A 72,089-nucleotide genomic window follows, 5' to 3' on the forward strand; every position below is an offset into this window, starting at 1 on the left:
TTTTTCTATGTATTTGTAAGTTCATTGATGTTATTGTGTATCATTTTCCCTTCTCTTGTCTTCTGCAATTAAACAAATGAGTGATTAAGGTAGAATTCATGGACTGCTATGCTCTGCCTGGATATTTTGTTTAATTCTTCATGTTTTCATCTGTTTGAGGAGGACTCTTGAGACCTTCTTGCCCTCCTTGGCCCCTCACCGGTCTGATCCACCCATTCATTCAAATCCAAAGCATCAAAACTACTGCCTACCTTGCCCCTACCTGACCTCTGCAAAAATCTGGCCTCATCCCCGGACCCAAAATTTGCCTGTTCCTTTTTTCCAACAAAACCCCCAAAAAACTCAAATCATAACTTTGCACTTCATACCTAGCCTAAGATCAGTTGCTAAATCAGTCATCTCAAGCCCCATTGATTATCTTTCGCTGAGATTGACCCGGAGAGAGCCCTCTCCTGTCCTCGTAGGGCTAGCTATGAGGCTGAGCGTGGTTTGATGTGGACCTAGAACCTTGTCTTTTCAGCCTGAGGCAAATCTAGGCTCTAACAGGACCCATAAAAGGTTGTGCATATGGAGGACCATAACCTGGTTGAACGTTGGGCCAATAATTAAGCAGGTACATTTCCAGCTCTTTGTAAAAATGATTGACCAGAAGGTGGTTGGAAACCTTGAGTTGGGTACTGACATTGAGGTTGATAACCTTGAGGCACGTACTGAATCTAGGGTTGATAAGCATCCTAAGGAATATACTGAGTCTGGGGTTGACCTTGGGGTATGTACTATCTTGAAGGTTGAAAACCTTGAGGTAGCCCTCCAGGTGGTAACTGACTACCTTGGGGTTGCCCCCCAGGCGGTAACTGACTACCTTGGGGTTGCCCCCTAGGTGGTAACTGACTACCTTGAGGTTGAGGATTTGGAATACTACCAGACATCATATGGATTTGCTCTGCGTTCAACGTTTGAGTTCCATTACTACCAGATGATAACTCTTGTTCAGTCGGTCGAGGAGTTGCTCCTGAAAAAGTACCAGAGAGTGACTGGTACCCCAAAGGAACAGAAGGACCGCCGTATAAAAATGTTTCCGGTGATTGGGAAAACATAGATGATTGTCTTGACATGATCGATGAAGGATAATAACCTCTTGGTGTAGGATGAAAAGGAATTCGAGGTGGTGAAAAACTAAGACCCGGGTTTTCTAAAAAATTTGTCAATGATAAATACCAAGCGTCACTCCTAAAAGGACTGTAGAATATTGATTCACGCTCCCTAAGATTTAAAGTCTGTTGGTTTTCGGGAAGAGTTACGTCTTCGTCTGGACTGACAAGTTCTTCAATAGAAATGAGGCCAGAAGGAAGATTTTGAGTAATGATATTTCTTACCCTAGGTGAACCAGGATCACTAGAAGTTGGAGTAACAAATCCTGAAGATGGTTCCAAAACAGCAGGTTCAGTGTCAGGCTCAGAAATTTCAGGTTCTTCAGCTAATTCACTGGAAGGAGAAATACTACCAGTAACTTCGGAAAATGAAATTGGCTCTTGAATATGCTCTGTTGTTTGTATTTGATAATCAGGATGAACAATTAGAGATGACTCTCCAACTTCTGGTGATCCAACTCTACTATCACTAGGTGATACGAGAGCTCGCAACCCTTCAAGTTGGCTTGGTGTATACTCAGGAGGTTTCCCCTGAAGTCTACGAGATTGTCTCGGTAATTCAGCCACGATTAAATATTAATTAATCACACGCAAGAAAAGAAAATTTCAACAAAAACACCTAAAGTCTCTAAAGAAACAAACAGGTGAATCACACACCTAAAAAATCTAAGAGTTCAAACCACGCACAAATAATAACTTCCCATACTAAAAACACTAGTTGGTGATGAAATCCAACTTAGTAGAAGTTTAATACAGAAAGGGCGATTGGAACAGTTACCCCGACAACCTGCTTAATGAAACACATTGGCACAAGTTTCTTCACAAAAGCATCTCGAGTGAAGAGAACCCCCAGAGAGTCCAAGTGAGTCTAGTCGACGTCTGCTCCAGGTACAGTGAGATCTTTCCTTCACCGTCACCTTAGGAAATAATCTTAAGTTTATGGACACTAAGGTTACCAACAACAAAAAATACAACTGGGGGAACAGTCTACGATCCGATTCTACGCGCAAGGGCAGAGTAACAAAGCTCAATCCCCTTGAAGGCTCCTCGACATGGTCAATCCAAGGTTTACCAACAAGTGACCCTAGGCTCCTCGACAATGGTTAATCTGAGGTTTACCGTTTATAATACACGCAGATCTTCTATCTTTCCTAATGAAACAGAATTGATTGTCTCAAAGGTTCAGACATGATCTCGTGATTGACTCCTTTAAGAGAAGCTTCCCAGAATGTATCAATTACAATTGGATTTATTTCCTACCGCAAGATGTATCTACTTGTTTGTTTTAACTATCTTGGAGAGTTAATTACTCCCTACTCCAAGATACTAGCCTAAGCTATATTGGTGATAAGAGCCCTAGAAATAGAAAAGATTACTAGATCAATTTTAATTAAGCGTTGCTTTTATGGGTTGTTCTTTAAGTCAATAGGTATGGAAATGAAACTTTGATGGTGTGAAGACTTGACTCCAAACACACTAAAAAAATGCACCTAAAATGATAAGCAATTCGTTTTTCTTTCAATGAAATTCTAGCTAAAAGAAAGAGTTCGAGAATGCAATTCTTTAAGAAACAATTCTTTCTTTCAACATGGAAATGGAAAGAAAATATTTTTGTTTTTTTAATAAGAACTCAAAACGAGACAAATAATTAATGCTCACAATAAATCCCTTTCACTTTTCAAAACTCAAAACTACAAAAAAAACAATTTGCTTCAAAAGAGATCTACAAGTTCTAGAAAAACACTCAAAACTACAAAAACTAATTTTGAGATCTAAAAACTTTAAAAATCTAATTGAATAAAAGCTTCAATTCTTTTTTGAGGACGTTTTACTTAGTTGTTCAATAAACTAAGGATTCATTTGCACAGAATAACAAACCAATCAAAAAACATCCAGATATGTTTTCTTTTGTAAAAATGAAATTCAGAACTTATAACAAAGTTTGTTCAAAGATTTGCAACGAGAAAACTAAATCTATTTCTCACAAAGGATAGGTTTCACAACCAAGTCAGACTCATCAAGAAGACGAAAAGACACCAGGGTGATCTAAGGTTTCTCAAGCTTCTGATCTTTGAGTCACTACAGAGACAAAGTGAAAACCACTTCAAGCATGCAAAACTTCTAGAAAATCATTCAAAACAAAAATACTATTGGAACTCACTCACAAGAGATTTTTGACAGGAAAAATACAGATCTGGGTAGACACTAAGAATCCTAAATCAAACCTAAACTTAACTGGAAGAAGATATCTTAAGTTTTTCAAAAAATTTAACAGGGTCCGCAGGCTCCAGAAGCAACAGGTGTGGTCCCGCACTGTTTACTCAAGGAAAATGCAGAGATGTCTGCACTGGTCTGTGAAGACAAAGTGCGGTCCCTAGAAAACTTAAAAAAAAAACAAAAATACTTCAAGATTTTTGAAAGCTACCCAAGCCAGTATACATCAATCAAAAACCAGAAAAAACAATTTTCTCAAGTCAAAACAAAGGAAAACCAAAAATCAAATACTTTCCCCAGCGGAGTCGCCAATTTGTTGGCCGGATAAATCGATCTTGCGGACAAGACTGATCTCCCTAGTATCAAAAGATAGTCTAGCAACAAACAGACAAACAAACCTATCTTTCTCTAGACATATGTGATTTATAAGTAAATACTACAAAGGTGTTAAGATCCTACCTTAGATCCAATGCTTGTTCGTAGTAGTCATCCTCTAGTCGTTCGAAAGAGTTACCTTTGAAGACCTGCAATCACAAACAAGCAAACATTAAATAGCACCTGCATAGCAAATATTATAAATCATGCCTATTATGGTGATCAAGGAATCCATAAAATAAACAATGAATTAACAGCTTATTGAGAAAAACAAATATATTTGTATTAACTTTGAATAATAGAAGAACTTTACAACCTTTTCAGCCTTGATGTTGAAAAAGTTCTTCCTGGGGTCCGAAACAGGAATTTCCTTTACTTTGACAAGTCTTGCACTCTTCCAAATGAGATTCATAGAGGTATGTGATCTCTCCTCATAAAAACTCAACTAAAGAAGACTAAGTTCCAACAACATTTTACCTCAAAAAATACTAAGCTTCTAACTCTAACCAGTTAACCAGCTCAATGCTCCTTTTTATAATGCAGAGGAGGAGGTTATAGGTCCACCTATGAAGGGATAGAATCCTCCTTCAAAGGAATAAGCTCCTCAAATCAAGGGGTTAGATCCTTAAGGTATGGGTTACATGAACCTTAAAAGAGTGAACTTGCCACCTCAAGATTCCTTCCAGAAGCCTCTAGAAATAACTAAAAGTGAGTTTTTTCAGAGTATACTTGCGCCTTTTTAACTTTTACAGGGGTCCGCACCTTTAACACAGAGACAGTGCGGTCAGGTGCGCAGGAGACATGACCATTAGGTGTGGGACCGTAGGTAAGACAAAGAGAAAGTGCAGAACCAAAGTTTTAAAAACTTTTGAGAGCTTTTCTCTTATTTTCCAGACTTGATATGAGGAACTGATGTTTTAGACTTGCAGAGGAGGAAAGTATGAGTGGTAATGAACTCATACAGATAACAGAATGTCAAGGTGACAATTTTTAGTGCAACACGAATCTTCATCATCTTCAAATCCCAAGATAGATAAAATGACCAAGATGATAGAGTCATTAGCCTCTAAAATCTCCAAATTAAAGGTTGAGTAGCACCCTAGGAAAGGAAGAGTTCCCAATACCTTTGCTCCTAGAAATGAAAATCCATATAGAAAAGCTAATGAGCAGTTGCAGATTCTGCAAAGAAGCAAAGATGCCAATGAACACCAAAGGGTGAAGACCCCTTCCCAGAATGTAGTCATGGAAGAAGAGCAGTTTGAAGATGATGATGAGATCCATTATCTGGAAGACAAAGGCAGTGCCTCCTTTTTTACCTTAGCTGCGTATGAAAAGTCATTATTCAATGACCAGATCAGCCAAACGTGGGATGGTGGAGTTGTTATACAAACTGATGATCAACACAGATATGATCTGAGGTCGAAGATGAATAATGCCAAGGAAACTCCTGTTCAGAGAGTTTTTGTCCCTGCAATACAGCAAGCTAATAAGCAGAAACAACCTACAGTTGATCCCATCATCCTCAAAGCTCCAGCTCATGAGGTAAGAGGCCTTGACAAGTCTCCTTCTCCTTTTAGTTTTGAATCAGAAATTCAGAAGCTAAGCATACCTATACCTCTGATTGAACTAGTGAAGAATGAGTCCTTCAAGAGATCTATCCTAAGGCCCTTGAGCCTAAAGCCATCCAAGCCTCCATTGACTATGTAAATCTGCAAGACGACAAACCAGCTGTTGTTCTCAGCCCAATGATTGAAAATTGTGGTGACAACTCCCCATCATTCTATGTCTCTTTGACTATTCGTGACAAAATACTTCACAACTGCCTTCTGGACAAAGGAGCCAACCATAATCTAATGCCCAAGGCTGTCATGGATGAGTTGGGTCTTGACATTACCAAATCTTATCATGACCTGTTTTCTTTTGACTCTAGAAAAGTGAAATGTTTGGGGTTTGTTATCTCAAAATCAGGCCCTGGAAGGCTGCAAACCAGGAAGACTTCAAGTAACTGTTTCAAACCAATCTTTTGACTAAGGCTTAGCCTCCTTAGCCTCAGAGGGCTCTCTCAAAGGGTTATTGATTTTGACTATTAATAAGATGGCTAACTCTTGTGGAATAACATTAACAAATATGAAGGTTGGACAAGCATTACATAAGTTTCCATTGGGCCTATGGAGTCAAACATACTACAACAAACAATGATGATGCCTTACATAGAAGTCAGGGCATTTAGCATTTGGATGTTCAGAATACCACTTATATAAAACCATAGTTTACAAAGACATACAGGAAGTCAGAGCATGATCAATGAATTCTGAGTGATTATGCATTTGTAAAACTGTAAAAGAACACTAAAGAAAAAATATACCATCACACATTCTGAACAAGAAAATCCCTTATGAATCCTGAGAAGTAAAACAGTCATTTATATTACTGAAATTTGTTTTTACATAAGCCAAAACAGTCCTCTGTTTTATAAAATATCCAATGCCTATTACATTTCTCCTTCAGCTATATATAGAGAGTTCTTATTCTACTGTATCGATATTCCTCCTCCAGCATGAGGGGAATTCGATAACTACCTCTAATGACACCTATCAACTATTTACCTAACCAATAATTACAACTGACTGTTGACTGTAGTTTTTAAGAGTTCTAAATCAAGTAGGATTCTAACACCGTGTTACATGCATGATGGTTTTAATTAAGATGATTTCGTTCTCTGACATTTGGCTCCCTTCTGGCGGTGTTTGTGGTGGATGTTCAAGGCTCCATGTTGCTCTTCAATGTCGTATCCCTTTACCTCTGCTGAGAAACAGGAAACTGCCCCTGTTTTTATGCTTTTGGTTTCCTTTGACTCAACCTTTTCAGCTCTTTCAAGTATCTCATCAATATCCACGTTCTCAATCGACAGAGTGGCAGCAATCTCAAACAAAAACAGGGCCACTATGGCCAGAAGATGCCATGACAACAACAATAAGTTTCTGCCCCTTATTGCAATTCTCTGGAATACCGCTAATAAAGTAAAGAGACCAGAATGGCGAAGCTTGATGACTGTATTGCCATCATCATAATATGCTATAGGATTCAAAGTATTGCAGGTTTCATAAGCTGCCTGTGCCACAAGAAGCGCTGAGTCCTCCTGCTTCTTGTACTTGAAATAGAGATCATCATCAACATGAAACCTGTTGCGTTGAGCCCACTGATTATAGGTTTCGGTTTCATTTCCAGTAGGCACAATCCAGCCCCTAGGGCCCCAAACTCTGAACTGATATGATGCCAAGCACATCTGCACACATATTGCAAACCAGAATGCCAACCATATGCGCGGGGATTTCATATTAGAACCCATTTCTAACTCGATGAGAAACCTCGGTTGGATTTCTGACAAGAAAATCAAGGAAAAAGAGAAGTGGATGGCTACATGAATTTATAAAATCACAGTTAATAAATGGAAAATCCAAAGCTAGGCAGACGAGGGGGTTCATAGAACAAACACTCAGAAATTGGACTTTCTGCCTGCACACTCAAAACTTCCGCCTTCAAATTGACTGCTTTCTCCATTTCCTTTGACCCTTACCCTCCACATATCCATCGGTCTCTTTCATCTGCGATTTGCATTTACAGTTGCTGGAAGACTACACTTCTTAGTCACCTCATTTCTGAGATTTTTTATCATCACTTAGCTATGAATCTTGTCAAGGACTGCAAATCGATTGCGAGCAACAAGGACAGCAGATCCTCCAAGTCCTCTCTTTGCTTCCTGTGTTGTATCACTTCGTTCGGTGGTTGCTCATGTGTGTTTGTAAAAATGTTCCTTGTTGCGCTGACTGCCTTTGTTCCAGGGGCCACACCAACAAGATAGTTTGGCTCAATTGCATCTGAGTTCCAGATACGATCATAAGGGTCATCTGGATATCGTAGGGGTTCCTTACTTCTGGAACCAAAAATTATTCTTGCAGTAACCTTCAGGAAGAAATCTTCCTCAAAATCTATTACATACATTGAATCATTGAGAACGCGCAACTCCAGAGTGGATATGAATGGAACACCAGTTGAAGCATCTGAAACACACACATTAATTGCACTAGATGCTGCTCTCAAGATAATTTCTTCAACATATACATCTGTTGCAGTTGCAATTGTTATTGTGATCCAACGCGTGGTGTCAAGATAGAGGTCGAACTTTGGGTATGCACTGCTATTATCAAAGTTGCCATATAGGAATGTTGCTCTAACAAGGTACCGTGTCCTCTCTGTAGTATTCAAGGCATAACAGTACTTCTTATTATCTATTGTCGACGGGTTTCAGTCGAAACATTGATTTTTACTGCCTTGCCACTAGTCACAGATCCTACGTCAGGAATCCACTGAAGCCCAGTGGTATTATCAGTGAAATAAGCAGTACCTCCACAATCAATGCTGATGAAATCAGACCTCTGAGCAATTGAAGGTAGAATTCAAAAAATCATGAACAGCAACAACCCTGTGAAGCTCACCGAACCCATAACAAAAATACCAAATGGCATCATCGGCTGATCCCTCAATCTCATTTATCACCGTAAATCATTTGGCAGGAAAACTCCTTCCTCCCCAAAAGCTGCATACCAAAAGGCTATCCATGGACCCATTTTGAGAAAACTGTGAACTAAATAAATGATAATGGTTCATAGGAAACATTCGAACTTTATTCGTCAGCTGTCATATGTTAATAAAACTTCCTTTTGACCCAGATGTAACCATTGCCACCTGTTATAAAATCCCTAGCGCCCAACAACATCAACTGATTTGTTCTTCTAATTGTGTTTCATGAACGGGTCAGAATACCACATTGAAATAAAACAGATAATTGAACCCACTGGACTATTCGTGTCAAGACTGTATCCTGAGGCACGCAAGCGAACCCTTTGTCTCCTTCTCAGCAACAACTGCAACACGTGCCCGTACCACGACACCTAATGATCTAAAACACAGCGGATTCTGATAAGTCTAACAGCTGGGTGAGATTTGTTGTGGATTAAGACAAATTCCCAATTTCGTAGCGCAGCGAGTACAAAATATGAGTTATGCGCTACGAAATCACTTTAAAACTGACTTATGCGCTACGAAATTACCTAAAGGGCTTTGTAGCACATAATAACCTTTGAACAGAGTTGACACATGGAAATGAGACTGGGGATGAATGAGAATGACCGGTGATGAACGAGAATACATAGTTGACTCATAAGACTCAGACTCTAAGGCAAACAAAAACTCAAACTTAGACTAGCACCGACCTTTAGCATCAAACAAATGTAAGACATTTGGCATTGGAATTTTGTCAGTGATAACAGGGTTAATAAAAAACCTAGCCATCACCTTATCTCAGTTGCCCATGAAGAGCGTGATGATGGATATTGTGGTAGCAGATGTACCCCCCAAGTTTGGCATGTTGATTTCCAGAGGTTGGATCAAGAGATTAGGTGGAACATTGCAAAATGATCTGTCCTATGTTGTTGTCCCAACTTTTGGAGGTGAGAGTAGGAGATTATATAGAGAAGCTCAGTTGGCTTATATCATCAGTGATGAAAGGAATCCCACTAATCATCCCATCTATGCTATCGACACTGATTTTGGAGCCTGTATTCTTCAGAGTGAAGAATCCCAGTTGGCCTCCATGCAACTTAGGAAAGTGGTTTGCCAGATCAGAGAGGAAGAAGGCCCACAAATTTGGGACATGTTCTTTGATGGAGCTTGCTCTAAGGAAGCTACAGGGGCAGGTGTAGTCCTTGTGTCCCCCACACAAGAATGCATTCTTTTATCTTTCAAGTTAAATTTTTAGGTCACAAATAACATAGCAGAGTACGAAGCCTTGACATTGGGCTTAAATGCTGCTAAAGAAATGGGCATCAAAGGCCTGAAGGTGTTTGGAGATGCAAACCTTATCATTCAGCAGGTCAACAAAACTTTCCAATCAAAGCATCCAAGGTTGAAAGCATACAGAGTTGAGGCATGGAAGCTCAAGGGTTCTTTTAATAGTTTCAGCATTTCTTACATCCTTAGAATGAAGAACCAGCTTGCTGATTCCCTTGTTGTGTCTACTAGCACGTTTATTCCTCCTTTGCCTCCTAAATTGACTTATGAAGTTCAGGTGAAATATAGACCATCTCTGCCTGACAATGTCAAATACTGGAAAGTTTTTGAAGATGATGATGAAATTAATAGGTTTTTACAAGTCATTGATGAATTTTCTGAAATGCACATTGACCAAGAAAACGAAACCATTGAAGAATGCAACCAGTCCAAGCTAAAGGACGAGATTGGTCAGGATAGCATTGTTCAGCTGCCTAGTAACCATATACCCAAAGGATTGGTGCCCCTAGAGAAGTTGTTTGATCATAATGATGTACCTTATAAGCCTGCCAAAAAAGAAAATGAGTCTGCAGTTCATAGACATAATGTAGGGAGTCCAGCCCATCCAAAGTACATAAATCTGTCCACTCACTTGTCTTCTGCCCAAAGTTCCGAGTATTGCACCCTGATGAAACAATTTGCTGATATTTTTGCTTGGGAGTACAATGATCTCAAGACCTATGACACCAACATCATTCAGCATAAGATTCCACTGGAGAAGAACACCATCCCTTTTAAGCAGAAATTAAGACCTATCAGCGCTCTCTTATTGCCTTTGATTGAAAAGGAAATCAAGAAGCTGTTGGATGCCAAGATCATAGTTCCCCTAAGGTATTCAAAGTGGATAGCTAACCTTGTGGTAGTAAAAAAGAAGAATGGAGAAATCATGCTTTGTGTTGAGTTCAGGAATCTGAACAAATGCTCTAAAAAAGACAACTACCCCCTGCCTAAGATGGAACACTTGCTGCAAAAAGTTTCAGGGGCTAGAGTCATGTCTTTCTTAGATGGATTTTCAGGTTACAATCAGATTGTTGTACATCCAAAAGATCAGGAAAAGACCGCCTTCACTACTCCTTGGGGCACTTTCATGTACTCCAAGATGCCTTTTGGACTGATGAATGTTGGGGCTACTTTTTAGAGGGCCATGGACATAGCCTTTGTGGGAGAGAAGGACAAGTTTGTCCTTATTTACCTTGATGACATAACAATCTTTTCCAGCAGTCACAAGGACCATTTGCAACATTTGAAGAAGGTGTTTCTAAAATGCAGACGGTTTGGAATTTTTGTGAACCCAAAGAAGTCACAGTTTTCTCTAGAAGAAGGCAAACTTCTGGGACATATTGTTTCTGCTGAAGGTGTGAAGATCGATCCAGCAAGAGTTCAAGCAATTCAGACATTGTCCATCCCAAGGTCAAAAAGGGACATTCAATCTTTCCTGGGTAAGATTAACTTTGTCAGGAGGTTTATTCCAAACTTTGCAGAGCTAGTGAAGCACATCACTTCCATGCTGAAGAAAGGATCAGAAATAAAATGGATAGATGGTGCAAGAAGCTCTTTTGAAGCCATAAAACAAGCTATCATGGAAGTTCCCACTCTAATTAGCCCAGATTATACCAGGGAGTTTTATATCTTCTCTTTTGCCTCTTATGATACACTTGCAGCAATTCTATTGCAGAAAAATGATGAAGGTGTAGAGCACCCTATGGCCTTTTTCAGCAAAACTCTAAGGGAGGTTGAACTAAGGTATGACCTTATTGAAAAACAAGCTTATGCTCTCATAAAATCTTTAAAGGCATTCAGAATTTATATTCTGCATTCCAAAGTGGTTGCGTATGTACCTTCAGCCTCAGTAAAAGATGTCCTAACTCAACCAGATATTGATGGAAAGAGAGCTAAATGGATTGCAAAATTCATAGAGTTCAACATAGAGGTGAAGCCCACCAAGCTTGTTAAAGGCCAGGGCTTGGCTAAGCTTATGGCTGAGGAAAATTGCAGTTTGTTAGACATCAATTGCATAGGTTCAAATTCAGGTGGTGAGCGGACAGAGGAAGTAGCAGAAGAGCAAGAGCAGAATCAATCTTTGGCTGAAAATCTAGCCACCTGTCAATGGTATTCTAGTGTAGTTCATTTTTTGCAGAAGCTAGAAGTTCCTCCAGGACATAGCTCAAGTCAAGCCCGGGCCATTAAGCTCAGATCAACCAAATTCTGCATTACTAAAAACCTACTTTATTGGAAAGACCCATCAGGGATCCTCTTGAGATGTCTAGACAAAGGACAATCAGTGGAAGTCATGCACCAGTTCCATTCTAGCATCTATGGGGGGCATCATTATTAGAAAACCACAGCCCATAAGATCCTGAGAGGTTGGCATTATTGGCCTACTCTGTTCTCTGATGTGTTTTCTTTTGTGAAGTCTTGTGACAAATTTCAGAGGTTTGCAGGAAGACAACAGCTAAAATCTCTGCCCTCGAAGCCGGTACATACCAATGGCCCCTTCCAGCAGTCGGGCTTGGACTTCATAGGTGAGATCAATCCACATTCCAGTGGCCATCACAAATGGATCTTGGTAACCGCTGATTCTTTCACCAAATGGATTGAGGATATACCCACTAAAAATGATAATCATCATGTTATCTTAAAGTTCTTGAATGAGAATATTTTCACTAGATTTGGTTGCCCAACCAAACTAGTCACTGATAATGCAACAACTTTCAAGGCAGAAGAATTGGTGGACATGTGTGAATCCATGGGCATTCAATTGGTGCATTCTACCTCATATTATCCTCAAGGAAATAGCCTGGCAGAATCATCTAACAAGAGTCTTGTAAGGATAATAAAAAAACTGTTGGAGGACAAAAAAAAAGAACTGGGATTCCAAGTTGAAGTTTGCACTGTGGGCTGACAGAGTTACCAACAAGAAGTCCATAGGAAATTCTCCATTTAAGCTGGTTTATGGCATTGATGTTGTTTTTCCTATCCAGCTGATTCTCCCTATGGCCAAATTCTTGCAAGAAGAACAGGATGAAGAGAACGACATGGCGAGGAGAATGAGTAACTTGGTTGAATTACAACAGATCAGAGAACAACTGGTTGAGAAGTCAAGAATTCATCAGAAGAAGATCAAAGAAACCTTTGATAGAAAGGCAAAAATGGACAGTTTTTAGGTTGGTGACTGGGTTCTCAAATGGGATGCATTGAAGGAAAAGAAGGGCAACCATGGTAAATTTGATGCCTTATGGATGGGACCGTTTGTCATTGCTCAAGTTCAGATGAACAATACTTTCATTCTGCACAATTTGGAGGGGGAAGGTGTTTTTGATGGCCCAGTCAATGGGCGGTTTTTGAAACTTTACTTCATATGAGGCTTTAAGGCCTTAATATTGTAATAGGTTTTTTCAGTTTTTGTTTTCTATGCAAATAAACTCCATGCCCAATGGAACACTAGGAGATAAGTTTGTTTTGGTTGTTACTGGAAAGGCAGTAGTCTGCAGTTCTTGAAACCTCACAAGGAGGCTTTCATCCCCAGAAGGAGCCAATGTTAGCCCTGAGGTGCAGTGCTGCTATTTTAACGGAAATGTCCCCTATTTTAGCTCCGACGGTCCATGTCTCCTCTTGCTCCACTTTGGCCATAAGCCAGACTTAAAAAATTATACACCCACGCTCATAAAATTGGTGGGTCTGCTCTCGGTTCATCTCCTTTCCGCTGCGCTCTCATTTCTCCGATCTCCGTCGTCCATTTCATTCGCTGATCTAACGGCTATCGCACATTACTTAATCGCCCATCGACATATCACAATTTCATCGCACTGTCCGCCAACCCTTCACCTCTGCGATTAGCGATATGATCCTGTCCATTGATCATATCGATCCGATGGCTCCTGTGCACTCTCTCATCTATTCTTCCTTGGCTCGATCTCCGCTGCCTAACCAACAACCCAATCGTCGATCCACACCATCCAACGACCCCGTACCCCACTTCCCACCAGTCACCCGGGGAGAAAATTTGTTGGCTTTGTCAGTGTTTTTGATAGTCGGACAGTTGAACTGAAATAACAGAACACATGGCTGAAAGGGGAAAAACAACAACACGATGTAGCCGAACCAACAGTAATGATCATGGAACACGCTGGCACGAGTGAACCACCTGACAGCGTGGTGAAATTACCAGCATTTGATTACCGTGTTTGTTAGAAATAGAGCTCTCTGAGCTCATGTTGTCTAGTTACGACATCAAGTAGTTAGAAGACAGAGGGGATAGATTAAGACATCTCGAGCCTTAGAGAGTTCGAGAGTATTGTAAAAAGCCTATAAATGGCTAAAAGTTTCAACTTTTGGAGACTGTGGATGCTCTATTCCTCCCAGCATCTCATCTTCATTCCAATAATACAAGCTTCTTTTGTTGTTACATGTCCAATTCCCATATTCTCCTCTGTTATAAGCTTGCACTTGAATATGTTATTCATGTTTTCTTCTGTATCTAATGCCAGATAACTGTCATCTTATCCTCGCGTTAATAAATTAGATTTGCAAGCTTCATTTACTTTCTGTAGCTAGCCATTCATATGTGTTTATGTATGTATTTGCTGGTACAGTCAGGATTCTCCATCTATTCATTGAATCTATAAACTATTGAGCATTAGTGGTCGAAAGCCTTGTCAAGTTGAGGGTGTTCATGCATGTCTTGAGTGAAAACAGAGTTGAAATGTCATTTGACTTGATCCAAACCCCAATCCATTCCAATAGTTCAAAGAACGATATTGAAGATTTGTATGTTGCCAGGCATCTCTGAGCTACAACCTAGGAGAGTTTCCTGGAGTGCTACAGGACCCAGGGGCTAGATGCCTGAGTGGTTGGGATGGTTCTTGGGAGTCTTGGAGCTGATGTGGAAGGTCTGTATGTTGTGTTTCCATCGATTCCACTTCCTTAAGGTCACATATGAGGTTGAATCAAATCATAGTAGCCTCTCGTCACATGTTTACCCTGGTTGATTAGTTACTTGGTTAGATGTGCGAGGAGAGTGTTACAATAAGATTAGCCTTTTGCTTGAAATCCATGCTAAAATAGCTAAAGGCCAAGATGGGTTTAAGAGATATAATTAAATCATGGACTATCTTGTTACTCTTAAGATAATTGCAGAGGAATTTCACAATAATAAAATAGATCTCTTTTGTCATTTTTTTTTACTTTAGAAAAGCTTTTGACACCATTCCTAGAAAAAAGCTATGGAAGAGGCTAGAAGAGATAATGGTTCCTGTCAAGATTAAGGTTGTTGTGAAAAGGTTGTACAAGAATGTCATTTCCAAGCTTAGGAATACTAAAGGTTGGTTGGAAGAGATTAAATCCAATATTAGAGTCAAGAAAGGGTTTCCCTTATCCCCTACACTTTTTGGCATATACATTAATAAGCTAGAAGATTGTTTGGAAGATGTAGGTTGTGTTGGCCCTACACTCACTAGTATGGTCACAACTCTTCTCATTTATGTTGACGATATTGTTCTTTTGGCAAGGAAACATTATGATCCTGGAAAACAACTCTAAATCCTCCATGATTTCTACTCCAAGATGGATATGATTGTAAATACTTACAAAACTAAAGTCATGATAATTAGATCCAAAAATATCGCCTATAATACTTTCATTTCTGACAACAATTCTTTGGAGGAAGTTCCATCGCACAAATATCTAGGAATTGATATCCATCGTAAGCTCAATTGGAATTATAACATTGAGAAAATGATAAATAGAGGTTGGAAAGCTTATATAGGCTTGAAAACAATTGTAAGTCGAAAGATCTTTAGATTTAGGATAAAAATAAGCATCTCTTTAAAACTCTTGTCACTCATGTTAGTTTATATGGATGTGAGGTTTGGAGTTGCAGTATATCTAGAGAGACACATGGAGAAAGATTGAACAAATCCAAATGCAATCCATAACTTACAACCTTAAGATTAAAGGAAATACGCCCTACCCTGTCCTCCTAATTGAAGAAATCATTTCCCCCATTGAAAGCATGGCTATGACTAGGTATCTAATGTATAAGAAGAGGTTATGCAACTGGATGCTAAGAAGTTTCCTAAAATTGCTTCTAACTCTAACCAAAGCCCCCACCTTTAACTCAAGTGAGGGTGGCACAAGGATGCCCATTCTTGGCTAGACCATTGGGGAATAAAAGAGGAGATCATCTTGCAAAATTCAGATAATATTAAAAATATTATTACTTCCAAATTTAAGGAGAAATTGTGGGGAAATAATGAGTTGGAGGGAAAAAGGAAACTAGTATATTATAAGGAAGTGATCTCTCTATATTGACTAGTGTTAAAAAGAAAATGAACATAGCCAATATTAGAACTAATTCTCATGAGATTCATAGTGAAACTAGAGATTGGTTAATTCCCAAAACACCATGGGATGACAGAGTTCGTCACTTGTGTGATCCTAGGAAGGTTAAAGATGAAAAGTGCTTTCTCTTATATTGTCCATCTTATACTCACATTCAATCTAATTTTTTAAAAAAATTGTCACACTACCAACCTTCTTGACCTTTTGAATCAACAAAATTGTGGTGATTTAGAAGCACTTGATCTCTCCCTTCTTTTTGAGCATAGAAATAAAATATTAAAAAATATCTCTTACTTAAGGGTTAGTGGACCATATAGATCTCAATGAATGTTCATTATCATCATCATAAAATACCTTATAATTAAAATTAATTATTTTCTGTGTTTTACATACAATTTTTTATACATGTGTTATGACATTAGCTATGACAAATTTATTACAGATATAATAGTTAAAGATATTATATCATATTTGAAGTAACTATAATTTTGGTGAGGATAAACATGGTAGGACATAATTAAAATATATATAATTTGATAAAGGATGTTAATCTTTAGTTACAAATATTATTTGCATGTTTAAAATTTAATAAAAAATAAAATTCTTAATCATTGTTATTTAATAAAAAATTGTAACTAAATTTTACAAAATAACTTATATTTTATCAATATCCCGTTATACGTTGTTTGCGGAAATAATAAACATTAATGATACCATTATTCCCACCATATAAAATCCCACCTTCAGCAGTTGTGTCATTTGGGACAAAAGTGGTCGCTGGAGGGACATTAGGATGAGATAAAAATAACAAAATTTTACTAAACCTTGTAGAACTTCCATCCCTGAATAGAAACTAATAAATAAATAAACAAGAGGCCATAAATCCGAATACATACTTGAAAAAATACAAGCAATTTTCTTATGGGGGAACTTCTCATATTTGACATTGGTATGTGATTATATTGGTATGTGCTTATATGTCATCTCCAAATAATGCTTGGAATATTTCTATCAAATGAACAAGTATGTGCTTATATGTCATCTCCAAATAATGTTTGGAATATTTCTATCAACATAAGACACCGGGATAGAATATTTAAATTTTATATAAAATTTGAGGATACTTGCAGAAAATGCAATTTTTGTGTATACTATTTTTGATAGCAAAGAAGTCAAAAACCATGCTGCAAGGGTAAAAAGAGAAGTAAGAAACACTATAGTTATTTTTATTAAATGGCTTTAAAAATAAAATATAAAGGCTTATTATACTTATTTTATTTTTGACTCCATATTAGTTTGTCTTTGACCAAATATTTATGCTTTTATCCATAGTTTAACGCTGGGAATTCAATTTTTGTTATTTAGTATTATTATTTAAATTTATCTATTTGTAAGGTGATTGGTTGAGGTCTTATTATGGGTTGTTTAGTAACTTCCATTTTTATTAGTTACTATTTTTTTAGGTTTTTAGTTTTATTTCCTTTTTATTTAATTTTCTTGTTTTTGTTTTTTGTTTTCTATTATTTTCATTTTCATAAATTATATTCTTCTCCATATTTTCAATTTAAAATGACTTAATATTATATTAAAAACATATTTTATAAATTTAATTATAAAAAATTATATATAATAATAAAAAATAAAACACACACACACATATATATTAAAGTGTATATATGTTAATATAATCAATATTAGTTAATCATATTTCTTAGTTTTTGGTGATGGCATTCAACAATACAATATTTTATTAGTTGTTCTATTTTTGTGATGAAATCTTTATGTCTATTGTTTTTTAGTTTAATTAAGTTATGTTTAAGCTAAGCGACATGTACTAGCTACTATGTAGCCCTTGTTTACATAGGTAAATATAAAACTAGCCCGATAAAGTAATCCAAAATAGTCATGCTACGAAGAGTCCATGGCTACCTCATAGGAATCCCAAAACACCACAACACTAAATCCAGAGTTGGGCTTGATGTAATGCACAAACTAAATTGATTCAGGAATATTTGTGCAAATGGAGAACATAGGCATATAGATGCGGCATATAGAAGAGCTTGTTGTGATTTGATCCTCTCCGTTGCTCTGTTTCTGCTTGGTATTCAATAAGTTTGGCTTTTTTCTGTAACAATCTTTGGAATAGTTCAAGTTTAGTAGTTTTGCTCACCAGTCCAAATTCAGAGTTTAGTATCTAGGTGTTAGAGCTACTAAAAAATTATCTGGAATCTTTGTCATCTATTCCTGTAAAAAGAGGGTTAAATAAATTCAATGTCCATGAATAAAATCGCTTAGTTTTCGAAAAAACAAACAAACAAATACCAACAATGATTTGCGTGAGTTCAGAGGATTCTATCAAAATGCCCTCCACAACGGGCAATGCCTATCCATTATGTAGAGCATGTATTAAATTCCACACCCTATCCCTGCATATGTATATGTAGTTGAACATTTAACACTCCTACAATTATAGTCGGCCTTTATAACACTCCTACAATTATAATTTGTAACAGATCTTTAATAAAAAAATAAAAATCCCAATAATCAAAATCATATGAACAATAGTAAACTCATGTAAATTTTATGACAAACCTAACTCTTTAACACTTTAGAACAATAATATTGGTTTTCCGATGGTTCTTTACTTAAGTGGTTAAGATTGTGGCTTGCCACCCTACCCACCTAGGTTCAAGTCTATGGAGGCATGTTGTAGCCTTATTGAGTAGGTGGCCCCAAGGAGTGAACATGATGTAGCCTGTATTGAGTGGGTGGCTTCAAGGAGTGAACATGTTGTAGCTTGTATTGAGTAAGTAGCCCCAAAGAGTTTTCACTCCTCATGTATCGATTTCCTAATCAAATTTATGGTAACACAATAATCTTCTAACCAAACCATCTTTTGGAATGATCATAAAGACAAAGAAAAGAGAATAGATTGTGCCTACCTTGGTTTTCTGCACTTGTGTTAATACATGGTGTTGTAACATTTATCTTTTTGTTTCATTCAAAAAATCACTTGGAAAATATTTTGAAAAAAGATAAGGCAAGAGGGAGATGTAACAAATTGTATATCGGAATCAAAGCACAAAAGAAACAAAGTAATGTGTTGGAGTTGCAAAAGAAACAAGTGTTAAAAGGGTTAAATCCGGACCCGAAATACTATAAGTTATGTTTTATAGAGTTCGGTGGGTCCGCAATGATATATATGACTGGTTCTGTTGATAGTGTCGATTGCAATTTGCGATCGCGGACGGGACCCAAAACATATATGTATTATGTTGCAAAGTTCCGGTGGGTCCGAAATAACACAGAGCGCTTATATGTGATCCCGCTGATTGCGATATGAGATAAGGGCCGGACCCAAATGCATATATAATGTGTTTAATAGCTCCGGCGGGTCCACAATGCCTTTATGCATATATGTTGGTTCTTTTGCCAATTGCGTTTCACGATAGTGAACCCGAAAGATATGTATGTTTTATTGTAAAGTCTGGCAGGTCCACTATGTTAAAAGCCCTTCATATGTATTTTGTTTACGTAGTTCTATATGTATTTCTATTGTAAAGGGTTATAATAGAAAGGCCGGCCCCGAAGCATATACATATTATGATTTATAAGCCCGGCGGGTCCGCGATCATCGCATAACACTTTATATATATGTATATGGCATGCCGGTTGCGATTTACGACGTGCCAGATCCGATAGTTGATATATATTATGTTATATAAGTTCGGCAGGTCCGCAAGGCATAGGAAAATGCAGATTTCAAGTTATAAGGCAGGTTTTCGGGCGGAGCAAAAACAGTAAATGGTTTTTATTGGAACTCATCCGGTCCCACTTATATCATTCAAGTCGGGTGGAGAGAGGAAACCGCCCATTTTTGGCGGGTATTCTCCAGGCTTATGTCCCACCCGAAACCTTTATAGACCGTTTGATCTGAAAAGCGCAGATCTACGGTGGGATGTATCGGCGGAAAGGTATACCTCGAAAATTGTGCGGAGCCCGTATTGAAAGCGGAAAAAGCATGTTTTATAATATATTTTCATTATAAAAGGTTTACAATAGAAAAGTGCAGATATAAAGGATTTACGCATAAGTCCAACACTTCCATAGTTATGCGGCCTAAGGGTGCGTAAGTTAAGTTTTACAGTGATTATCGGGCCGATTGCGATTTGCGATGGAAGTCAACGGAGCGCTGAATGGGCAGATTTGATAGGTTTATAAAGCAAGATTAACTCTTTTGAGTTCCGTATTAATCAAAGGTTCGCGTTAATTTCGCTGTGTAAAGTGGAAAATCAGGGTTAGAGCCGAAGCTGAAGAGGAAGACAATCCGGTATGTTTCTTTGCATTTTGGCCAATCAGAATGCCCATGTAAGCCCAGGATTACACAAACTAAATGTATTTCATTACGGCTAAAACGAATTAAGCATCATTAGGGCATTTACAGAGGAATTCGGCAGCGGATCAACAAAGCAAGCCAACAGTTATCATCCCCTTCTAAATCCAGTTATGTTTTTGTTATTTCATGTTCTTTGAGGTGTCTTTTACCCTTTGTAAAATTCTGTAATAGTTTTTACTTCATATAGTTAGAAAAGCAGTTATATAATTTGGGTAGTTTCAGAAATCAACAACTATTCCACAATGTATAAAAAGAGGAAAATTTACTAAGAAAGGGTTCGAATTTTAGAGAACCCAGAGACTAGGCCACTGTATTCCTGATACCATTATTGATTAATGAAAGAATCATAAGTTTCCATGAGTTGTCGGGTATAATTTTATAACCTTTTGTGTTATGTGTCATGTTATGTTTTCTTCTTTCAAGTATAGTAATGAAACTGCAGGCCTTTATTTGCTTATGTAGATAAAGTTAAAATTCCTTAAAAGAGCGCTCCTATACTTGAAGTTCCCACCTTCCTTTCTAAGTTATAGATAATAGTTTTTGTGAAAGACCAACATATTATCTTTATCTTCTCTTAGAGTCACAGATAGTAGTTTCTGTGTTAAGCAACATATTGTCTATGATTCAGTTCTCATTTCCATAATTCTTCTAAGTGATGGATAGTAGTTTTTGTGAAAGATCAACATACTATCTTTAACTTTTCCTTCAAGCTTTCTTCATTCATCATTTATATCTAGCAAAAAATGGCATTCTGAAATGTTCTAGTCATACATGTACTAAGGGTTAAAGACCAAGTTTCCAGGTCCTTCATTTAAAGACACAACATATATCTAAGTGACAAATAAGTGACAATAAATAATATTTATTAATGTCTTAAGCACAATTTCCCTACAACCGGGAAGTTGGTTTCTTAAGGAACAACATTAATTGGCGTCGCTGCCAGGGAGAGAAGGCAAGAAGACTGCTTCAACTCTGCCATGATGGCAGCAAACTGTACCTGGTAATGATCACTTCATTCATTCTCTTCTCTATGCCTCTCCTTTGCATCAACTCTTTCTGGGCAATATGTTTCTTGGTCGTTCAGAAAATCATTTGGAATACACAATGCTTCACCTGTTTTCATAGATAAAATTGTGTTTGAGCACATTTCTTTATCTTTCAGCTACACATTACATAGAGGTTTGTTTTCATGGTTTTTAATCACGGCGGAGGATTAATTTGGGGTTTCAACTTTAATGGCGTGATCCAGGCTTTGGACGGTGAAGCAATTTCGGGTAGATTCCATGCTCTGACCGAAGAACTAGATCGTATTCTAGATGGCATGCCATATGATTTATTAGAGATTTCAGATGAAGTCAGAGAGCAGGTGAGTATTGCCTGTTGTCCAATCTCCTCTTCCTTACCCCTATCATATCGATTTTTTCCTTCTCAACATGTCTTGGTACCCCACGCTACATCTTTTCGGTTTCTATCAGTAGGCTCTCGATGCAGACATATTTCAATAATCAAGAAAGTTGCAAATGAATGAGTCCAAGTACTATTCGAGATCAAAACAGAGGATCATTTTGAATCCGCTGAACTGATTCTATTGTATTAGCCTGTTGTAAATGTTGCGGGAGAGGACATTCCATAGTGTGTCGGATATGCTAAAGGGTAGGAAGATATGAAGATCTGTAAGGTAACAAAAGAGAAAACATACATTTACCCTATCAGGTGGAGATATCCTCTTTTTAACTAACCAGGTTTGTCATAGTTCTACCAAATGCCTTTCCAGACATCATCCAATCGCACTACATTCCTAACCTATTTTTAGAATCAGTTCTGGACTTTAATTTTAGATGTAAAAGTTTTCATTTGATGCTTCCTGTGTGGTTCATCTATCTACTTCGTGCAGTACAATTCCCATATACGAGCCTTATGAACAGAAGGTATTATAAGCAACAGATATTTGTATGACTGACTTTTAAGAATGCCAGATTACCCATGTATACCCATTTATTGCCTTCTTTATATTTGTTTGAGACCAGATTGTTTCACAAGTAATTCTTTTGGCAAGATTCATCTTATTTTTATAGATAATGATAATATTCAGATGCTTATTTTTTAATTGTTTGCCTGTCTTGGATAATTTTATGATATTATTTTTCATTTTTATGTAACTTCTCTCAAGACTCACCCCACCCTCTGGCCTGTAAGCAAGAGTGAGATACACTTTCATTGCTTATGGAAAGCCTCAATCAACAATTAGCTCATGAAGAGTGAACATGTCACATGTGTGGTTTGAAGCCAGGTGGAGATGATAACAATTACTCCTCTGAACCACTTTAGCCAGATCAAAACAAAATTCTATGATGTTATCTGTTCAATGGGACAGACCTCTCCACTTATTTTCTCTGTTTATTCTTTGTTGAAGATATGCTGCTGTTCTTTTTTTCCAAATCTCTAGCTCTATCTGTTTATTTTGACCTACAGAAACCATAGCAGCTTTATTTATTCTTACTTGTGAATCTTTGTTTCATATTTATATTATTTAGTCTGCCAGCAAGGGGATTTTTTTTTAGTGATGTTGGTTTTCCCTCTTTAGTTTGCATTCCATTCTGATGTTTGGTCTAAAAAATTTGGACGACATTGCGCTGAATATTCATAATGAAATTCTTTTATTTTTCCAATGGAAAACTTTGTAACTTTTATATTTATGAAAGAGAAAGTTACATTCTGAAGGAGTCGAGGAATTGTAAACGTGAGAAACCATTAAGTGAATTTTGCGTATTGGTTGGATCTGAAATTTCATTCCGCATCAGATGAGTACGTACACTTAAAATTTGAATAGACCTTCAAAGAAATAAATTGAAAATGCGACTAAAAAAGTAGCTTGCTTTCTTTCCCTCCAAAATATTGACAAGAAACACATTATTTCATGATTTCCAGTTTATCTCACTCTGGGTCTGTCCAAAGTATGCAGGGTGGTGCTCGTTGGATCCAGAATTTAAATCTGTTGGACACCTAATCTGCCAAGGGTTAAGGTGTGGGCGCTGAACGGTCTAATGGAGTCCAAGAGACCACTTGGAATGTGAAACCAAGGGTCACTCCTATGTATTATAAATGTGTATTATTGTGAATAATAATGCATTCAATGCTTATCCTTCATATTTGGTCTTCCCCATGGTTATGTTTAACATGGTATGAAAAGTGCAGGGGATTTCCTACCCTACTCAAATTTGAGCCACTGGTTTTGTGGCGTCTCTGTGCATGACAATTCTACTATTAGTCCCAAATGTAATGAATGTGCCATCAGATAAATTCTAGCTGCATTCTTTGCCAGTTCTGTCATAGTAACTCCTCTGTTCTTTGTCTACGCTTCAGGCTTTCAGGCACCAGCATGGGCTCCTCCGACGCCTGTCACCTGCGCTCTTCCTGTCACCTGAGTTTTATGCAATTCTCTATGTGTTGAATGCTATCTTTTGTGTAGGATTCTCCTTCGACTAGCACGCTGCCCATACCAAGTTACTACGCTGCTCTCCCCACTTGCGCAACGAAACTGTGCGTTATTTTCTGTTCTTTTGACAGTCTTCATACGTTGCGGCACCCACACCGCCTCTCCAATACATACATAGTTGCCACTCCTTAGCTCCGTGGACCTCCTCCCAATCCAAACGCCTTACACTCCAAACGATGTATTCTCCAAACGCTTTAACTGAAATACCATTCATGCTTTGTGTGTTATTGATATTGTTATCTGTTTTTGGAGGAGTCAAGTTTCTTATAGAGAAGCGTGATATGTGCACTAATATGATGCATCAATTGTCCTATTGGGAGCGAAAGAGAACGAGATCACAGGGATCAAAGGCTATTATATGTCTCTACAACGTATTGCCATCCGTAGCTCTCACTGACTTCGTAACTCAATATTCTTTTGGCCACACAGAATTCCAACCGAGAATCTTGTTACGCCGTAAGGCGTTCCCTCTGAGAGGAACTCCCCTCCATGCCGCGCTGTCTGGTTATGGGCCCTTAGATCGATTGTTAGACGATGGAATAAACTCTAGCCATTAGATCGTCTTCCATCCTTAAGACAGTTGTCACTCAATGATGGGCCTTCTCCCACCACATCGCCAAGGGCCTCTTCACCTACGCCGATCTGCAAAAGCTGCCCAACGGAACAAACCTGGAAGCCATTGCCGCCCACTGCAGCCTCGTCGTCACAGGTAATTCTCACGGAGGTGGCCGCCAAGATTCCATCTCTCCCTCCACTCAGATGCCGGCCGAGTATCATCCAGTGTACATTAATGGAGTTCTTGTCTCGCATCCTGACATTCTCAATGACGGGCTGTTAGCGATCCATGGCGTCGACAAGCTGCTTCTTGATCTTGATCTTGATCACAGTAATTATGACACAACTGCGGGAGCCCCTGTTCCTGCAATGATGTCACCATCACCATCATCATCAGCTAGTCCTGGTCCTGATCATCCCCTGAATGTCATAACGCCCTTCATGCTGCAAGATGCAGCGCTCAGTCTTAGAGATCGCGGTTACAGCATCCTCGCCTTGGCCATGCGCATCAAGTCCCCTGAGCTTCTGCGCCTGCAAAACCTCACCATCTTTACTCTCAGCGACGATTCCGTTTTCTCAAGCGAAGGCCAAGAATTTTCGAACAATGTGAGGTACCATGTGGTTCCCAACATGAGGCTGCCTTTGGCAGATCTGGTGCAGCTTCCGGCGGGCACAAGACTGAAGACTCTCCTCCACGGGCAATCGCTGGTTGTGAGCGACAACAAACCCTTCTCTGTCAATTATGTGGGTATAAAGATTGCGGATGTTTTCAGCAACAGATGGATAGTCGTGCATGAGATTCTTCGGCCGCTCATAAGCTCTGTGGATCCGATGGAGTGGGCTTCCAGCGACAGCAGCGAGATTCTTCGGTCCCTCTTGATGAGCTCAGAGGATCAGATGGGGTTTTACAGAAACAGCAGCACTGGTGATCATCATGAGTAGTAGTAGGTCAATAAGGAGCTAAAGATTCTTTTATTTTAGTTGTTGTCTGTGTATTTGTGATGTATTTTGCCTTTGCAATTTGAGTACAGTGGTATCCATGAGAAATCATGTCCAGGAAGCAAGCAATTAAATGTCTATGAATGCAGCATGTTATGTTCCTCTATCAAGAAGCCACATTTTGCTTGAACTGTAATGGAACAATGGCAATTTATATAATGGTTCTGATTCCTTTAATTCTTTTCTTTCATGGTTTCTTAATTTTCTGTATGTCAAGTATGACTTCGCGCTTTCATTTCTTTTCTCTGTCATGAGAATCTCCTTAAGCCATGGATTTTCTTTATCGATGGGAAACAACCATAGAGCTGAGATGGTTCAAAGAGAAACTAAAATGGAATGCCAGTAAACGAGTTGAATTCACAGAAGAGGCCAGATCGCCATAGATACTGCATTGCCAGTAATAATAATAAACATGCCATTTCATCCAGATCCTTCAAAGAAATGTGAGGGTGCAATCTTCTGATCGAAACTAGCAAAGTCTGCTGAGCGTTGTTAAGAGCACACGTAATGAAATTCAAGATTGCAGAATATTAAGGAAATTTGATTACTAAAATGTTTTGGAATCTGCAAATCAAATTAAATTGCCTGAAAGTTATATCGTAATTCAATCACCTGAAATTTATCATAATTACAAGGATGTTGAACACCATTTAGCACTGATATTTGCCATGCATGAAGAAGTCTGCAATTTTTTGTGTCGAAGAATAGCATTCAAGTCTAATGGGCTCAGAGAAGTAAATCTAGGATTATGGCACGAATGCTTATGCAACTGCGTGAGTGAACTCTCTGAATTCTGGCATGGGGTTGTGGTTCATAAAGCCTTGCACCATCTGCAAAATAGTTTTAAGAGTGGATAGGTATACCCTTTCAGGAGTTCGGAAATATTTACGCCGTAAGGCGTTCCCTCTGAAAGGAACTCCCCTCCATGCCGTGCTGTCTCGTTATGGCCCTTTAGATCGATTGTTAGACGATGGAATAAACTCCAGCCATTAGATCGTCGGTGAAAAATGTTGTAGGCGGTTCAGATTATTGGAATGTCGTAGGCAGTTGAGAATATTGCGCTTTTTAGAAACCATTTTCGTGATGTTTTCCATCCTTAAGACAGTTGTCACTCAATGATGGGCCTTCCCCTCAATTTTGCCATCCCCTTCTTCATTTCCATTCCCCCTCTCCTTCCATTAATTCCCTCGCCGCTCTTTCCACTTCCTCTCTCTTCACCAATGCATCTGCGCCCTTCTACGCTTCAATGCCCACCTTCATCTCCTTCACTAGAAGGAAGGCATTCATTCTCTGTTCAGCAAAGAGAGGCCAAGCGATCATCGGCACTCCATGTAAGATGCTTTCGATCGTTGAATTCCAACCGCAATGAAAAAGGAAACCGTCTGTGGATGGATGAGAGAGGACAGCAATCTGAGGCGCCCATGAATCCACCACAAATCCACGGTCCTGGATTCGAGTCTCGAAACCCTCAGGTAGAACCTCCCTCATATCTGCTTCGGTAGTCATCGTGGATTCAGTTGGAGGAGGAGGCTCCTTACGCAACACCCAAAGGAACCGCTGCACACTTGCTTCTAGCCCCAAAGCTAGTTCCTGAATCTGATTCTCCGACAGGGTGCCGCGGCTCCCAAAAGAAACGAACAGAACTGTCGAGGCGGGCTGGCGGTCCAGCCATTTGAGGCAGCCCTCCTTCTCAAACTTCTCTTCAGATTCTGAAAGAGACAAAGCTATTAGCAGCCCAACGGGATAAATACAAGGGGTCATTTCAACAGCGCTCAGAACCTTCCTTCCTTGAGAGCTTTTATTTGTGCTGGTTCCATTTCTTGGCATGTGTTTATCAGAATTCCATGAGCTTCCTGAAGCCGAAGGGAATGTTGAATGAACCAGTTGAATGAAATATCAGATCTGTATAGAAGAGGGTCTGGCAAATCTATTCCGAGAATCGGCGGAAGGCCCGTCAGAAAGAAATTATAATTAAAGTGGATGTAGTGTATATGTGATGTGGCAATGTCATGGCCTAGATTGTCAATCATAGCAACTCTCTGATTAGGACGTGGTTTAATATGGGGATATGTGTTCCAGCTTTTTGAATGCATGTGAAACTAAGCTGCCATGTTGTAGTCTTCTAGACTTGTGTAACTGGTTCTGTTTCCTTGGTTAAGTGCAGGTTTCAGTTGATCAAATAAAAACTGCAAATAAGTACACTGATGACACCATCTATGCTGGAGAAAAACTTATAATTCCTTGAGAGGGATATGGGAGCTCAGATTATATTTGAAAGTTTGTAGTACAGGTTGTCATGGAATGTGTATGCAGTAATTTGCACAACAGCCTCAAGTCCCCAGTCTTGATTAGATATAAGAGGTCGTCCAGTCCAGTTTGAGTTTTGGATTGTTTATGGTAGGTTATCTATCACAAATTTTAAGGAAATATGTGATAAGCCAGTTGGAAATGTATTTGTTTTGTTTATACAGGTTTCTTTTAGATTTGTTACTCAGGGGCATGATGTCATGTTCTAGAGATACCCTGTCCATGTATCTTTACTATCTCGTAAAATGCAAGTTGAATGCTAATCATGCCAGAGTCCAGTGATTCTTTGGAAACTCATGTAGCATATGGGTGATTGGTGTGCCCTGCATGACAATGCTACCCTGCGTTTATTAATAAGCTTTATCGTTGTATTGAACTCTTGTATTTTGGTGAGTGGTCTGACTCTATTTATCAAGTATCTTTATTCTTTGTTCCACCTTATTGTAGAGCATTTCTTAGCGTAGTTGTTGTTCAGCTTTTTGAATGCATGTGAAACTAAAGTTGCCATCTTGTTCCCTTCTATCCATTGTATAAGACTTGTGTAATTGGTTCTGTTTCCTTGGTTGAGTGCAGGTTTCAGTTGATCAAATAAAATCTGCAAATAAGTACACTGATGACACCATCTATGCTGGAGAAAAACTTATAATTCCTTGAGAGGGATATGGGAGCTCAGATTATATTTGAAAGTTTGTAGTACAGGTTGTCATGGAATGTGTATGCAGTAATTTGCACAACAGCCTCAAGTCCCCAGTCTTGTTTAGATATAAGAGATCGTCTAGTCCAGTTTGAGTTTTGGATTGTTTATGGTAGGTTATCTATCACAAATTTTAAGGAAATATGTGATAAGCCAGTTGGAAATGTATTTGTTTTGTTTATACATATTTCTTTTAGATTTGTTACTCAGGGGCACGTTGTCATGTTCTAGAGATACCCTGTCCATGTATCTTTACTATCTCGTAAAATGCAAGTTGAATGCTAATCATGCCAGAGTCCAGTGATGCTTTGGAAACTCATGTAGCAAATGGGTGATTGGTGTGCCCTGCATGACAATGCTACCCTGCGTTTATTAATAAGCTTTATCGTTGTATTGAACTCTTGTATTTGGTGCCTCCAGAATTATTAATTTCCAACCCATATTGCGATGTGAATGATTAGTATTTGTCATTTGGTATGCATAACAAGCTTTAACTTCTTTTGATAATAAAAAATGCAGGCTGCATACTGGCATTTGCCTCTCAATTGGACTATTTAATGGTTATTTTCCACAAGTAAATAAACAGTGTTCATTTCATGCATGTGAAACTAAGCTGCCATGTTGTTCCCTTCTATCCATTGTATAAGACTTGTGTAACTGGTTCTGTTTCCTTGGTTAAGTGCAGGTTTCAGTTGATCAAATAAAAGCTGCAAATAAGTACACTGATGACACCATCTATGCTGGAGAAAAACTTATAATTCCTTGAGAGGGATATGGGAGCTCAGATTATATTTGAAAGTTTGTAGTACAGGTTGTCATGGAATGTGTATGCAGTAATTTGCACAACAGCCTCAAGTCCCCAGTCTTGATTAGATATAAGAGGTCGGCCAGTCCAGTTTGAGTTTTGGATTGTTTATGGTAGGTTATCTATCACAAATTTTAAGGAAATATGTGATAAGCCAGTTGGAAATGTATTTGTTTTGTTTATACAGGTTTCTTTTAGATTTGTTACTCAGGGGCATGATGTCATGTTCTAGAGATACCCTGTCCATGTATCTTTACTATCTCGTAAAATGCAAGTTGAATGCTAATCATGCCAGAGTCCAGTGATTCTTTGGAAACTCATGTAGCAAATGGGTGATTGGTGTGCCCTGCATGACAATGCTACCCTGCGTTTATTAATAAGCTTTATCGTTGTATTGAACTCTTGTATTTTGGTGAGTGGTCTCACTCTATTTATCAAGTATCTTTATTCTTTGTTCCACCTTATTGTAGAGCATTTCTTAGCGTAGTTGCTGTTCAGCTTTTTGAATGCATGTGAAACTAAAGTTGCCATCTTGTTCCCTTCTATCCATTGTATAAGTCTTGTGTAACTGGTTCTGTTTCCTTGGTTGAGTGCAGGTTTCAGTTGATCAAATAAAATCTGCAAATAAGTACACTGATGACACCATCTATGCTGGAGAAAAACTTATAATTCCTTGAGAGGGATATGGGAGCTCAGATTATATTTGAAAGTTTGTAGTACAGGTTGTCATGGAATGTGTATGCAGTAATTTGCACAACAGCCTCAAGTCCCCAGTCTTGTTTAGATATAAGAGATCGTCCAGTCCAGTTTGAGTTTTGGATTGTTTATGGTAGGTTATCTATCACAAATTTTAAGGAAATATGTGATAAGCCAGTTGGAAATGTATTTGTTTTGTTTATACAGATTTCTTTTAGATTTGTTACTCAGGAGCATGATGTCATGTTCTAGAGATACCCTGTCCATGTATCTTTACTATCTCGTAAAATGCAAGTTGAATGCTAATCATGCCAGAGTCCAGTGATGAGTTTTACTATCTCGTAAAATGCAAGTTGAATGCTAATCATGCCAGAGTCCAGTGATGCTTTGGAAACTCATGTAGCAAATGGGTGATTGGTGTGCCCTGCATGACAATGCTACCCTGCGTTTATTAATAAGCTTTATCGTTGTATTGAACTCTTGTATTTGGTGCCTCCAGAATTATTAATTTCCAACCCTTATTGCGATGTGAATGATTAGTATTTGTCATTTGGTATGCATAACAAGCTTTAACTTCTTTTGATAATAAAAAATGCAGGCTGCATACTGGCATTTGCCTCTCAATTGGACTATTTAATGGTTATTTTCCACAAGTAAATAAACAGTGTTCATTTCAGATGGCATTTTCTCTTTGAAACTGTGCCTCTGGACAACAGCCTGCTAACTTAACTGAACATTCATAAAGCTCTGCCAAATCTTAGTAGTTCATGGCCTATTTTAAATTCTATCAAACTTATTCGAACTAACACAGTATTTACTTAAGCGGGGTCATTTCACACTGCTTAGTACAATAGAATGATCTTTCTTGAAATAGAATAAGTACTTCAAAAAAGTACCTATGAATTTTACTCATAGTTATTTGACTTTAACCTTAACAGAATCCTCTGCGGAATCCCTATATGTCTTCTGGTACAATGTGTCTCTTGTTTTACCCAAAAAAAAAAAAAAAAAGCAAAAAGGGCATCCTGGCCTTACAGAGCCCGACATTAGAAACTGCCAATGTCAAGTATAGTAGCTCTGCTATCCACCTAAGGAACCTTGAAGGTATATTTTCAGGGAGCAAACGCTCAGCTCCCGCGATAGCCTGCAAACAATGTTTTAATTTAGAATAGAATTATCATGGTAAATTGGTATAAGAATATTAGTATAAAAAATCACCGAGTTATAAGCCTAAATATTGGCAAAGGCTAATTCTTCATGTGGCATAATCAATTAGCCATGTTATCTTGCTACATGATGCAAAAAAATGACCCATGGATCCTAATACTTTTTAGGGCTCTTTTTCAATTCAATAGGCTTTTCTTCTTCTTCTTCTTCTTCCTGAGATGGTAAAGATAATGACTCAAGAATGACTCTAAGCTTACTAGATAACCAAATTCTCAACATACCTTGCAATGCATATTTGTTACACCTCTATTATAGACCAAGACAAATGTAACAAATCAATGTACACTAGTGCATCAATATGATTGTTTTCACATAAGGCTTGATCATTAAAAGGACATTAAGGTTTGTACCTTTTGGGACAATTGCTAGTATAGTCAACATCAGAGAAAATACAAACGACCCAGAATATGAGAGAAAATACAAATGACCTGGATCCATTAAAACCTTGAAAGTTTGTTCATGAACTCTCTGAATCTGGTATAAAATGTATGCTGTATTTGAAACTTCAATTTGCCATTAAATTAATGGGACATGAATTCCGACAAAGCAGTTCAAAAATGTGCAATTAAGTTGAGCTTTCATCTTGTCATTCAATTGATGGACACTCAATATTAAATATAAGATAAATATATAGGAGTAGCATGTGAGTGTTAGATTTATAAAGAAGATTCTTTTTATTATTAATAAAAATATAGATAGTTAGTTTCATTTTAAAGGGTTATAAATATGAGTTATAAATACAAGACTTAATAGGTTGTAAATATTTGAAGTGTTGTAAATATGAGTTATTAATTGTTTTTACTCAAAATCTGATAAATAGAAATTTAGCAATTTCTTTTTAATTGAGTGACTTAAATTCATGTTTTTTTAGGTTGAAGGTAAAGCCACTAAAGTGCAAAAATTGTGATGCCAATAATTAGAGGGATTGTCATCATGGGGTGATAAGAAATTTAATATTCCAAGAAGAGGAGGTAGTAGTAGATTCTAAATAAATTAGCAATGCAACAACATAAATGTTTGCAACAAATTTAGAGAGATCCACCTTGTTGAATAATGCACACACTACATGGATAATGGATTTCCACACTTTATGCCTTACGGCGTTTTCTTTGCAACATCTGGTGCAAATGCTAGTTATCTTCTCTTAGAGTCACAGATAGTAGTTTCTGTGTTAAGCAACATATTGTCTATGATTCAGTTCTCATTTCCATAATTCTTCTAAGTGATGGATAGTAGTTTCTGTGAAAGATCAACATACTATCTTTAACTTTTCCTTCAAGCTTTCTTCATTCATCATTTATATCTAGCAAAAAATGGCATTCTGAAATGTTCTAGTCATACATGTACTAAGGGTTAAAGACCAAGTTTCCAGGTCCTTCATTTAAAGACACAACATATATCTAAGTGACAGTAAATAATATTTATTAATGTCTTAAGCACAATTTCCCTACAACCAGGAAATTGGTTTCTTAAGGAACAACATTAATTGGCGCCGCTGCCTGGGAGAGAAGGCAAGAAGACTTTTCCCTGGGTTTCAATATTTTCCTTTGGTTGTTCAGTGAGGAGGAAATATTTTGCTGTTTTGAATCAAAGCAATAACTCTGGCTTCAATAAGGCCCCATACAAGATCAGACACTTCATAACAGAAGGTTCAAGCTCTTTCAGATCCTGAAAGGCTAGTTTCTAGGAGGGTTGGAAGGTCTAGGATTCCAATTACACCAATTCCTACATTGTCTGCATCAGGAAACAATTCACTTGAACATTCATCTGATAATTTTTCATCATCTTCATTTCAAGAACTTAATTGTTAAGAGCAATCTTTAGAATCTGTTACTTTTCATTTATCTACTATAATCATTCAACCTCAACCAATATCCACATTACCACATGTGCACATTCCATTTACCTCTCAATCAGGTTCCACATCTGTTGGTAATCAAAGTTCAGTAAACATGGCAGCACCTGCATTCTTAGTGAATAGGTATGCACCTCTTCAACTACCACAACCTTTCAATCAAATGCCACAGGATTACCTTAAAACTCTTCCTCGTTTTTCAGGAGAAGATGAACAGACAACAGAGAATCATGTAGTAGTATTTTGTAATTTTGCAGAAAGCCTAAATGTTGAACATTTAGATGTTTTTCTAAGACTCTTTGTTCAGTCCTTGGATGGAGAAGCAAGGAAGTGGTTCAAAGGACTTCCTAATAATCCTTCTTGGGAAGAGATGGAACATGTGTTTATTTAGAGATGGGGAGAAAAAAGAGACCATGGATATTCATTAACATAGTTTAATGCCAGAAAGAATAAGTCTGATGAAACTGTGGCCGAATTTGTCAGAAGATTTAACAAATTGTACAATAGTCTCTAGCAGAGATTAAGCCTCCTCCTGCTGGTGCAAAAATAACTTTTACAGGGGCTTTTGAATCAAATTTTGGATTCACATTAAGGGAAAGAAGAGCTCCAACCCTTGATCAAATCCAAACAGATGCTTTAGAGATAGAATCAAATCTGGTGGCTACAGGAAAAGCACCAGAAACACAACCTACCCAAGACAAGGGAAAGGCAAAGATATAATCCTCTCAAAGTCAATCATTGGAGGATATGTGTAATGTAATTAAAACTTTTTCAGATAAGTTAAATAGGATAGAGTTAGAAAATAAGAACTCTCAGAGACAAACATAGTATAATAAGAATTTTAATCCCCAATACAGAAGACAACCTTTTCAAATCTTGCAAAAGGAAAGGAAAGATCAAAACCAAATTCAAGAACCATTATATATAGGAGCAGATCCTGGTGATGAACAACCTGAAGATCATATTTCTACATTAAATGTAGTAGATGAAGATGAACTTGGAATTGAAGGAGAAGAATATGTGTATGATGAAGCAGATGCTATTCATGATGAAAATGAAATTGATGAATATTGGAAACAATTCTCTAATTTTATGCAGGCTGAACTACATAAGAAATATGACCTGAGATCTAGGAAAAGATCAAGAAATCAAGAAAATGAAAGTGAGCAGCAAGTTTCAACTTCCTCACCAAAGGCGACTCCACAAGAATCTTAGCCTGTAAAACACGTAAATAAAGTAAATCAGCAACAAAATACAAATGACAAGACACAGATGCTTCGAGGTGAGTCTTCTCAAGATCAAACTGGAAAAATTCCTTTGGAGAAACTTGTTTCAATTCCTCAAATAATTCCAGTCATGAAGAAAGGTGAAGATGAGAATGAAAAGACTGCTAAACAGGGTCGCTTGTTTAGTCTTACCAAGGAGTTGGAAAAAGGTAAGAATACAAGTTCCCCTTACAGAATTGGCAAAAACACCTACTTATCAAAAGGAGATTGCTGAGTTTATTAATTTAAAAGAAAATGAGAATATAAATGACACAATAAATCTGCAGGAAGATAAACCAGTAGTGGCTTTTGGTCCACATGTAGAGGAAGTAGATTCTTCAATACCTCCTTTGTATATTTCCCTATTGGTTCATGATTTCCTCCTACATAATTGTATGTTTGATTCAGGAGCTTCACATAATCTTATGCCTTTGTCAATTATGAAGCAACTAAATCTACAAGTGACCAAACCCTATAGGGATTTGTATTCTTTTGATTCGAACAAGGTAAAGTGTCTAGGGGTTATTAAGGATTTGGTAGTATCACTAGCCCAAATTCTAGCTAGAAGCTTGGTCATGGATGTTGTAGTAGCAAATATTCCTGCTAGATTTGGAATGCTTCTATCTAGGTCCTGGGGGGCTAAATTGGGAGGTGTTTTGAAACTAGATTTTACATATGCTGTTATACCGATTTTTGGTGGGGAGGAGAGGAGATTGTACAGAGAAACTAGGTTTGTAAAAACAATTACAAAAAATGGAGCAAGCAATTCACCTATATATAGTCAGGAGAAGGATGACTTTGCTTGTTTCACACTGCATGATAATGCAAAGCTAGCTGAAGATAATCAGAAGCAGATTGCTTTAGCCAATGTAATTATAGAGCTGCAAACTGAAGAAGTGTGGAAATGCTTCTTTGATGGAGCTTATTCCAAGGAGGGAGCAGGTGTTGGTTTTCTTCTAATTGCACCTGGAGGTAATATGTTCCCTTTATCTTTTAAATTAGAATTCGAGGCAACTAACAATGTGGCAGAATATGAGTCCTTGATTATTGCTCTACAAACAACCAAACAGATGGGAGTCAAGTCAATTTCTGCTTTTGGAGATTCAGAGCTAATTATTAAGTAGATAAAATATCACTGCCAAACAAAGCATCCTAGGCTCTGGGCATACAGAAATGAGGTATGGGATTTGATTGAAAACTTCTTTGAAGCTTTTAACATTCAATTCATTCTAAGAGATGAGAATAGATTGGTAGATTCATTGGTTGTCGCTACTAGCACTTTCAAGCCTCCTATCAATCCAAGACTAAGATATGAGGTAGAAATGAGACACAAACCTTATGTTCCTGATAATGTTAAGAACTGGCAAGTTTTTGAAGATGACCAACAGATTAAGGAGTTTTTGACTATGGTTGAAGAGTTCCAGGTCACAAAAATTGATCAGGATGAAGAAGAGATGACAGAAATTGCAGAAGCCGATGGTTTAAAAGATTCAATAGCAAATCAGAAGATCTTTCAATTAAAAGATAATATTCTGCCAAAGGGACTTGTTTCTCTTGAAAGGCTTTTTAATTATAATAACGTGGCTGTGGACTCAGGGAAAATCTCACAGGATGAACATATTCAGGATCACAACATTGGAACTCAAGAAAATCCCAGGTTAGTCAAATTATATGCCGGAGTTTCACCTAATTTTCAAGAAAGATATATTAATCTTTTCAAGAATTATGCTGATGTCTTTGCATGGTACTATGGAGATCTCAAAACCTATGATGTAAATATTATTCAGCATAAGATTCCTTTGAAGAAGGGGATTAAACCCTACAAACAGAAGGTTAGATAGATAAATCCTCTGCTTCTACCATCAATTGAAAAGGAGGTAAAGAAGTTACTTGATGCCAAAATAATAGTCCCACTCAGGTATTCTGATTGGGTGGCTAATTTAGTACTTGTGAGAAAGAAAAATGGAGAAATAAGGTTGCGTGCGGACTTCATAAATCTCAACATGGCTTCTTTGAAAGATAACTATCCATTGACTAAGATGGATCATGTGCTACAAAAAGTAACGTGATCTTTTAGAATGTCAATGCTAGATGGATTTTCTGGTTATAACCAAGTGGCTGTGGATAAGGAGGATCAGAAGAAAACATCGTTCACAACTCCCTGGGGAACATTTATGTATGCCAGAATGCCTTTCGGATTGATGAATGCAGGTGCTACATTTCAAAGGGCTATGGACATTGCTTTTGTTGGAGATAAGTTTGTAGTAATATATTTAGATGATATTACTATTTTCTCAAAGTTTGATGAACAAAATTTGGATCATTTGAAAAGGAATTTTGATAAATGTAGAAGATTTGGACTTTCCTTAAATCCCAAGAAATCCATTTTTGCTCTGGAAGAAGGAAAACTATTGGGACACATTGTTTCCAGAGAAGGAGTGAAGATAGATCCAGCCAGAGTACAAGCTGTGCAAAAAATACCATTGCCTAGGAGTAAAAAGGATATTCAAAAGTTTATGGGAAAGATAAACTTCCTGAGAAGATTTGTATCCAACTATGTGGAAATTTTAAAAGAAATTACGAATATGATAAAGAAGGAGAATGAAGTAAGTTGGACCAAAGAAGCTAGAGAATCATTTCCAGGATTAAAGAGGCATTACAGGTAGCTCCAATCTTAATCAACCTTGATTACCAAAAACCTTTCCAAGTTTTTTCATTTTCATCATCAAGTTCAATCACTGATGTCTTACTGCAGAAGAATGATGAAGAGAGAGAGCAGCCAGTTGCATTCTTCAGTAAGATTCTTAGGGATTCTAAGCTAAAATATAATATTCTTGAGAAACAGGTGTATGCTTTGGTAAAAGCCCTGAAAGCTTTTAGAACTTATGTGCTGCAGTCCCAAATCATTGCTTATGTGCCAAATGCTGCAGTGAAAGATGTATTACTACAGGGAGATGTAGAAGGCAAAAGAGGAAAGTGGATTGCCAAGATCCAAGAATATGATTTGGACATAAAACCCACAAAGTTGGTGAAAGGACAAGGATTGGAAAAAATGTTGACAAAATCAAACTTTCAGGCATTGGGAATTAACTTGTTGGCACCTGTGGATGAAAAAGCAGCTGAAGAAAGTGAAGGAGAGCAAGATCCAGGTATGAAGATTAGGTATAAATTTTTGTGTTCAGAATGGTATAAGCATATAATTCATTATTTGTGCTTTCTTTCTTGTCCCCAATCCTTAGATAGAACAAAGTATAGGGCACTAAAGATCAAGGCACAACCATATGTGATTGTGGAAGGCAGATTGTACTGGAAGGATCTTGCTGGAATTTTATTGCTATGTTTAACAGAAGATGAATTTACAGAAACAATCAAAGATTATCATGAGGGGTTTTGTGGAGGACATTACAGTTGGAAAGTAACTGCACATAAGATCCTTCAGGCAAGATTTTATTGGCCTACTTTATTTGGTGATACATATAAGTTTGTTAGAAGTTGTCAGAAGTGTCAGCTTTTTGCTGAGAAAAAGAGATTAGCTCCTTTACCTTTGATTCCAATTTTCATAGAGGAACCATTAGACAATGGGGATTGGACTTTGTTGGAGAAATCAATCCACCTTCAAGCAGACAAGATAGGGGGGTTCTCACGGCAACTGATTACTTCACCAAATGGGTAGAGGAAATTCCTACTAAGAGAGCAAATGATCAAATAGTAATGAAGTTCCTGGAGGAAAATATTTTCAGCAGATTTGGATGCCCCATTAAAATTATAACAGACAATGCTCAAGTCTTCAATTCAAGTAAGTTCATTGCTTTTTGTCACAAGTATAATGTTATTTTGTCCCATTCAACAACTTACCATCCTCAGGGAAATGGATTAGCTGAATCTACTAACAAAACTTTGATGAAGATCCTTAAGAAAACCATTGCAGAAAATCAAAGAGATTGGGATTCTAAGTTAAAGTTTGCTCTGTGGGCTGCTAGAGTAACTACAAGAAGATCTACAGGGAAATCACCTTTTGAATTAGTATATGGAACTCAGGCTCTGTTTCCAAGTCAACTTGTAAAGCCAGTGATTGCAATGATTCAAGAGGCGAAAGAAGAACCAAATGCTTTGATAAGAAGAATGAACAAAGTGGTGGAGCTAAGCGAGAACAGGGACAAGGTAAGAGACAACTTGATTATGTATCAATCCAAGATGAAAAATATTTTTGACAGGAAAGCCAAGGAAATTGATTTTAAAGTTGCAGATTTAGTATTGAGATGGGATACCAGAAGAGAAGATAAGGGTAAACATGGGAAGTTTGATCCTCTCTGGTATGGTCCTTTTAGAATTTCTGAAGTGAGATCCAATAATACCTTCATCCTTGAGAATCTTGATGGTGAAACTCTACAGCTGCCTGTTAATGGGCAATACTTAAAGCACTACTTCCAGTTCTAAAGAATAAGCATCATTTCATTGTAAATACCAGAGTGAAATCAGTGTACAAATGCCATAACATTTCAGTTTATGCAAAACAATATATGACTCCATGCCTGAAGTGAAGGCACTAATCTGTGGTTCTTAGTGCTTCTGTGGCAAAAGCACTATCCCCAGGTGGAGCCAGATGTTGTAACATGTATCTTTTTGTTTCATTCAAAAAATCACTTGGAAAATATTTTGAAAAAAGATAAGGCAAGAGGGAGATGTAACAAATTGTATATTGGAATCAAAGCACAAAAGAAACAAAGTAATATGTCGGAGTTGCAAAAGAAACAAGTGTTAAAAGGGTTAAAGTCGGACCCAAAATACTATAAGTTCTGCTTTATAGAGTTCGGCGGGTTCGCAATGGTATATATGACTGGTTTTGCCGATAGCGCCGATTGCGATTTGCAATCGCGGGCCGGACCCAAAACATATATGTATTACGTTGCAAAGTTTCGGCGGGTACGGGCTTATATGTGATCTCGCCGATTGCGATCCGCGATAAGCGCCGGACCCGAATGTATATATAATGTGCTTAATAGCTTCGGCGGGTCCGCAATGCCTTTATGCATATATGTTGGTTCTTTTGCCGATTGCGATTCACGATAGTGGACCCGAAATATATATATGTTTTATTGTAAAGTCCGGCAGGTCCGCTATGTTAAAAGCCCTTCATATGTATTTTGTTTACGCAGTTCTATATGTATTTCTATTGTAAAGGGTTATAATAGAAAGGTTGGACTCGAAGCATATACATATTATGATTTATAAGCCTGGCAGGTCTGCGATCATCGCATAACACTTTATATATATGTATATGGCATGCCGGTTGCAATTTGCAACGGGCCGGATCCAATAGTTGATATATATTATGTTATATAAGTCCGGCAGGTCCGCAAGGCGTAGGAAAACGCAGATTTCAAGTTATAAGGCAAGTTTTTGGGCGGAGCAAAAACAGTAAATGGTTTTTATTGGAACTCACCCGATCCCACTTATATCATTCAAGCCGGGTGGAGAGAGGAAACCGCTTATTTCGGGTGGGTATTCTCCGGGCTTATGTCCCACCTGAAACCTTTATAGACCGTCTGATCTGAAAAGCGCAGATCTACAGTGGGATGTATTGGCGGAAAGGTATACCTCAAAAATTGTGTGGAGCCCGTATTGAAAGCGGAAAAAGCATGTTTTATAATATATTTTCTTTATAAAAGGTTTACAATAGAAAAGCACAGATATAAAGGATTTACGCATAAGTCCAACACTTCCATAGTTATGTAGCCTAAGGGTACGTAAGCTAAGTTTTACAGTGATTATCGGGCCGATTACGATTTGCGATGGAAGTCAACGAAGCGCTGAATGGGCAGATTTGACAGGTTTATAAAGCAGGATTAACTCTTTTGAGTTCTGTATTAATCAAAGGTTTGTGTTAATTTCACTGTGTAAAGTGGGAAATTAGGGTTAGAGCCGAAGCTTAAGAGGAAGACAATCCAGTATGTTTCTTTGCATTTTGGCCAATCAGAATGCCCATGTAAGCTCAGGATTACACAAACTAAACATATTTCATTACGACTAAAACGAATTAATTATCATTAGGGCATTTACAGAGGAATTCGGTAGTGGATCAGCAGAGCAAGCCAACAGTTATCATCCCTTCTAAATCCAGTTATGTTTTTGTTTTTTCATGTTCTTTGAGGTGTCTTTTACCCTCTGTAAAATTCTGTAATAGTTTTTACTTCATATAGTTAGAAAAACAGTTAGATAATTTGGGCAGTTCTAGAAATCAACAACTATTCCACAATGTATAAAAAGAGGAAAATTTACTAAGAAAGGGTTCGAATTTTAGAGAACCCGGAGACTAGGCCACTGTATTCCTGATATCATTGTTGATTAATGAAAGAATCAGAAGTTTCCATGAGTTGTCGGGTATAATTTTATAACCTTTTCTGTTATGTGTCATGTTATGTTTTCTTCTTTCAAGTATAGTAATGAAGCTGTAGGTCTTTATTTGCTTATGTAGATAAAGTTAAAATTCCTTAAAAGAGCGCTCCTATACTTGAAGTTCCCACCTTCTTTTCTAAGTTATAGATAATAGTTTATGTGAAAGACCAACATATTATCTTTAACTTCTCCCAGAGTCACAGATAGTAGTTTCTGTGTTAAGCAGCATATTGTCTATGATTCAGTTCTCATTTCCATAATTCTTCTAAGTGATGGATAGTAGTTTCTGTGAAAGATCAACATACTATCTTTAACTTTTCCTTCAAGCTTTCTTCATTCATCATTTATATCTAGCAACAAATGGCATTCTGAGATGTTCTGGTCATACATGTACTAAGGGTTAAAGACCAAGTTTCCAGGTCCTTCATTTAAAGACACAACATATATCTAAGTGACAAATAAGCAACAGTAAATAATATTTATTAATGTCTTAAGCACAATTTCCCTACAGCTAAGAAATTGGTTTCTTAAGGAACAACACATGGATTGAGCTCCATATAGTCAAACCAATTTTCCATTATGCACTCCTCAAACTATGTAAAAATAAGTTTGAATGTTCAATGAAAAAACCAAATTCTTCTTTTTGAATGTTCAATGAAAAAACCAAATTCTTCTTTTACATGAAGTCCAAATATAAATTATATTTTTTAATTTATTATTTATTTTTAATTATTATTCTTTCCAATTTCAAGTAGCATAATGCATTTGGATTGCTTATTTGGATTCTATTTATTTCAACCAAGTTTCTCCCTCGCATGAGGTCCAATTGCAGATTATATTTTTTAATTTATTATTTATTTTTAATTATTTTTTATTACTATTCATTCCAATTTCAAATAGCATAAGGCATTTGAATGGTTTATTTCGATTTTATTTAATTCAACGTTATTTTCAGTTTGCAAGCCATTAAGGTTTCAACTCCTCTCAATTCGCTATCCTTCTTTGAAAAATTTACATCAAACTATGCTTTATCACCATTTGACTCTATGTGTAAATATATACATATAAATGGACCTCCAGCTCATTCATTTTGTAAAATAAATTTTCTATTCATTTTCGGTTTATTTATTTTTAAATAAATGTTTTATTTTTTTTACAAATGCTTCTCATATTTTGATATAAGAAGGTTGTGTATTCTCAAAAATATTAACATGTAGAGGAAGATCAATGTCACATTCAATTAGAATATTTGTGAAAATTATTTGATTATTTTTTCACACAATTAGAATATTTGTGAAAATGATTTAATTATTTTTTTACAAATTTTTTTCATATTTTTGTATTCTAATATACACGGTAAAGTTGTTTTTCTTAAATGCTAGATATATTTATTTTTTTTTTTTTCTCACTTTCTGGTTCACGGATACCTGGGTCAATGGGTAGCCGCTACATCCAGGGTTGTTCAACACTGGGTGCACGCACCCGAAGGCTTCAACACCCCTCGGCCTATTTACTGACCTAACCCCAAGAGCTTTCGAGATTCGACCCTGTGACCTCCCATTGGCAAGGCACTTGATTTGACCGATTGAGCTAACTCTTGGGGCTCATATTTAAAATATTTTAATAAAGTAACAATTTATATTTAATTATATAGATATTTTTTATATTTTAATATAATAGGAAGGTTTTGTTAAAAGTGGTAGGTGTGGTGTTTTTTTGGTCTCCCAGGACGAATAAAAATAGAATAATCATAGAGCTTAGGCATAGCTTCTAACAATCAGGCTAAAACATTGTTCTAACTCTATTTTTTCCAATTAAATCTCTAATTATAATAAATTACTCTAATAACTCTAACTATCATATTGCTTTAGGAACCTTTCATTTAAGACAATCAAAATGAGTTTTGTGATAGAGATATATCTTTTGATCTAGCCTCCAACAAACTATTCATCTATCTTTAGTAAACCAAAGTATTGAGGAATGGTTAATGCAATTCAAGAGGGCTTATGGCATTGACAGATCCTTTCAAAGTTTGTATTCCAAAAGCAACATCCAACCACGCTCTAGTGAAACAATTAGTGGACCATCAAACATTCCAAATACTTAATTCAACATCATTGCAACAAACACAATACTTAATTCAACATCGTTTCAACAAACACATTAAGCTCGAAATGTTCTTCATTAGAAAGCTCAATCATGATCATGTTCTTAAAGTGCATTTTTTTCCTAACAAATGAGCAAGTTGCAAATGATTTGTCATTGACCACTATTACTTTCACATTCACCAATGCAATTTATAATGTTCAACTTTGAAAAAGAAATATTTTTTCAATATTATTATCAAATATTTGATTGGACCATTACTTGAATATCTTATTACAGCATTTGTGCAATATAATACCATGTGGATAAATGTCTCACATATCTTATTCCATAATGTCTTATTGCAACCTTTGCGCAATATAATATCATATGGAGAAATGTCTCACATATCTTATTCCATAATTGATGTATATTGTTGCAATATTGTTGCATGTTTTTAAAACATTTTTGTAGTTATTTTTTATTCTTAATCTTTGCAAGAAAACCATCTAAAGTTAAAATCTTTAAAACACATTTACCGTGAGTTACTTCCCACCATAATTTAAGCAAATTTTTGCATTAAAAAAAATATATGAATAAGATGCAAACAAGTGTAACAGGTAACGTTGCTGCTTAGTACCTGCCTCTTATGCAAAAAGTAATTATAAGATTACAAAGCTTGGATCTTAATCAATGTTATGGTATAAGGGTATCAGAATGGTTAATGGTCCCATATCCAACATATGAACATTATTTATATTCTTAGAAGTTAGTGAAGTTCATTGGAAATGGAAAGTAGGGCTTTACAATGGTAAGAAACCGAGTTGTCTTTAGTGAGATTTTTTGGAAGCTTTTCCGGTAGGTTTTTCTTGTTTAATTTCTCTAAAATTTGGTGGGAATTTATTGAAATCACAAGATTGATGGGTAATCACTACACAATCGAAGTGCCCTAGGGGTTTCTCAGGGCGTTGAATCCATATATATAGGAAAAAACACTTTAAATAACACAAATCAAGATTTCACCTCAAATTTTTCCTCCATATTCAGACACTGTAAAGTCCAAAAAGTCGCACTAAAGACAACTCCGTAAGAAACCCATAATTCCTACATTAGAGTGCACAATTAATGCAGACTTTAAATTTTACCTTTTTTAGAATGTATACACACCTTACATGAAAGGAAAGTATGTATGACACATGCTTCCTTAAGGGAAAGCATATGTACCTAGTGAAACTCTCTTTAAAATTGAATTAAGTGGAGCAAGCATACTAGACTAGATATATCTTACCCAATACAATCAGTAATGGTCAATTACGACCAAATACTGTTATAATAGTTGTTGATGATCAACCCTATAAGCAATATCAAAATATATATATGATCTACTTTGTTGTTGAGTGTTTATTTGTTGTGTTTTTGAGTCAACCTCATCTCAAGGAGAGCCTTGGCATGTATCACTTGTCAATTTAGAGAATTGAGGAAATATAGAAAGATTACAAGTTATATGCAACATGGTATATTTGGAAAGCCAATTTAAATTATTTTTTAAATTAAAATAAACATTGTGTTGCAACATTTTTTTAATGTTTCTAAATAATTCCTACCTTTAGCAAAAAATATCATTTTATCACCAAAGTTGTAATGTTGAGATTTCTAAATTGAAAATTGCTTTTACACCTATTTAATTCAAAATTATTTATCTATAAATATAATAAACTCTTATATCAAAAATATGTTAAAATAATAAATATTTAAAAGAAATAATAAATATTTAAAAGAAAAGCATTAGGCTTAGCCTAACTAAAACAAACTCTAGGAAGGTATAAAAATATAAATTCATCTCTAATTCAAATTTATTAAACATTGAAACATCAAAATAAATTTTGAATGGTAAATCTTTTATTATCAAAAAGATCTTAATTATGATTAATATTTATTTATTATTATTTTTTTGAACTATTCATAATGTAAATATATGTATAGCCATGATTTGATGTTTCTTCAAATTATACATAATTTTTTTTTAAAATGGTTTCATAAGATTGTGAAATTTTCAGTAAAAGTTTTACATGATTTTTTTTTTATCATTCTTAATACATATAAATCAATTAAAATACATATATTTTTTTATTTGTTAGAAACAAATATATAATATTATTTTTATTATTTTAAACATTATAAAAAATTCAAATAAATAAAAGAATTATCATATCAACTTTAAACTCATATTAAAAACCTTAACTTATAAATCAATTTTAACAATTATAATGCAAAAAGCCTTAAATATATAATACATAATTATAGACGTCTAGAATCAACTTAAAGCCTCACATAAAGAAACTTAAGGGGTTGCTTCAATTAAAAACACCATAAGATTCCAAACATTGTGAAAGCCATGTATAAACATATTAAATGTTATCCACACACTAATAACAAAGTAAATCCAATTAGGTTGTTAACATATTGATCATAAAGATACTTATGATGAAAATGTAATATATGAAAATATTAGAAAATAAAGTAACATACATATTAATAAGGTGTTTATAAAATTCAAAATAAGCATTTCCCTCCTATCAATAAAAATGAAATATCAAGACCTCAGACCTCAGAATTAAATCAACATGAGTGTTTACATATCAAGTGATGGTTATAATGACAAATATACCAACTACTCTGACAATTTAATCTGGTAGTATTCCCTTTTTAAATTGAGGAGGGCATTTATGATGACTTTAGAATTATAAACAGAAGAATTAATTTTCATCAACTCTATTGTGAAATAAGGATTGAGAAAAAAGAAGTGTACGAGGAAAGAGTATGTATTTTTTATTATTTTAAAAATGTGAAAACATAAAAGCATTTCATTTTATAATATGAGACCTTCAAAGACCATAGAAAAAATTGTAAAGTTATACCGATAACAAGCCCTTAAGATAATCTATTTAGAAAAAAAATTATGGAAAAACTAGAAGCATTTAAAGTTAATCTCGTTTTAAATAATTTGTTAACGTTGCTTTCAATACTTTTACGTATAATCAAGTTCATCAATCCCCTTCCCATTCATGTTACCTTCCCATGCTCAGGATTTCCTACTTACATTATTATTGTTATCATATGGTAATGAAGGTATCTTCACCCAGACACCTAGTATTGTCCATACCATATTTATCTCTACCTTCCCGACTAGTACAGTAGCGTTTCTGTTGATACACAATTTTAAAGGCATTATTGCATTACAGGAGATTTGCAGCCTTACGCTGAATCAACTCATTCATGGCGTATTTTATTTCTGATAAATTCGGTAATGGTATTGACGTTGGAAACCATGGTATCGGCTCATATTCAACACTGCATTTCTCACAAAATAATAAGAACTCTAAAGTATTTTCACATACGTTGTTGTCTGGACATCCATCATTCTATCTTTACTACCGTTGACGCTGTTGAACAACAAAACGCTCAAAGTCTAGGCTGGGAATTGCAAAACAAGGAAACCAGCACAGTATGTAGAGGCTACTCGCTCGGATTCAAAGCCTTCTCTTCTCTTTTGCAGGTGTGTAAGAGCATGAATGAGCTTCAACAAATCCATGCCCGGATAGTTATGAGTGGACTTGAACAAAACATAGTTTTGGCTACCAAACTTGTGACTTTATATGGCACTTGGGATTGCTGGAAGAATGCGCGCAATATGTTTGACAGAATGCGTAAACGGAATGTTTACTTATGGAATGCAGTTATAAGGGCTTATAGCAGGAAAGGACTCTGGCAGGAAACACTTGAACTTTATTATGAAATGCAAGGATCAGACATTGAGCCAAACAAGTTCACCTTTCTCTTTGCAATCAGGGCGTGTGCAGGCTTATTGGATTTGGAAGAAGGCAAAAAGATCCATGATCAGATTGTTGGAGCTGGATTTGAATCGGATGTTTATATGGGGAATGTACTGATAGACATGTATGCTAAATGTGGGAATTTAGAGAATGCGCGCCAAATGTTTGACAAAATGTCTCAGAGAGATGTGGTTTCATGGACTGCAATGATAGCAGGATATGCCCAGAATGGGCACTCTCCTGAGGCCTTGACGCTCTTCAATCAAATGCAGCGTTCAGATGCAAAACCCAATTCAGTTACGATTGTGAGTGTGCTTTCTGCATTTGCCTATTTAGCTAGCTTGCAGCAAGCTGATCCGATTCACAGTTATATAATTATAACGGGATTTGAGTCTAATGTTTCTGTTGGAACTGCTCTCGTAGACATGTATGCTAAATGTGGGAATATAGAAAGTGCACACAGAGTATTTGACAAAATGCCTCAGAGAAATCTGATCTCGTGGACTGCCATGATTTCAGGGTATGCGCAGAATGGATATGGAGAGGAGGCCTTGTCCCTATTTCACAGAATGCATGTTGCAGGCCTAAAACCTGACTCTGTTACCGTTGTAAATGTGTTGTCAGTTTGTGGGGATTTGGGTTCTTCAGAACAAGGCAAGTGGATCCATGATTATATAATTCAAAGTGGTCTTGAGTCAGATGTTTCTGTGGGGAATTCCCTGGTAACTATGCATGCAAAGTGTGGGAAATTACAGGTTGCACGAGGATTATTTGACAAACTTTCTATAACAAATGTGGTGTCATGGAATGCGATGATTGCAGGGTATACCCAAAATGAACATGCCGAAGAAGCTTTGAAACTTTTCTATCAAATGCAACTTGCAGACATGAAACCCAACTCAGTCACCATGGTGAATGTGCTCTCAGCATATGCCCATTTAGGAGATCTGCAACAGGGCAAGTGGACTCATAGTTACATCATCAAATGTGGGTTTGAATCAAATGTTTTTGTGGGAACTGCCCTTATAGACATGTATTCTAAATGTGGAAACATGGAACTTGCTATGAAACTTTTCGATGCGATGAATGTGAAAAATGTAGTCACATGGAGTGCAATGATTGCAGGTTATGCCCAGAATGGAGATGCGAATGAGGCTTTTACACTCTTTAGTAAGATGCAATTTTCTCAAGTAACACCCAATTTAGTCACTATGGTAAGTTTGCTCCCTGCATTTGCATGTTTAGCAGATCCGGAACAAGGTAAGAGGGTTCATGAATACATTATCAGAAGTGGATTGGAATCAGATGTTTCTGTGGGAACTGCTCTTGTAGATATGTATGCTAAATGTGGGAATATAGAAGTTGCGGCTAGGTTGTTTGACAAAATATCGAAAAGAGATGTAGTCACATGGAATGCTATGATTGCTGGTTATGCTCAGAATGGCTATGCTGCCAAGGCCTTGACACTTTTTCATGAAATGCAACTTGCAGGTGTCCAACCCAACTCTGTCACCATGACATGTGTGCTCCCAGCATGTGCCCATTTAGCAGCTCTGCAGGAGGGTAAACGGATCCATGATTATATAATTAGGAATGGACTTCAGTCAGATGTTTCTGTAGCAACTGCTCTCATTGACGTGTATGTCAAGTGTGGAAATATAAGTATTGCACGTGAACTCTTTGAAAATATTGTAGAAAAAGATGTAGTCTCATGGAATACAATGATTGCAGGCTATGGGATGCATGGAAATTCTAAGGATGCCTTGGAACTTTTTCGGCAAATGCAATTGACGCATATTAACCCAAACCACATCACCTTTGTTTGTGTTTTGTCTGCTTGCAGTCACGCAGGCCTAGTGAGTGAGGGCTCGCAATATTTTGAATGCATGTCTCGAGATTATTGCATCACACCTAGGACGGAGCACTATGCTTGCATGGTTGACCTTCTTGGCCGTGCTGGTCATCTGGATGAGGCTTACAACTTTATAAAAAAAATGCCATTAGAACCTGATGCTGGAGTGTGGGGGGCATTGCTTGGTGCTTGTAGAATTCACTGCAATGTTCAACTAGGAGAACTCGGGGCGAAGCGCCTTTTTGAGTTAGAGCCAGAAAATGCAGGGTACTATGTACTTCTGTCAAATATCTATGCTGCAGCTGGCAGGTGGGATGATGTGGTAAAAATGCGGACAATGATAAAAGATAGGGGACTCAAAAAAATACCAGGATGCAGTCTGATTGAAGTAAACTACAAGATTCACGCGTTCCTTGCAGATGACAGATCACATCCTCAGTCGGAGAAAATTTATGCAATGTTGTCAACCTTGGACAAGCAGATGAAGGAGGCGGGGTATTTGCCTAGCACAGATTTTGTGCTGCATGATGTGGAGGAGGAATTGAAGGAAAACATGCTTTGTAGTCACAGTGAGAGGCTGGCCATTGCTTTTGGGCTTATTAGCACAAGGCCTGGGACTCCTATTCGGATCACAAAAAACCTTCGTGTGTGTGGTGACTGTCATATTGCCACCAAGTTCATTTCCAAAATTGTCATGCGAGAAATTATTATGAGAGATGCATATCGTTTCCACCATTTCAAGGATGGGTTGTGTTCTTGCGGTGAATATTGGTAATAGTGAATGAAGCGAGTTCAAAAACACAAGTTGCATAGGTACAAACTTCTGTGAAAATGCTAGCCCACAACTATTTTTCAATTTAATTTCATACATAAAATAACCTAAGGGCGTAACAGGGTAATGTGGGAAGTGTTTATGTATTGGGTCAGAACAGTGATAGGCTGATAGCATAAGCTGAAATCCTGTTGAAGAGCTCTAACCATAGATACAAAAAGTAATAGCTTCGAAAACCCAAGAAAGAGAGATGAGAGTGGGGACTCGGGTAGCAAGCTCACTTTTCTCCAGTTAGGTGAAGTAAGAGAGCTAAGACAACACTCCATCTTCCCCCTTCTTGTCTCTTTGATGCATGGTGGCATCTATATCTTATTCGTGCTTTTCACTTAATGTAGATTACGAGGTCAAGGCTATCTTAATTGGTAGTTATACTGTTTAGAGATGATATGCATTGGAGTAGATTGGGCTAACCATAATTCATTAATTCATTTTTTTTAAATGGTAATGTATGGAAGAGGAAAGCTGAAGTCAATAAGGAGGGCTCTATAGCAGCAGGATGAGGAGAAAGACCCCATGGTCAAAAGGTGGCACAACGAGGGACAGGTAGCAAGAACTTATCATCCCAAACCCAATTCGAGAAACAAAATTTTGTAGGAGCAGGGAGAGCGTTCCATCTCTACTCCCTTCTTGTTTTTCCAAACAATGAGGGATGGAAGCCTCCGGCGGGGTATGATTGAGATATTGCAAAGTTTTAAACAATGTCCGAATTCTAAAAAGTGATGAATGGGAGATATCAATGATGTAGAGACTATCAAAACGCTCCTGCTTTTTACAGTCAGCACTTTGCAAGCCCATGAATTTTGAATTGAGACGAATTCTTGAAGCACAAGTTTTTAGCTCAAATATATAAAATAATAAATGTTATTTGGACAAGACATGGGTTCCAAATCCAAGTGATGTTGCTATGACAAAATTTCCAATAGATAATATAATATCTGCTTGGCAACGATCAAGCTCATGGAAAGATGGATTATTCTCATTTAGAAAATATATGAGAAAAATGAAAAATAGTTGAGGACCATGGACAACACACTGTAATTTATCTGGTAGCATTCGGGTAGGCACTTGAAATGGTGATTGAATTTCCAGAAGACGCTAGGTTCTTCTTTATAATTGTTGTAATTTTTCTTTTTCTTTGTTTTACCAGAAACAGTTATATTTTGTATTAAAAGAGACTATGGCTAAACTGGACAGCATAGGAGTACAAAATTTAAAGATGTTGACTGCCATTTGCAGATCTTTCAACCTCCCCTCAAAACACAAGGAGGGAAATTTCCAATGCTTTCTCTTATGTCTGCACTTATTAATTCTCGCATACGTGAGTAAATTTTAACACATTGATTACCTAACAGAATACAAAAAGAGGACATTATTTTTGACTAGATTGGAGAACCATCCCTCCCTTAAACAATGTGTCTAAGGAGCTCCGGCATCTGAAAGAAATATTTGTTTCTGTTTCTTTTTCCCATCATTCCTGATTTGATTTCCCTCCTCGCGTGGGGAGGGGAAGGATGTGATCCTTTCTTCACTGCTTCAGTGCACGATGGAGATTCAAAAGACTCATGCAAATGAAATATATGCGCTGAAGAGTTTTCTTGAGCTTGAGCTACATCCTCGTTCAAGGGGATTGTTTGATTTGGAACACTTGCTACCTCTTTGGGAGCCTTTTTCTCGTTCCTCCTCTAATCCCCCTCTACTTCTTCCTCGTCATCCTCTGCATCCTCCTCTTCTATCTCTATTGCAATAATAGACACTAAACGATTAGATCTCTATGAGACTTAAATGGATCTTCACCTTCTGAATCTGGATCTTCTCCACCTTCAGGATTCACAGGAATCTTAGATGGTTCAGCCTTGGCATTTTTCTTTTCCACTTCTTCTAAAACTTCAAGGACCTTATATTTCTTATTGTTTATAGAGGAAGATATTTCTCAGATTCCTTTAGGTGTGGTGGCCCCTTGGAGAACATCTTTGGGTTTGTGGCACCTTCAGCTATTGCTTTCCATGTCTGTTGGTCATTGTCTTAAATGAGTTTTGCTCTGACTGATTGGGAGGGTTCATTGAATGCTTGGGAAAATACTGAGTTTCTTGACTCCTTGGGCAAATTTTAGCGAAGTGTCCATACTTGTGGCAAAAGTTGCACTTAAAAAAGATCTGCTCATAGGCTAATCCTTGCTTGTAGCTCCAGACATCCATATTTATTTGCAATGCCTCTGAAAGGCCCTTCTCCAAGTCCATTTCACACATATTCTAGCACAAGTATACTATTCCCCTTCTGAATAAACTCAGTCAACGTATCAACCCAGCTTGACCCCATAGCTCTAAAGGTTTCTACATCCTAGAATATGAGAGGAAGGTGGGGCAACCTTACCCAAACAAAGGATGAAAAATCTCTTCTTATGGTTGAAGTCTAGTGACCAATGCAACAAAAACATGCCACAAGATTCCATGAAGTAAGGGCTTGATCGAAATGTAAAGTTTTAATTCACTTTTTCTGAAAACGAAAAAATAACACTATTGGCCACATGCAAACAAAGTAACCTACTTTTATTTTTGGCATCTAGTACTTTGCCATCCATGATTTTGTATTCTTTAAGCTAGGCTGGAGGCTTGTGAACTTTCCAATCGGTGCTTGTTCAAATAGAATGGGGGCATTCTTCCTTGAATTTGGACTTTGAAGCTCCAACTAGGAAATAGAGTCCATCCTCTGCACAAATCTATCCATTGTTGAACAAGAATGCTTGGTTAGGTTTGAAGAGTTGACTAAGAACTTGAATGTTGCAATCTTGTCAGTAGGATACATATTCAGTGTATCAAGCACATTACGGCAACAAAATCACCAAATGAGAGAAAAGAAAAAAGAGATCCATGCTAATTAAGATTTTGGGTGTCAAAGGGACTACCCATAGGTTGCATACAAGTGTTACCACACAATCTCGCACCCAAAAATGTAAAGTCCAACACCTAAATGAATATTTGTGGAACTAGAAGGTTGGTCGTTGGCCACTGTCACCTCATCAACTCTCCTTTGCACTTTAGACAAGGGATGGACCTAAGTCAAAGGTGGCTTCCATATGGTTTCTAGTCTCACTTCATGTAGTATGGTAAAAAGGAACCTAACAACAATATAACAAATGGAAAATGAATAATGCAATGGGCTTGGAGATGATAGATGAAAGGGAAAGCCAATGCCTTGTTGTTTGGGCTATGGAGGCCATGAATGCAATTTAAGAGGGCTATCCATCAAATGTTTAGGGCCTATACATAGACAAGTTGGCATTCTTTATAACAATGTCTAACTTAGGAAACAAGAGATCATAGGGTATAGAATGGAAGGGACTCAAAATAAGAGCTCCACAACAAAACTAATTCCAAAAGGGTGGTTAAGGTTTACTCATAAGGAGGTGCAAACATTCGACTCACAATAGGAGTTACAAGGCTTTACTCCTCTTTGAGACAAGTTGTTAGCAATTTGTGTATATACATGCCATATATGAAAATATTGTACAAAAATGAAAGTACAACTTATGGAACAAGTACCTTCTTGCCAGGCCTTGGAGTTACTTGTCCACAACTTCTTCCAATAATCACTAAAATCCAATCCAAGTTGCAAATGGAGAGAGAAAACCCTTAAATGTGTTTGAACTCTAACTCATGTAATTAAATATGATTTATTTTCCTAATCCATTTTCTTCCCAAATAAGAGTTTGTTGATGCTTAGATTTGACCATGCCAACAATGGGGAGATCCCCAAATCAAGGTTAGACCTTTCTCTGTTTGTGATGGTGATTCTGACCACTATGTGGGCCCGGTTGCCACTAAATGAATTGCTCCATGTAAGGAGATTTTCTTATAAGTTAAAAAATAAAAAATCTAAATGTAGCTTAAGCTAATGTGCAAACGATAGAAAGTACTGTCCTATTACTAATATAAAATTAACTCAATCTATTCTATCTTGATCGAGAGAGGGGACATTCTCAATCTAAACCATGAGCATATAAAGGGGATCAAAATTAAGATAAATTGATAAACCATAGAAATAGTCCATATGGCTTATAGTAATTGAAGCATGTGTGCGTATGTGGTTATTTGAATAAGCAGTGACCGAAGCTTCACATGCACATATTTAGATTCAAGTATCACTAATTTAATTCGGGATTAAAATGAACTATTGCATCACATAAATAGTTCATATGATACAATAACATTTGGAGCAAAAACAAACATGTAATTTAATTGCATAAATAGTTATCAGAAATCACATACAAATCTCGCTGAATCCAATATTCAATTTTATATAAGTTTGATCAACCTTGAAAAGGTATATTTTCTTTAGTTTTAAATAAGCTTATAATTGCATGAAATTAACAACAATGCAAAACATACAACATATGTTTATCTAGAACAAATAATAAATCAAAATTGAATAAGTTTAAAGGCCATTGACCAACCTTCTAATTTAGACAATAGTGTGCACAAATGAAATCTTGTTACAAGCTTCAGCGTATAAAAGATTTCAAGGATTATTCATCACAGCATTAGTTTCTCTGAGCTACAACCATTGTTTTAAAATTCGGCCGAATCGAATCCGAAACGACCGAGTTGATCTGAGTCATTGAAGAATTTTATGACCCGGCAGAAAAACCAGTTCGGGAGATGACTCGGCCGAGTTATTGCATGACTCGGTCAACCCGGCCGTTTCCGCATCTACTCGGCCGAGTCATTAAATCCGGCCAGTCACCCAAAAAAACAACGATTTTTCTAATTTATTTATTTATTTTTAACATATAACTGATTGTTGGAGACTCCAAGATGTTTTCTAAATTGATTAAGTGCTATTTGGGGTCCATTCCCCTCTCTTAGTATTGATATGCTATTCAAATTTCATAGTAATGTTAAATTCTTAAAGTAAAAGTGACATTCTCCTTAATCTTCATTTTCATCCTTTTTACTTAAATTTTTAACATTACCATGAAATGACTAAGGATGTTTGAGAGTGGTTCTGACCTCATTGGATTTCATATGGAGAAAGTAGAATTTTAGATTTCATTCAAAATCCAGTAGACTTATCAGTTTTTCAGGATTTCAGGATTGGAGGATTGCAATGTTGCCATTGAATTTTGTCATGTATTAGGGTATGGAACTCATATTTAATCAAGAGCACCAATCCCTCTATGTACCTTGATGTTAGTGACATTGGTTGTCGAACTCCTCCGGGATTCGCTCCCAAACCAGGAGCTTTTGAAAATGTCGCTCCCGCTCCCGTTTTCGCTTTCGCTCCCACTCCCAAGTAACACTGAGCCAGATGATGTTGGCAAATCTGGCAGTAGCCAGTAGTACTGGTCACAAACTTTTGTTGTAGAGGCCATTTATAACCTCCTTGGTTATGTGTTTTTGTTCTAATCTCTATATCATCATCGTGTATGTATTGGACAGTGCACTGGGTGCCATTTTGATATAATGGAATATTCATGAGCCTACTTTGATCATATGTTGTTTTTTATCTATATTCTAATGCTGTGTGTTTGGAAACATGAATGAAAATCTTTAAAATTATGTGTTTTTATAAAAATAAATATTTAATGTATTTTTTACAATGACCGAATCATTGAAATCGAGCCGGCCGAGTCGATACCGAGTCGGAGTTGACTCTAGGCCGAGTTGGAGTCGGAGTCGGAGTTGGAGTTTTAAAACATTGGCTACAACATCTCCACTCTACTCTGGTCCTATAGGTTCCAAATTTCTTCCGAGAATTAAACTCTACAACAATGCAAAGGTTGATTCTTTTTTCATAAATTAGAACCCGCCCCTCGCCCCTCGCCCCTCGCTCCCCAACTTCTATCCCAGGGTTCCTTTTAATACCATTATTTTTTCGAAAGAAAATAGTTCAATTATGGTTCAAGAAATAATTGAAAAATAGAGATGAAGATCAATTCTCTAATTTTGCATGAGTTGGAGGATCAAATCATTAACTCTGGAGCCCCAATCCACAAAATCTTGAGTGACCAATTGTGAACCTGTGGGCAACATAAAACATTTAATTAGTAAAGGGAAAAACAAATTTGCAAGAAAATCACAATTTACGTTGCGCATAGATATTCTGGTTGATATTACTCTCAATATATAACATGATGATTTTTTCTTACTGAAAAAAAAGATATTCTGGTTGATTTAACTGGTTTCTCTTATAAATTTGACAAAATTCAACCACTTAAAAATATTCTCTCTGATTCTACCAATCTGGCGAATCGATTCATGCCCGAAATGGTTTTTGCAAACTCGAGAATCGCTCATTTGAACTCATCACTCAGTAACCATTCGATCAGATATGTGGGTAAATGTGAACAACTGGGTCTATTTGGTTTATCCAATTATACCACATGCATCATATGATCTTACATTACCAGTAGTGCTTCAAAAATAAGCTTGGGACAATAGAGGGTAGATCATTTGTTATATTTTGGACGCGCATCAAATGCCATAATAAACCTAATTCTTAGAGCATCGAGATGAAAAAAATTGCTTGTTTGTTGACAGGAACATTCACGTCATCAGGGGTTAAGTTCTCGAAAAGCTTAAGTGAAAAAGCATATAGATGGATTCCTCTGACACAAAGAAATTTCACATTACTTGACATAAAGCATCTCAAAACAAGAACTATCATAGAACGTTGGGCTCTCGAGTGATTTTGAAGCATTACTAGCGAAACTAGTTGAGATCTAAGATGAGTTGGTATCTATGCTAACGTGGCTTTATTGTTTTCATGTCGTCTGCGTTGAAGTGCCACGTGATAGGTGAAAACGGTAATATTGACAGGCTGATATGGCTGAAACAGGGTGACACAACTGGTTGAAATCTAAGATGAGTTGGTATCTATGCTAACGTGGCTTTATTGTTTACATGTCGTCTGCGTTGAAGTGCCACGTGATAGGTGAAAACGGTAATATTGACAGGCTGATATGGCTGAAACAGGGTGACACATGGCGGGATTAACACGTGGGGCTTGAGTTCTCGAAGGTTTTTGGGTTTGTATATATGAAAAGTGGTGAGAAGGCGAGGTCCGAGATAGGAAAATTTCAATGAGTCAATGTAACAGTGTATGAAAAAGATTCACGGAACATGTATTGGAATGCATAAGAAAGGTACATGTGAGTTGATAGTACACGTGAGTATTGCCATGTCACCCTTCATTTAGGTTTTCATGTCAGTTTAAAAATAGAAGAAAAAACACAAAACTTCTAAGGACCATAACTTTCGATTTGGGAGTTTAAATGAGGCAAATTTAATATTATTGGAAAGCTCTCGAGGAGAGGAAGATGATGAAAACCTCGTAAGTGAAAAATTATTAGAAATAAAAATCACTTAAAAAACAATGATCAAAATCCAAGTTAAGTTTTTATTTCGAAAGCTTATATGAGGACCCCTTAGTTTTTCTTATATGGGATCCCTTCATTTTTCAAGAAAAACTAAGGGGGTTATTAAGGCCTCAACAAATAGCGACACACTGGGGCGAAGCAATGATCTCTATAATGGGGCTTAAATTTATTAAAAACCAAATGATAAGTTTTGCAAAATTCCCAAACATTGCATTAGTTTTCCAAAATTCCCACATAAAACAAACTTAACTATATGAATCTTAGAGTTTTGAGTACTTAATATCTACTCAATCTTTAAGCAATGAATCCAAAAATAGGGAGATTTATTTTGTATTTTTCTCATACCATTGAATATAAAGGGTACAATTATGGAGTTTTATAATCCGTAAACATATATTAGGTGTATATTTTGTTTCTTTTTCTCGACATTGCTTTGTTGCCCACGAAATTCAATAGCCCCAACGATGATGTCTTGATACCATATAAGTATAGCCCTGCTGTCAACAAGCGTCCATAGCCCCAACAGTTTACATGTACTTGCCATACTTGCAGTGCTTTCAACTCTCTTGTATTAAATTCCACCCTTTAGATGTAATTGGTTGAGAATTGCAATCTGCATTTAGGTGAAGAAAACAGGGTGGTGCAAGAGATGCTCTTATATATTTTTTAAAGAAGATAGGTATAATACTTTTTAAGTTTTAACTCCAATTTTTTTCCATTAATCTATCAAAACAGATGATTTAAATGTGGTGGGATAAGGGTTGGGATTGAGAGAGAAAGGTTGAGGCAGATTATTTCCTCTATTTAAGAAAGAACCATAATATTTGAAATATGTCCTAGTGTTCCTCCATAGTTGCTAGTGAATGAATAAGAATTGAAACTTAATGTGGATGTTTTTAAATAAATAAAACTCAATTTATAATAATAAAGTATACATTCCACTTGTGTTGCCTTGAAGAGATTCCCCATATAAAAATTAGAAAACACCATAAATTTAAAATCCAAAAAGAAATCAAAAGTAAAATGAAGAAAATGCACAAATTATTTTCATAAATTCAAAGGACTATGAAAATTAGAGCCATGGAAAACATTGTAGATGCCCAATCTATGATGGAAGCAATCACAACCATGCTAACAAAACTTAAAAGTGCAAAAAAGAGAATAAAGTTATAGAAAAAGTCCAAAATCCTATTAAAAACTAGCTGATTAAGATAGGCTGGAAGTATAACAAAATCTCAACTAGCTCATTAAGATAGGCTCCAAGTATAACAAAATCTCAACTAGCACATATTTCATCATATCAAAATTCAAAAATAGGAAGGAAAAATGGGATTATAAGAGATATACTGAATTTTAATTTTGAAATTTTAATCCCTAACTTTTCTATTAATACATCACTTCTTCTAAATTAATATTGTGATAGATTTAAGTAATAACTACCTAATCCTGAGCTGAAGATTCGCGCGCGACTGCTCTGGAACGCCTGAAGGTTGCCGCCGTCAAAGTTCTTGGTCGCTGCCATGAGCGGTCCCGGGGGTGGGGAGTCTGCTCCCACCCCTCCTCTTTCCACAGCAGATGCCTTCAGAAGGCTGTTAACTCAGAAAGGGAAGAAACTCCAGCCCGCGGAAGTGCCAAAATTCATTAAAAAGCTTGACGAAATTCCAGAGATAGCACTCCCAGAGGAGCAACCGATTAAAATCGCTCTAGCATTGTCTGACAGAGGCCTGGTAGGGCAGTTTATGGGCCGATGGCCGTCCACTAAGACCACGGACGATTGGATACAAAGAAATTGGAGACCGCAGCTGCAAAATAATGTGATTTGTTATGCAGTAGGGCGAGGCTATTTCATTTTCGAATTTACTAGCAAGGAAGATCGCGACCTGGTTTTCAGAAACGGGCCGTACTTTATGGGAAACCAGGGACTGTATCTCAATAAATGGAGTCCTGATTTTGACCCATCCGTTGATGTCCCCAAAGAGGCGCCGGTCTGGGTTCGTTTACCTAATCTCCCTCTTCACTGTTGGAGCTATCAATCTCTGCAGAAGATCGGCAATGGGCTAGGTCGATTCATTGACAAAGCTGATCACAAGGGCCAATATACTTGTGCCAGAATCTGCGTAGAAGTCGATCTGGAAGCCGGGCTACCAGAAGCGATTAAACTCAAAGTTGGAGAATGGCAGCACTACCAGAAGTTGGACTACGAGCAGCTGCCATTTAAATGTCGAACTTGTCATGAGCACGGACATTTCCAGAGAAACTGCCCAAAAGCCCCATCAGGGAACGCAGTTGAAGAAGAAGGATGGAAAGAAATCAGAAAGGGAAAGGCTATCCCAAAGCCTTCCGGACAGAAAACTACCGCCCCACCGGGAAATCCTCACACCAACCCAAAAGCTGCTGCTGCCTCTAAAGACGGAGCTCCATCTGCAGAGAGGATGGATGATAAGGAGAACCAAGAAGAAACCAGAAATATGGAGAAACAAGGAAAAACAAATGAAGTAGAATCAACAGTTCCCACACCCGAGGAGTGTCAGAGAGGAAATGAAGGCAATGAAGAACACATTAGTCTAGCCTCAGACTCTGAAGGCGACTCAGAAGAAAGAGATTCTGAATCTGACAATTCGCTGGCCACTCCAATCAAGACGACTAGAGGTCGGAAATCCAAGAAGAAACAGAGAGAGGAAGAAACTTACAAAGATGTCCTCCAGGGATCCCAAAAAACTCTCAAATCAATGATGAATACCAGATCTGGACGCAAAAGCAGCAAGGCTCCAGTGGGAGCCTCCTCTCCTCTCAAAAGTAAATAATGAAATACGTCTCCTGGAACTGCAGAGGTTTAGGCAGCAGGTCGAAAGAGGAAGCCCTGAAGGATTTAGTGAAAATATATTCGCCTGATATCCTCCTTATCCAGGAGACAAAGCTGGAGGATCTTTCCCTCCTCAAATCTAGTAAAGTTTTTTGGAACAAAGGTCATGGCAAAGCGGTCAGCGCAAGAGGTGCTTCTGGTGGAATTGCCACCTTCTGGAACAGCAACATATATGACTTTATTCAAGAAAAAAACAACCCTCATTGGCTCTTCACTCAGCTACTCCACAAGGATTCTGGTCAGCAAGTAAGTATGTTTAATGTTTATGCTCCTGTTTTGCCAAGTGAGAAAAAAATCTGCTGGAATTCGCTTCATTCATTTCTTTTAGAGCAAAACCCCGAGAATATCATAATTGCAGGTGACCTTAATGTCACCCTTGATATCGATGAGAAAAAGGGAGGTTCCATTGTCAGGGATCCTGCCAGAGAATGGGTGGAAGACATCATGCTAGGCTGGGACCTGGAGGATATTAAACCTTCTTCAGGGAAATTCACTTGGTCCAATAAAAGAACAGGCCCCAATCATATTGCTGCCCGTCTGGACAGATTTCTTGTCCATTCCTCCTTCCTAACCAGCGGTCTTATGGCATCCTCTAAAATTCTCCCAAACCTCACCTCTGACCATAAGCCAATTCTTCTCGAGCTTTCCCTTGACTGCAATCTTGGCCCCATCCCTTTTCGGTTCAGCCCTTTGTGGATCCAGCAAGAAGGTTTTCAAGATGTGGTCTCCGACTCTTGGAATAGGCCCGTCCAAGGTTCTCCTTTCTTTGTGTGGGAAGAGAAAATCAGGACACTAAAAAGAAATCTAAAAGACTGGGCTAAAAGACTGCAATCCCCCACTTCCAAAAGAAAAGAAAATACAAATAAGCTTGCTGCCCATCAACTAGAAATGGAGCAAAATCCTGTCTCTCAAAGTATGCTTCTAAAAGAAGTCGAGCTCCAAAAAGAGGTTCATAGATCAAGCAGGGAGGAGGAAGAGTTTTGGCGGCAGAAGTCTAGGATGCTCTGGCTGAAATCCGGCGATAAGAACACCAGCTTTTTTCATAAGCAAGCGGAAGCCCGAAAGAATTTCAAATCAGTCTCAGAGATTCAGCATCAAAACACTGTGATCAAAGATTTCGAAGGCATCAAGAGAGCTGCATACTCCTTCTTCCAAGACCTGTATTCGGCTCCTGAAGAACCAGATATTGATCCCCACTCATATCCGATCAACTTAATTCCCAATTGTGTCAAGGAATCGGATAACGATATGCTGACAGCCCCGATTAGTATGGAAGAGCTTGAGGAGGCACTGAACAACATGGAGCCTGATAAAGCCCCAGGGCCAGATGGGTTCCCTGTCAGGTTCTTTTTGACTTGCTGGTCAATAATAAAAAAAGATCTACTGAGGATGGTCAGAAAATCCCAGAATTGTGTAAAGATAGGTGGTGGCATCAACTCAGCCTTCCTAGCTCTGATCCCAAAAGAGAAAGGCGCAACTGACTTTAGTAGATTTAGGCCAATATCATTGTGCAATTCCAGCTATAAGTTGGTCTCCAAAATTATAGCCAACAGGCTGAAAAACATCTTACCAGACATCATCCCTGAAAATCAAGGCGGCTTCATAAAAGGCAGAAAGATTTTGGATAATATTGTGCTGGTCCAAGAAGCAGTCCACTCTAGTTGCCAAAGAAAGGAGAAAGGCATGGTGATTAAACTCGACTTGGCTAATGCATTTGACAGGGTGAGACATGAATTTCTGTTTGCTGTGATGAAGAAGCTAGGCTTTTCAACAATCTTCATCAACTGGGTGAAAGCCTGTATTGCCTCGCCGTGGATTGCGCCCTTGGTTAATGGCCGTTCTACTGATTTTTTCCAAGCTTCTAGGGGCCTGAGACAGGGATGCCCATTGTCTCCACTCCTATATGCTGTCCAAGCCTCGGTGTTAAGTTTCCAGCTAGACCATAATCAGCAAATTCAAACATTGCCCGGACTCAGAACTACTCACAAGGTGAAAGACATTAATCATGCCCAATTTGCTGACGATACTCTGCTGCTTGGAGGAGCCAGCTTGATTTCTGCCAGACATTTCAAGAGGGAACTGGACATTTACAGGCTGATCTCGGGTAGCAAAATCAATTATAGAAAATGCTCCATCTATGGATGGAATTGCTCGGCTAAAGAACTGTCTGACATAGCAAGACTTTTAGAAATGGAAGGAATCCGAAATTGGGAGTCATTTAAATATCTCGGGATACCAATCTACAAATCTAAGCCTAAAGTTGCTCACTGGCTGCCGCTTCTAGACAAAATAAAGAATAGAATCCAAGTCTGGGGTGCCTCTTGGTTGAACAATGCAGGGAAAGTCATCCTCATGAAATCGGTCTTAATAAGCATGCCTCTATTCCAAAACTCAATCCTCCTTGCCCCAAAAACCTTTCTTAGTAAATTAGATAGCCTGTTGAGAAGATTTCTGTGGGAAGGTGGGAATAACAATGATAGAAGAATCCATTTAGTGAGCTGGGAAATCCTCAAGAGTCCATTTCAGGAAGGAGGCCTCCAGCTGCGCAATTTGGCTGCTCAAAATATTGCTCTGGGATCCAAGATCCTATGGAATTTAGTCTCTGGAAATACTAGCTGGAGCAAAAGAGTCATTTGGAAGAAATACTTCCATGGGCAGCGTTTGAGATGCCTGGATAAGCCTCCAAGAACTCTAAAAGGTTCACCAATATTCAATCTTTGCAATGCTGCAAGGGAGCAATTCAGCCAACACCTATATTGGATCCCTGGCAATGGAAGGAAAATCAGTATCTGGGATGATTCGATCTTGGGAGACCAGCCAATGAAGAATGTGGATGGTCTTGCACACATCAAAGACTGGCTTCAGTCCCGTAATCTGCACACACTGTGGGACATTTCAAACTGGAAAGAAGCTCCTGACAGAACCTGGGATGGGTGGAATCTGGGGGAGGTCCCCATAATGCTGCAAGGGGAAGCCTCTTTACTTCTAGATATGCTCCAAGGAAAATCTCCTTCAAAAGCCACTGCTAAAGACAAAAGAGGCTGGGGGTCCATGTCTGGCCATTATACTGTTGCCGAAGGTTATAAAAGAATTATGGCTGCTCCTCATGTTCCTCCAAACCCGGCCCAATGGAAATTTATATGGGACTTTCCAGCTCTACCAAAAATAGACTTCTTCTGTTGGACAGTGGCACATCAAAGCATCCTCACCAGAGAGAATTTGAGAAGAAGAGGGATGGAAGGACCTTCCAGATGTCCCCTCTGTAGGGCTGATGAAGAAACTACCAATCACCTGCTGCTGCTATGCCCCTTTGCTCAAGAAGTTTGGAGGGGGGTGCTACTGTTAGAGCCCACTATCCTTGCTCTCCCAGACAACATTCCTGCCTTGTTCAGAACTTGGGCCAACTTATCTCCCTTCTGTCTTAAAAATAAAAGTCTTCTCAAAATCAGCTGGATGTGGATCCCCAAGTTTATTTGTTGGAAATTATGGTTGGAAAGAAACAACAGAATTTTCCGAGAAGAGAGCTGCACTACAGTAAGAGTTATCTCTAAAATAAAAGCTTTGTTGGGAGAGGCTCTGGAAGCTAACACTACATCAAGGAACGAAACAAGATTGCTCACAGAAGAAGAGAAATGGTTCAAAGAATTAGCTCCAAAGCTAAAGGAAAGGCCCCCTCAATCTATCCCCGCCCATTCCAATTGGGAGATTAGGCTGGAAGAACAGGAGTTTATCAAGTGGAGATCGGCCTTGGAAGAGCACTGTTTATTCTTCGATGGGGCTTCTAAAGGGAACCCTGGGGTTGCTGGCAGTGGGGGAGTTCTATTGAGCCCTGGAGGCTTTCCGGAACTGAGATTCCATTGGGGTCTAGGAACTGAAACTAACAACAGAGCGGAGGCTCTGGCATTGTGGCAAGGGCTGAATCAGGCGATCAAAAGAAATATCCGTTCTCTCTCAGTCTTCGGAGACTCAAGACTCATCATCCAGGCCATGCTTCGCCCTAAGAACTCCCACCAGATTCAGTTAGCCTCCATCATTAAGAAAATCAGGCTTCTGCTCCCCAAATTCAACAAAATTTCCTTCTATCATATCTTAAGGAACCTCAACTCCCTAGCCGATAATGAGGCCAACCTTGGTGTCCTCTGCACTCGAAGATCCCTGGTAATAAATTCATCCGAATCTTCTTGCCCAATCCCTTAAATTCTAGCTCGATCCTCCCTTCCGATTGGAATTAAGGGCTCTCTGTTCAAGCAAATTTATAATCCGTCACCCCAATTCTAAATCCAGATTCCGTGCTTGTTTCCTGTTAATTGAGGGGTCTCTGTTTCCCTAGCGAAATTATCGACTCCTAAAGGGCGTTTTCAAGCTCAGTCTCGCTTTACCTATGTCTCTCTCTTCTGGCGGAATGGAACTGAAATCACAGAATCGGTCTTCCCTGGGATACAACATTGGTGACTCCTCCCAACCTCTGCGTTGGCATTTCCAGCTGTTGAAGCCATCCCTCCATTCTTCGGTCATTCAGTTCTGCGCCAAGGACGTCTGCTGGAAAGGCTCTTCACAGTTTTGCAGGCAGCCCACCTGAAGCGAAAGCTCATGATACGCTTGAGGATTTTGCATGAGACGCCGTTTCAACTAAAGCCATTAATTTGCCGAAGCAGCTCATTTCTTCAGATCAGATTTTCGACTTGACCAGCATCTCTATAGGATTCGATTTTGCAAATTCTTATATTCCCCTGTTCTCTGTAATGGTTTCTTCAGATTTGTAAAGCACGCGGTAGCTGGTTTACCGCCCATTTCAATATAACCGTTATTGTCAAAAAAAAATAAAAAAAAAATATTGTGATAGATTTAACTTGCATGGTACATTGTTAACCAATATTTTATTCCAAGGAATCAACACAAAGAAGTTAAAAAAAATCCTAAACTATAGGTACAATTATGACTACAAATTTCAAAACATGAGAGCCTCATCAAATTCTTTTTTCTATTTTTCTTTTTTCAAATATTCTTGTTTTATGATCTTAGAAAATTGATTGCATTAAACATTTTACTAATTAAGTTATGATAATCAGAAGTTAAAGATGGGACTTGAAAAAAATGTTTAATGGAAGTAACATAAACAAGACAATAAATAACGAAGAGAGGAAAAAGTTAAAGTGAGCTTCCCTGAATGCATCCTCATGATGATACATTTCTTGCTTGCGGGTAATGCATGTCCTCATAACTGCATTATTTGAGTGAATAAAAGAAAATATAATCTAATAGTAGAAGAAGAAAACAAAACTAAGCCACTTATTCTACTTCTACGCCTATTCTAAACTATAGGGACGATCAAAACTAAGTAAAATCAAACTTCAAATGGAGTCATTCATGAAGATGTAAACTTGCAAGCATATATACATCAGAAATCAATAATAGAAGACGAATAAAACTAATAAGAGGAAATGAAATAATTGCACTACCTAACATTCCACGTATTTTTTTTTACAGAAACGGATAGAGGATATATTAGATACTTGGCCTTAATGCCAAAAAACAGATTACAAAAGGTGAGTCTAATTCCACAAGTCCCGCACAACCATGCAAGGCCATGGCGTTTATGCTTAGCTCACATCTCTTTTTGCCTGCTACTATGTAATCTATTTCAGAGATTTTCCCAACTTTATGGATACATACAAACTGATTTAACAAAAGGTAGTAAAACATGACAACTATCTAAATTAAGGAATTGGTTCCCATGATTCTTGTCCTCCTCTGAGTAAGGCTCCAGCCGTAAGGAGGGCTGCTTTGTTGGCTTCGATGTCCGCCTCCTTATTATTAGCTCTCAACACATGATAGAAATTCAACTTCTGGAAAGAGTCTCTAAGATCTGTTACTCTGAAAATCAGCCTTGCAAGCCTTAGATCCGTTGGCTTAGAATGAGTCACCATAATGTTAATTATTACCTGGGAGTCCCCAATTACATTTGCCTCCCTGATGTTCAGCATTTTCATAATCTTGAGTCCTTGGAAAAGAGCCAAAGCCTCAGCTTGAATGCTAGAAGCTATGCCCAGGCCCCAGGTGAAACTATGTATCCTTATGCCATCGGGATTCAAAATGACGCCTCCAGCACCAGCTCTTCTAGGATTGGCCTTTGCAACCCCATCAAAAAAGAGGGAGAATCTCTACTGATTTGTGGCCCAATCCTTGAAGTCATTTGCTGAAAGTCTTATTTGCCAATCTTTGGGGAGGGAGATACTATTTTCACTATTCTGAAACTGGAGTTCGAGAGAGGAGCCCCAATTTATATCTTGCTGGCTGAGATTTAAGTCATATTTAATATCTCTCAGACTCTCTTTAAGCTGACTTTTAATCTTAACTGCCACAAGCTTGGCCTCCTGTTCGTAGCTTCTAAAAATCCTTTTATTTCTCTCAAGCCAAACCTGCCAACAGATTATTTTAGGGAGAGCAGTCCAAGCAGCTCTGATAATTTTGTTTTTTGGGGGAGTCCCGGGATACCTTTGCAGCCATTTAGTAAAAATATCGGGGATGGAGGAAGGCAACACGATGCTGGAACTCAGAGTTCCCAACAATTCTGTCCAAATCTGCAAAGTAAAGGTGCATTCAAGCATCAGATGAATTACGCTTTCCTGGTTTACCTTACAAAGGCTGCACCTTGAAGGACCGTGAAAACCATGTTTCTGGAGATTATCATCTGTCAAGATTTTGGAGTGACATAGCAGCCAGTTGAAGAAGTCAATTTTAGGCAAGGTGGGATAATGCCATATCCCTTTCCAAGGCTCAGGGTTTATGGCCACATGGGGGTGCTCACACAGCTTGGCATAACCTTGAGCAACAATGTATCCGCCAGTCTGCGTACCCCATCCTCTTGTATCCCTTTTTCAAGCCAGCGATGGAGACAGGCCGTGGAGCTTGGAAATTAGAATCTTGCACTCCATAGATAGTTCTGGGGGTGTTTGAAGATTCCATCCAGCCTAGCGTGAGTTTTGCCAAGCTGAAATGTCCCACAGAGTTCGCATTCTAGCCTCATTCATCCATCTGCGCAGCGTTTGGAGTGAACGACAATCTCCCAGTGGCTCGTTATTCAAAATTTTATCTGTCCAGAGGTTGATCCTTTTTCCATTACCAGGAACCCAGAAGGCATGATCTTTGATGAGAGAGCAGGCTTTGTTGCAAAGCTTCAGAAAGGGTGTATTTGGATGCATCTTAGGGTGATCTAGGCAATGAGAATGCTGGCCTTTGAAGTATTTTTTCCAAAGAGATAATTGTGCCCAACTAGGGTTAGGGGCGATAATTCTCTAGATTAATTTAGCTCCCATTGCTACATTTTGGTAGCCAAGATTCTTGAAATTCAAGCCTCCTTCCAACAGTGGTTTGGAGATACATTCCCAGTTGACCAGCGGAATCTTTTTCTCATTCTTCTTGCCCCCCTTCCAAAATAATTTTCGAATGGTCTCCTCCATTTTTCTGAGAATACCAGTTGGAGCGAGAAGGACAAAAAACTGAAACAAGGGAAGGCTAGAAAGAACAGATTTAATAAGGATAGACTTACCAGCAATGTTAAGCCAGGAATAACCCCAGGCAAGCAGCTTATTCTTGAATTTCTCTAATTGGGGGAGCCAATCTCTGCTGTAAGCTTTTTTGAGAAAAACCGGGAGGCCCAAATACTTGAAGGAAGTCCAATTTGAGGATGTTGCAAAACCAAAGGTTCTGGAAATGGAGTTGAGCAAGATGGAAGTGGTGTTCCAGCAATAGATATGGCATTTGCCTTTGTTTAGACTACTTCCCGATACCAAACAAAACTCATCCAAAGCTTTTTTAAATCTGGAGGCAATAAGCCCAGAAGCTACTCCCAATAGCAGTGAGTCATCTGCAAATAGGGCATGATTAATGGTTTTCACACCTCTTGCAATACAGAGCCCAACAATATCCTGATCTGCTCTTTTTTTGTCTAGGTAAAAACTGAGAATAGAGGCTTGAAGAACAAATAAAAGAGGTGAGAGAGGGCACCCCTGCCTGAGCCCTCTCGTGGCTTTGAAAAAATTGGCAGCTCTGCCATTTATTAATGGGGCAATCCAAGGCTCCGAGATGCAAGCTCGAATCCAATTTATAAATTTCTCACCAAATCCAAGCTTATGTAAGACTTTCAGCAGAAAACTATGCCTAACTCTATCAAAAGCATTTGCTAAATCAAGTTTGACAACCATACCTTTTTCATTGCGACTCAGGCTTGAATGGATTGCCTCCTGGACCAGAATGAAGTTGTCCACAATCTGTCTACCTTGAATGAAACCTCCTTGGCTTTCCGGAATGATTTTGGGGAGGATGGGCTTCAGTCTGTTAGCAATGACTTTGGTGATCAATTTGTAACCTATATTACAAAGCGAAATCGGACGAAACCTGTTGAAGGAGTTGGCTCCCTTCTCTTTGGGGATGAGAGCAAGAAAAGCAGAGTTCGTGCTTCCTCCGATTTTCTGGCAAACTTGGGATTTTAGAACCATTTTGTAAAGATCCTTTTCCACAATGGACCAGCAAATTTGGAGGAATCTAGCTGAGAATCCATTCGGCCCAGAAGCTTTGGCTGGGTTCATGGCAAATAAGGCAGCCTTGACTTCATTCTTGGTGACTTTAGCTTCAAGGAGGTGATTCATTTCAGCAGAAATCAGGGAGGGGATCCCGTCCATCATCTTTGAATTTTGATCCAGATTTATATCTTCGCTATACAGACTTCTAAAATGAAGAGACGCTGCTTTTTTGATGTTTTCATTATCCTTGTGAATGATGGTACCATCTTTGATTTCGGAAATGGAATTGGTACATTTCCTTGCCTGAGCTTGTTTGTGAAAGAACAAAGAGTTCATGTCCCCTGCTTTAAGCCAAAGACTGCGAGACTTAAGTCTCCAGTATTCTTCCTCAGCGAGACATGCTTTATGATAGTTTTGCTGAAACAAGGCTTCTTTATCTAGAATCTCTTTTGTTATGTCAGTTGTTTCGGCTTGGAGCTGATGGACTTCCAGCATGTGTTGGATTTTTTTCCTTTCGTTGGCTGGATTTGGCCCAACTTTTCAAAGCCCTTTTCACTCTTTTGAGCTTTTCTTCCCAGACAAAAAAGGGGGAGCCTTTGACCGGCTGCAACCAAGTGTCCTTAACTAATTGCATGAAGTCCGATTCCTTAGCCTAGAGCGGGCTAAATCTAAAAGGTATAGGTCCAAGGTCAAGCTGAAACACGAGTTCCAGCTTGATGGGTTTATGATCCGAAGTGCTGCATGGGAGAATATGCACTCTAGCCTCTAATCCAAGCAGAAGAAAAGAGCTTTGAATTAAGAATCTATCCAATCTAGTAGCAATGTGGCCAGGACCAATTCTTTTATTAGTCCAAGTGTACTTACCCGAGATTGGCTTGATGTCCAGCAGGTCCCAGTCCTGCATAAGGTCCTCTGCCCATTCCCTTACCGGATCTCGAACAATGCCGCCTCCTCTCTTGTCTACTGATAAGAGAGTGAGATTGAGATCTCCTGCTATGATGATATTCTCAAGATTAACTAGATCTGCTTGGGTTCTTATGGAGTCCCAACATGCCTTTTTTTCCACAGCGTTCACGGGGGTGTACACGTTGAAGAGATTGATTATCTCTTTTGAATCAATGTGCTGCAATTTTAGGAGCAACCAGTCAGTATTGAGGGTTTTAGAGACGAATGTGAATTTGCTAGCATTCCAAAGAGTGCCCAACCCTCCGAAAGCCCCTTGGGCTAAGATTGCTTTCGCCTCACATTTGTTCCAGAGTTTCTTACTTGCCTGAAGGAAGACAGAGTCTTCCAATTTGGTCTCCTGGATGAGAAGTATGTCAGGAGTTTCTGTTCTTATTAAACTTCTGATGGCTTCTTCTTTGATTCTGCTCCCCATACCTCTACAGTTCTAGGAGACTATCTTCATCATTTGTATTTCTGATTGGCTCCTTTGGAGCCTTGGGACTGGTTTCTCGCCATCTTTGCTTTTGATGCTAGTAGCTTCTCAAGGGTTGGCTGGCTGCCTTGAAGCTTATCCTTGAAAGTTTCCTGCTCTCTTTTTTCCCGATCTGATTTGTGGCCTCTTGTGGATCTCCTTATCGAAGCTTGGGATTCTCCTATTTCCCCTTCTTCCTCTGAGCACTCCGATTCATGCTCATCTTCCTCTACTTCAACAATGTTTCCTTTGGAGCTCTCAACCATTGCCATATCTATTGCTGGAACACCACTTCCAGCTTGCTCAACTCCGTTTCCAGGACCTTTGGGGATACCTTTAGAGGGAGGGGTTGATTTTTGATTTTCTGGTTCCTGAGATTCCTCTATTTGCGAGCTTAGAGGGGCGAATTTATTTTCTTGATCCATTCTGGGAAGGGGTCACTAGGGGGGGGGCCTGAAGACCTCTTCCGTTTGGACCAACCTGCTTTTGGATTTTCCTGGTGCGCTTGACCTGATTCCAACCTTCTTCTTTACCCTTATCTGATTCCACATTGGTTGGGCATCCTCTGGCAAAGTGGCCGTAGACATGACATTTTCGGCATTTGAAAGGCAACTGCTCGTAATCCAGCTTCTGCAAATGGGTCCAGTTTCCTACTTTGATTTTGATGGCTTCCGGGAGACCCACCTCTAGGTCTACTTCTACGCAGATACGAGCACAATCATATTGATCTTTGTTGTTTTCCCTATCTATGAATTTCCCAAAGGCGTTTTCGATGTGTTTCAGTGAGTCCCAGTTCCAGCAATGGACTAGAAGATTAGGGAGTCTGACCCATACAGGGATAGCCAATGGGACATCGACTGCAGGGTCGAAATCCGGCGTCCATCTGTTGAGGTATAATCCCTGAGGGCCCATGAAATAGGGGCCATTCTGAAAGATCAGATCCTTGTCTTCCTTTGAGGTGAATTCGAAGAGGAAAAACCCTCGTCCTAAGAAGTAAGAAGTGACGCTGCACTTGATCAGAGGAGCCCAGTTCCTGTTTACCCAGGACTCTGTGGTCTTAGGAGAAGGCCAAAGATCTGTGAACCAACCCATGAGAGCCCGCTCAGATAAGGAAAGGGCGACTTGAATCGGGGTCTCTGGCGGCAGGGAGATTTCAGGAATGTCTTCTAGCCTCTTGACAAACTTGGCTGCTTCGCTCTTCTTCTTTTGCGGCAAGCCGGCCAAGAGCCGAGAGAAAGCTTCGGCAGATGAAGGTAGGCCTGCCTGGGGTGAGCTCGGGGCCTCCATGAGGGCGAGCCTGGCTTAATCGTCCCTCCCAGCAGAAGATGTGCGCTCTGAATCCGCAGAAAATCAAAGAGGGGCGCAGAGGAGGAGGGCAGAGGGCCCAAAGCCACGGGCCGCAGAGCAGCAAGGGCGTGAAGGCGCCGAGACACAGCTAGGGTTCCATGGCTACTCCAGAGCTCAATCGCGAATATCTAACATTCCACGTATTATGAACAATATAATAGCGTTATTATTTACTAGAAACTTTGCTTGAAAAGATTCCTCCAACCATGTTTCGATTCTATCATGAAAAACATTATGGCAAACATGAAACTATTGAAGGTCAAATATAGTCAGATTGAAAATTTGTTGAGAGTGATGTGAAGTAACTTCATCTATCATATTCTAAAGAAAGAGGTTAGTATTAATTATTTTTTTACAACATTACAATCTGATAAAGACTTCTTCAAGAATGGTTTTTTCAACCAAATTTCAATTGAGTCACTAAAATTAAGTTGAAAATATATCATTAATTGTGATTCGTGAATGGAAAGGATAGCTGGTAAGAATTATATAGTACAATTTCAAGTTTAGATCTTGTGGAAGATTATTAAAATTGATGTGAATAACCAACTTAGATCTATCTTAACTCCAATTCTATCAAGCATCGAGAGGAATCAAATCTCTTGAGGTGCAAAACTTTTTTTTGAGTGCAAAACTTGAAGAAGGGTTTGCACCTCAAGGGATTTGATCAACCTTTTTTTTGAGTGCAAAACTTGAAGAAGGGTTTGCACCTCAAGAGATTTGTTGGGTTGGGGTCTCCAGGGTTAGAGTTGATGTTAAAATTGGCAACTAGGGCCAAACTCCATGCTAGTCATCTATTTATGGCAGGTGATATTTTTCTTGGATCCCTCTCATCGAGAGGTGTAGGATTGATCTAAAGATCATCCGATTCTGATAAGTATTCATGGAGATATGAATTTATTTGTGTTATGGGACAATTCATCAAGCTCGGCCAGCAACCAAATTTCCCCCACTTGTGCTCAATGTTTTAGTATAAAAGGAGGTGGCTTGTTAGTCATTTGAGGAACATACATTTTCTCTTGTGATCTATTCCTCTCCACTCGTTTGGGTCTTAGTGGAAGGAAGAGTCACTAAGAGTATATGCTGCCATAGAATGAGTGCCCTAAGCATGTTATCCCCCCTAGGTATATAACATTAGGGGGGATAACAAAGCATCTATGCTGCCCTAACATGAAACTATTGATTATCATGGAGAAGCATCTATGCTGTCCTAATAGAGAATCCCATACGCTGTCATGTTATGGAAAACTGGAAGCCTAATACCCTATTATGGAAGCCTAACCTATACGTTGCCATAGAATGAG

General features: G+C 38.1%; 2 protein-coding genes and 1 pseudogene across 4 annotated transcripts; 2 read left to right on the top strand and 1 right to left on the bottom strand.

The window, feature by feature from the left end:
- Positions 1–24,619: 24,619 nt before the first annotated feature.
- On the top strand, positions 24,620–25,357 carry LOC149140228 (fasciclin-like arabinogalactan protein 21). The gene has a single exon (XM_089450930.1). It carries the CDS (start codon positions 24,620–24,622, stop codon positions 25,355–25,357), a length of 738 nt encoding a protein of 245 aa, XP_089307056.1.
- A 1,293-nt stretch (positions 25,358–26,650) lies between these two features.
- On the bottom strand, positions 26,651–27,175 carry LOC149140229 (UDP-glycosyltransferase 72B1 pseudogene; annotated as a pseudogene).
- Positions 27,176–45,831: 18,656 nt separating this feature from the next.
- On the top strand, positions 45,832–50,066 carry LOC149140230 (pentatricopeptide repeat-containing protein At3g12770-like). 3 transcript variants are annotated; one of them, XM_089447674.1, is made up of 2 exons: positions 45,832–48,216; positions 48,421–50,066. In XM_089447674.1, exons 1-2 carry the CDS (start codon positions 46,052–46,054, stop codon positions 49,202–49,204), a joined length of 2,949 nt encoding a protein of 982 aa, XP_089303800.1. In that variant the 5' UTR covers positions 45,832–46,051; the 3' UTR covers positions 49,205–50,066. The 3 variants fall into 3 exon arrangements, with proteins under 3 accessions (XP_089303800.1, XP_089303798.1, XP_089303799.1); XM_089447672.1 differs by having other exon boundaries at positions 45,832–47,564; positions 47,703–50,065; XM_089447673.1 differs by having other exon boundaries at positions 45,832–47,231; positions 47,400–50,065.
- Positions 50,067–72,089: the final 22,023 nt, after the last annotated feature.

The sequence above is a fragment of the Pinus tabuliformis genome, chromosome X (genome assembly GCF_031772625.1).
Source record: "Pinus tabuliformis cultivar Carrire ecotype Pingquan chromosome X, CPIR1, whole genome shotgun sequence".
NCBI classification, from domain to species: Eukaryota; Viridiplantae; Streptophyta; class Pinopsida; order Pinales; family Pinaceae; genus Pinus; species Pinus tabuliformis.

What these genes read in the sequence shown, in the direction of transcription:
- LOC149140228 (XM_089450930.1), top strand. Translation starts at nt 24,620, where the DNA reads ATGCCGGCCGAGTATCATCCAGTGTACATTAATGGAGTTCTTGTCTCG.
- LOC149140230 (XM_089447672.1), top strand. Translation starts at nt 46,052, where the DNA reads ATGGTATTGACGTTGGAAACCATGGTATCGGCTCATATTCAACACTGC. An exon ending in TCATAGTTACATCATCAAAT is followed by an intron (nt 47,565 to 47,702) that starts GTGGGTTTGAAT and finishes CAATGATTGCAG; the next exon opens with GTTATGCCCAGAATGGAGAT.